At 42.0% G+C, this 70309-nt stretch overlaps 5 protein-coding genes across 11 annotated transcripts; 1 reads left to right on the forward strand and 4 right to left on the reverse strand.

The window, feature by feature from the left end:
* Positions 1 to 5276: 5276 nt before the first annotated feature.
* On the reverse strand, positions 5277 to 11218 carry LOC131334512 (rop guanine nucleotide exchange factor 1-like). The gene is made up of 5 exons (XM_058369553.1): positions 10737 to 11218; positions 9829 to 9945; positions 9177 to 9715; positions 6867 to 7220; positions 5277 to 5852 (listed from the first exon to the last, which is right to left on the reverse strand). Exons 1-5 carry the CDS (start codon positions 11017 to 11019, stop codon positions 5514 to 5516), a joined length of 1632 nt encoding a protein of 543 aa, XP_058225536.1. The 5' UTR covers positions 11020 to 11218; the 3' UTR covers positions 5277 to 5513.
* A 2952-nt stretch (positions 11219 to 14170) lies between these two features.
* Positions 14171 to 23383, forward strand: LOC131334513 (uncharacterized). Its single transcript, XM_058369554.1, has 12 exons — positions 14171 to 14571; positions 15554 to 15773; positions 16994 to 17194; positions 17342 to 17412; positions 18157 to 18319; positions 20458 to 21051; positions 21236 to 21616; positions 21721 to 21796; positions 21880 to 21943; positions 22502 to 22637; positions 22792 to 22905; positions 23003 to 23383. The coding sequence occupies exons 1-12, from the start codon at positions 14243 to 14245 to the stop codon at positions 23066 to 23068; spliced, it is 2415 nt and encodes an 804-aa protein (XP_058225537.1). The 5' UTR covers positions 14171 to 14242; the 3' UTR covers positions 23069 to 23383.
* A 1349-nt stretch (positions 23384 to 24732) lies between these two features.
* LOC131334515 (uncharacterized) lies at positions 24733 to 31953 on the reverse strand. 4 transcript variants are annotated; one of them, XM_058369555.1, is made up of 15 exons: positions 31624 to 31953; positions 30473 to 30864; positions 29565 to 29685; positions 29192 to 29312; positions 28293 to 28444; positions 27975 to 28046; positions 26968 to 27036; positions 26781 to 26861; positions 26574 to 26693; positions 26411 to 26485; positions 26246 to 26326; positions 25950 to 26023; positions 25816 to 25876; positions 25420 to 25475; positions 24733 to 25102 (listed from the first exon to the last, which is right to left on the reverse strand). In XM_058369555.1, the coding sequence occupies exons 1-15, from the start codon at positions 31783 to 31785 to the stop codon at positions 25027 to 25029; spliced, it is 1713 nt and encodes a 570-aa protein (XP_058225538.1). In that variant the 5' UTR covers positions 31786 to 31953; the 3' UTR covers positions 24733 to 25026. The 4 variants fall into 4 exon arrangements, 3 of the variants coding, with proteins under 3 accessions (XP_058225538.1, XP_058225539.1, XP_058225540.1); XM_058369556.1 differs by lacking the exon at positions 27975 to 28046 and having other exon boundaries at positions 31624 to 31907; XM_058369557.1 differs by lacking the exon at positions 26781 to 26861 and having other exon boundaries at positions 31624 to 31907.
* A 293-nt stretch (positions 31954 to 32246) lies between these two features.
* Positions 32247 to 39947, reverse strand: LOC131334516 (L-ascorbate oxidase homolog). The gene is made up of 8 exons (XM_058369558.1): positions 39702 to 39947; positions 39377 to 39486; positions 35961 to 36231; positions 34397 to 34499; positions 33896 to 34241; positions 33295 to 33660; positions 32866 to 32944; positions 32247 to 32739 (listed from the first exon to the last, which is right to left on the reverse strand). Exons 1-8 carry the CDS (start codon positions 39834 to 39836, stop codon positions 32527 to 32529), a joined length of 1623 nt encoding a protein of 540 aa, XP_058225541.1. The 5' UTR covers positions 39837 to 39947; the 3' UTR covers positions 32247 to 32526.
* Positions 39948 to 42675: 2728 nt separating this feature from the next.
* Positions 42676 to 45786, reverse strand: LOC131334051 (uncharacterized). 4 transcript variants are annotated; one of them, XR_009202015.1, is made up of 3 exons: positions 45357 to 45786; positions 43296 to 43419; positions 42676 to 43127 (listed from the first exon to the last, which is right to left on the reverse strand). XR_009202015.1 is itself a non-coding variant. In XM_058368920.1 (2 exons), exon 1 carries the CDS (start codon positions 45689 to 45691, stop codon positions 45362 to 45364), a length of 330 nt encoding a protein of 109 aa, XP_058224903.1. In that variant the 5' UTR covers positions 45692 to 45785; the 3' UTR covers positions 42676 to 43127; positions 45357 to 45361. The 4 variants fall into 4 exon arrangements, 3 of the variants coding, with proteins under 3 accessions (XP_058224903.1, XP_058224902.1, XP_058224904.1); XM_058368920.1 differs by lacking the exon at positions 43296 to 43419 and having other exon boundaries at positions 45357 to 45785; XM_058368919.1 differs by lacking the exon at positions 43296 to 43419 and having other exon boundaries at positions 42676 to 43035; positions 45357 to 45784.
* Between the last annotated feature and the right edge of the window lie 24523 nt (positions 45787 to 70309).

Below are 70309 nucleotides of genomic sequence, written 5' to 3' on the forward strand. Positions count from 1 at the left end.
CACTCCACTCCATGCAAACGAAAGCCCTCTCACCTTTCGGGCACTTTTTTTCTTGCTTCAAATTCTTGGCCCATATGACTAATAACTCAACCATTTGGACCTTCGTTGTTTCAATATTGTATACATCAGTAGAAATTAATAAGGTTTTTTTTAATACGGTATTAATAGGTTAGTACACAGAGAATTTTGAAAACTATTTATAGTCTTGAATCCCAAACATTCACGACAGTGCTCAAACCCTGGCCTCCCACATGGAGAGCACTAGGAGGTTGGAGATACCACTTTCAAAGCAAATGAATTAAGTGGAAATAAAAAAGGCAGTTGAGGCCAAAATCTTTTTCGTACTACCTAATTTCCTTTTTGGCGAGGTACTTTTTTAAGTAATTGGTTCTTAAAATTTACAGGCGTAAATATGAGCAACGTGAAAATTTTCTTTGTCTCAATTATCTTTCTTTTTGTAAGGAAAATAGAAAATTATTTTTCTTTTTTGTCACCATTATCTTGCTTCTTGCTACCAAATGTTAAAATTAAGGAAAAATGACGGCCCATGCAGAACGTGTTTTGATAATTAATACCCGTCAAGGCCCAAGGACAAGCTAAGAATATTTTTAAATGCCGAAAATGTCCTTGACGGGTATTAATTATCAAAACACGTCATTGACCGTCATTTTCCCTAAAATATTAATGTCATGTTGTAATTTTTTATGTGGGCTAAAATGCTATGTTAGTTTTGGGCCATAAAATAATATGTTTTTAGTTGAGCCCAAACTGAAAGGTTACGTCCAAGTCTAGTATTTTTACTACAGTATATTTATAAGTCATGTAGAATATTAATCATGTGAAGAAAAACAAAGATCAGTGCTTCCCCAGTTGCACTGCTTGGTTTTGTTTTGTTTTGTTTCTAACTTTTTTATAATTTTCCTTTTAATCACTCAAGTGCTTAAGGCTAATCTCACACCAACCCAACACCAAATAGCGACAATATTATTTTATCTCGCCTATAATTTGTTTTATTCGTGAAATAGGTTACGAAATGTATTTTTCCTCACTAATTCATTTGTAGGCTTTGTTGGGTTCTGAAAAAGAGCCCTAATTCTTTTCAATTCACCCTCAGCCTCCGGATTGTCAAGGCCCGGTCCTGGCAACAAATGAGTCAAAAACTCAAAAAAGGCATTGCACTTGTTGCTATCTAGGTTAGGTACCTACATTGACCTTTAAGTACGTAGATCGATTCATCTAATCAAGCACACTCAAATAAGAACTTCATGCCCGGCCAAAAACAGAGTCAAAATTCAGACTGGAGGGGCGAAATAAATCTCTGAATTTTTTTACCAAAGACCTAGCTAGGACTGTACATACTCATTTTGCCCCGTGTAATTTTCCCGTTTTTATTTGCATCCAGTTAATTGGAGCAATTAATAGATGATATATATATATACACACACACACACACTCAACTGCATTAATTTTCAAAAATATTATACATATATAGTACCTCCGCTTGCTAAAGTTTTCAATCTAGTATCACCAGGTGACAAGGGAGAGAGAAGCGTGCTTTTATGCCTTTTATTTGTTTTTTTGGGAGTCGATCATTTTGTTTCTTTGAGGAGCGTAAGGGGTGGTGGCAGGTTGATATTCTGCTGGTTTTATGGGTCTGTTTTGGTTGGAAAGATTTTGAAGGTAGAGGTTTCAGGTTAGGTTTTGGGGTTCTTGGATTGGGCTCGGCCCATACTTTGTATGGACTTTGCCATTTTAGGTGTTTCGGGCTTAGCCCCTTGGTGTTTTCGGGCTTTGTCCCATGGGATATATTTTGGTTTCATTCATGATCCAACTTTTTGTTAGATTTCCCTCTCCTCTTCCCCAACTTGATATATCATTTATCAAGTTTTCTTTCACAAAAAAAACTTTGCCTATCACAAAAAAATGGAATGGAAATCGTAGAATGCAAGGTGTCACACCTCCCTATCCAATGCCCATTAATTCAACTAGTCACGAATCTTGGCCACTATAATGGTAGTACACTTGAAAAGCATTTCATCTCTACAACGTAGAAGTGTATGGGAAAATGACGGTCAATTAATGATGTGTTTTGATAATAAATATCTGTCAAGGACATTTTCAGTATTAATAAATATTTTTAGCATGTTCTTGACGGATATTAATTATCAAAACACGTCCTGGACCGTCATTTTCCCAAGATGTATCCTCGCATCAAAGATTTTTAATCAATTGACTAGAAAAAAGAACATGCAAGGAGCGAGCAAGATTGCTTGCAGTCGATCGGGACTGCACCCTCTCCGGTTGTGGCAATTTTCGGGTCGAAATCATTCATATTTTAAATCTCGTCGATCAAGACCATGAACATATCATCGACCGAGACTAACAACTCAAGTCGGAGGATTGACCAGAGGTTGAATAGAGATTTTCATGTGGAAACTTCCGTTATTGGATCACTTGTGCCCATGTCTTTAACATCGGCATTTAAGAAATCGCCATGACTTGAAATTTCTATTTTAGCAAATTTCAATTGTTTGTATTTATAAAACACGAAAGAGACACAAAACACGGAAGGAGATGTCAAGCTAATTACTACAAAATTGCCATCGATAAACATTACAGTAGTTACAGAAGTAACAGAACTAGCCTAGTAAAAGACAGTCACTCAAAAGTCAAAACAAAATACAAGTCACAAAAACATACGCTCCTCTTTTTTTATTCTCTCTCTCTCTCTCTCTCTCCCTCTAACTTTTATAAAGGATCAGTCTAGCAGGTGCCACGGTTACCTTTTTTTGGAGAGATTTATATTTATCCATTTTAATTTTCAAACCTTTTCATCCAACCCACACCCTTTTTCAAATTTGATAAAAGAAAAAGGAAAGAGAATGGTCAAGACGGAGATCATACGAACTAAATGTCAGACGTTTTCTTTTTTCATTTCAAATCAGATGCAATTTTTTCTGACGGGATTAATTCATGTGGACTATCGTCCCCGTTTCATTCTAACTCTTCATTAGCAGACAGCGAAATTGGTTCCTCAAGAATTAGTCGTGGGACGCGTAAACTGATCCGAACATCTTTAATAAAAAAAACACAAACAAACAAATAGGGAAAATAAAAAAGGGAAGAAACAAAAAGCCAAATAGCGCTTGTACTCATTTTGACTAGTTATGTAATCGATCTATCGACCTTTTTTGTTGTTTTACGTTGCAATTGGCTGTCTCTGTATTTTGTTTTTCTTGGCTAAGAAACTCTTTTTTAGAGAAGTGTTTGTATGAGATTGAGATGGTGCGCTGCCCAATCTAGTCTTATTCCTACATTTTGCTGAAACTGATAGTAATTCATTTTGCGTGTTGTGGAGGGGCCAGAGTAATACAACTGAAAGCGGGAGGGGAAGACTAGTCGGGCGGGTTTGGGTTTGACCTGACCCATATTTGACCCGATCTATTTCAACATATCTACTATTTGACCCGTATTCGACCCATCCATATTCGACCCCTGACCCATTTCAATCCGTCCATTTGCCACCTCTATCTTGCACTATAGTCATCTGGATTGTTAGGCAGATTAGAAAAGGTTGTACGGTGTTGATTAGATAGATTTGTCGTGGGAATTGTTAAAAGAGATTAAATTCTTTATGCTGTCGGTGTAAATATTTATTTCCTCCAAATCAATTATGTTACGCCACGTCGCCATGTTTTATTGATTGGGATCATTTTTTTTGCAACGTAGCGCAATGTAATTAATTTGGAGAAAATAAATATTTACACCGGTGGTGTAAAAAATTTTACCTATTGTTAAAAAGTTTATGCGATTTAAAGGTTATGAAGGCAAGAATGAAGAGTCCAGGATTTCAAACTCACAAGGGTTCATGTAACATATTGTTATACGTCAAAGAGATTGTGGTACTGTTCATATTGTTATACGTCAAATAGATTGTGGCACTGTTCAGGGTATTTCTATGAGGGGAAGTGCTACAATACACATCCCTCATTTGATGCACTCTCATTGAAACACACCAAAATGTTATGATTCCCAAAATGTTATGAATCTATTGCTAAAAAGTTACGAATCATATTGATGAAAAGTTACGAATTTTTAGTATAAAAGTTACGATACTAAATAAAATGTTATAAATGACCGTTTCTACAAGTAATTTTTTATGAGTTGACACAATATGAACCACACAATAGGTGCATATGGTACACACTTTAAAGTGATGTGTATTGAAGACTTTCCCTTCTATGAGTCCTCGAAATGGGAGGATGCCGGAAAGCTTTTTCATCCAAACATTAATCGGCCATGTATTATCAAATATTCGACCATCACTACGACAAACAACTAATGTAAAGGCGCAAATAGCTGTATCCAAATCTTCCCGTAGCGCCAAAAGGAAAAAACAAGCCCTCCCACACCAGGAGCAAGTCTACACCGTGGTATGATGTGCCCTATTGTCGGGTTTATTTTGTAGACGGCCAATTCAACCCAAGGAAAAAAGAGACACCAAACTATTTCATCATACAAGTGTTACACTTACATATATTTAGAACTCCTACTAAAGTTAGGGTACTGCCATAGAGTTCAGCAGTGCTCTAGCTAGCATTTCAAACTCCCATATCTGGTGTCAAAACTCTGTAATCTATGATTCCATGATTGGCTCAATTCAAGCCTAAGTCCCCAAAAAAAACATACCAAAACACTATAAATCTCCTTAACTAAGTTCAAAAGTAAAGGGCAATTACCTTCGTAGGTCAGGGCTCAGGTATTTGGGTTTAGACTTTTTTTTTTTGCATAAGCACTCTTTTCATAAAAGCACGAAACACATTACAACCTCTTAGAGGTATACCCTTGCTATATCTATACAAAGAACCACACTTTACATGAAATCATTGTACTATATCTATACAGCAAGAGACATAACAAAACAAAACTATTCATCTAGCTAGACCAAAAAAATTTCCGGAAATTAAGCTGCCAACTATCACATAAAACCTTGTTTTCCTGAATTTGGGTTTAGACTTGGCCCGAAAGCTAGGGCTTTTTGACCGCTCCTACGCAAGGAATGGGCTGGGCTTATCTGGGATGTGTATATTTTGGTTGGACGTGAGAACCTGGCCCAACCAACCCAAGGGAAACGACTCAGCTTAAACGATCAGCATTCCCTCCCAATCTAGCTCAATTTTTTTGATCCGCAAATTTAGCTCAATTGGATCAGTAAATACAACTCACAGTGAATAAAAATCTTGGACAATAATAAAAAAAGATTATTGCAACAGATCTAATGAAAACCTAAGTCCCTGTTCCTATCCATTAGAAACACAATACTAACGAATAAAAATACGTAAATTACCTCCAGAATTTCAACTACTGTCCGAGCTGACTTAGAAAATGTACATGAATTCTACTCACTTGCCTCAATTACCAATCCCTCCACCATCAGCATTTTAGCTACATTATTCGGAACAACTTCCCTGCATAACTGTAATCTTTTGCAATCTTTAGAAAGTCAGTTTTCCTCAATTCTCATTCCGGAGACCCCAACGACACCTCCTGTTTGCCAAATAATATTCCCTTGTGGGGCTTTCAAATTTTTGTTTCGAAGAGCTGAATATTGGTGCGATCAACGGAGCGTCGAAGGACTTTAGTTTACTTGAAAACGGGCTAGGTGGAAACCTCTTCTGCATTGGAGGCACACCAGCAAAACCTCCCCGGTTAGCCGTAGATGCTAACTCTGAAGCAGATCGTTGCTTTGTGGCATTGTCGACAAATAGTAGGTCATCTATCCTCGCCATTATGTTGAATGCCAAGCTTTCCATCACTCTCGAGTAGCTCTCAAGAATCGACTGTCCCACATCCTAAGCAAAAATAATGATTTACTAAATTGTATTTGAAAAGAAAGTGTCAACAATATCCAGGCTACTTGACAACAGAAAAGACGAAGCCATATTTTCCCATCAATCAGTACAATACTTGTACCCGCTAAAGGACATATGTGCTCTGAGATTCATAAGTACAGATTTCCAACATTTATCTTCTAATTTGACTAGATTCTCATGGGCGTTCGTGAAGAATGATATATTTAGAAAGTCACATGCACTTTCTTATGCGAATAAAATTCGTCTCAACAATAAATTTTCACAAGGAAAGAACAATGGTATTGCCAAGAAACAAACAGAATCGCCATACCATCTGGTTAAACTCCATAAGTTCGTTCACATGTGCTTTCTTATTATGCGAAAAAAATTCGTCTCTACAATAAGTTTTTGGAAGGAAAGAGCAACGGTATTGCCAAGAAACAAACAGAATCACCATAGCATCTGGTTAAACTCCATATGTTCACATATCTGGTGTTTGCCACTATAAAAACAACACGCAAACTAGTTGAAAACAAGAAATGCCAGTGTTAAGTAGAATCCCACATTGCTTGGGAGTGGAATGGATGATCACTCAATATAAAGTTTCCACACAAAGAAGAGTCAATATATATAAACACTACAGTGACATGTCTGAGTTTCTTGTCCTCTGTGATTCTAGACATGTATCAAGAAAGTTTTTCGTTCTTTGGATCATGAATGTGGTCCCTTTAGTTTCAGACATCCAAGTTCTAGATCCACCAAATCGAGCGGAGTTTTTGTTACTATAAAAGTCATGCAAATCTTTAGCAGAGGACAAACAAAAGGAACTACCTGAAGAAGAGCACAACTGAAATACTTCATTAAAAATAGATGGTTAGACACCAAATCAAGTGGAGCTTTCATAATTGACAACATGAACTAAGTTAACCCTTAAGAAGAAGGTAAGCAAAAGAACTAGCTGAGGCCAAGCACAACTGAGTTAATTCAGTGAAAATAAATGGATAGACACTTTACCTTGTTATACTGAATCTTGTTCATGTCCAAATCGGTCTGTGGGAGGCCAGGGAATCGTAACTTTAGGTTCTGCAGCAGGGTCTCAGCCCGTTTTACTAAAAGTTTACTCTTTTCTGTGCCAGCAACAAGTCCTTTAACCTTGCCACCCCATGACGACCTAACAGGCTTCACTTGTTTAGAACTCCTTTTCAAGCACTTCTGCTTCCAAATGTGAACAGCAGCCTCTATCGTGTTTGCTATTTCTAGAGTGCTGTATTCAGATGACAGGTCTAAGTGATCTAGAAGACATTCTGGAGAGAAGTGATCTGCTGTTAAGTATCTGTAAAGGATTTCACCTAAACAAGCTTTTCCACTCTGAAAGAATACGAAATTCAGGAAACCTATATTAGAAGAATACACCAAATAAACAAAGGAAAGTTGAAACTACTTATAACTAGGTCAGAAGAATCTTCTAAAGTACTTGATTAACCACATGATATAAATGCAACACTCAATAATTGAATGTTACCATCAGGGACACTGACAAGGTAGAAAAACAAAAGGATTATCACATTAGCCATAAGTCTCACAACCCAAATGGTGTCAAAAAGCGTGGACTTAATGGCATCATTGGTATTGAATAATGTGTTATGATCTACATCAATACCAAGATGAGATCTAGTTTCATGATCAAAGTGAGGATCCGTCAATCGCAACAGAGGGAAATGCGTCATGTCAAATACTTGATGGTGAGGAATCCCCATATGATTAGATTGAAGCACCATTCTCCCTTCCTCTAAAAACTAGGAAAAGCAAAGGGGTGGGGGCCTAGATTTCTAGCGAATAGAGGGTTCTCAAGAGAAAAAAAGGGGGGGGGGGGGGGGGGGGGGGGGGGGCCGAAACATGTATCGATGACTGACCACTGGCTAATTCACTCTCTCTTATGATGAGTATATGTCTCAGACTTCAGTAATATTTTTTAGTACATTAATATCTATCCCAAACGATGTTGTGTGTATAATACACATAAAGTTGGAGAATAAAAAATATACTATAAATACAACATTCATGGTCGATGACACTACCCAAGCAATCTGATGGAGATTGAAAGAAAGGTCAGACTGGTCATATATCTTTTCTCCAGCAATGGGTGAAAATAATAAAACTAAGGAACACCAAGGATTTTCGCAGTTTGAAGTCAACTGAAACATAAGGAATCCGCATGTGAGCCAATCAATCTGGATTTAAGGTAACTTTCGTAAAGAAAATTTAGATGCAAGTACTTGCAGCTATAAACAAATCAATATGAATGTGGTAAATATGGTGCAGCAAACAGAATCAAATCCTAACTCCCGTGATGTGCAATTTCTTTGAAGCTTAAACCATTAATGCTACTCCTTAATTAAGAGCATGATGCCATGACCCTCGTCTTTTTTCTTCTCTTTGTTCAGCATGAAACAAATAGGGGCTGCTAGCATGCAGGATTTCTGATGCCATTTTTTCCTTTGTGTGTTCAAACGCATCCAGAACCTTATGGGCATTTGTGGGAAGACTCTGGAATTATGGACAGAAGAATGCAAGTAAGCAATAACTAGAAGCTCGTGTAAGGAGATGAGGTGCGCAACTAGGGATCAAAGAAGCTCAAGATGACAGAGCAAAATAGAGGACAAAGAAATTCAAAGGCATAACCAACTAGAGGCTAAGTCATTCTACATCAATCTGAAACAAGGAACATGAGTCTCTAGGAAGGGGATTCACATTGCAAGAGAAAAACACCAAGGGCCCACTTGCAGTACTTTCTGGACCATATTTCGTACAAAAACCAGCCCTCTGACTGAGCAGCCTACATGACATTGAGAAGATAAAGTACTACTTCAAGTGAATTTGACTGACGAACAAGTTTCTTGAAGAGTAACACAGAAAGAACTTCATTGTTGTAACTTCTAAGTGTCGTTGTTTCTTTGTGGTATATAACAATCAACAATACCTTTAAGTAAACGCATAATCATTCACATTTACTTTTGTAGCAAGCTTGGCAGAAAAACAAAAACTGAAGAAGTTTGGTAGATGTCATACATCAGTCAAAGAAGAAAGAGAAAGAGAACGATGCCAACAACTACACTGATTGATATAAATCGTTTCATACATCCAATTTTGAGTTTTCCACTTACTCGTGACCCAATAATTTTAGAAACACGCGCGCCACAAAGAAGCAACAGCATTGATGGACACTCTTTCATTAATGAAGACAATCATACACGTTCAATTTTCCCAAGAAAAGAAGCATAGTTGCTCATCTATTATCAATTTAACCAATTAACATTCCCATACCTTTGGCAGGTTCTTCGTGTAAATATTTGGTATTTCCATTTCGGCCAATACACTGCTATTGATTGCCATCGCAGCCTTAAATATTTGACTTGTGCATTCCCTACACTTCTGCAATCTCTTCCTCGTATCTTCAGACAACCCATTGGATGGAACCTTTGGGAAAGGCAGCCACCACTTCTCTTCCATCCTAATTGAATGCCTCCCTGAAGAAGGGGGCGCAGGATATGCTTCAGTGCTCTCACCACCAGCAATAACTACTCCGCGATCAACATAATAAAATTCTGTATCACGAAACCCATCAAGCATGCTAATCAACATGGCATCGAGTTTTTTCAATGCGGGAAGATTAACATAAAGATCCAGGCGTTGTTGAGTCACCATAACCTCATACGTCCCACCACCAGGGAATTGTTGTAGTGATGGAATGAGCTCCACTATGGAATCGCTCACACATAGAAGCCATTCCATCTCTCTGTGCCACATCAACTTTTTCTGTGGTGCCAATGGCTCCAACTTCCACAGCTCCCCAAAGACAGTAGCTAACAAGTTACCACGAAAGAATTAATGCATTTAGTTAAGTGCCCACGTATTATTGGTATATATTTTAGCCATATTGTGTGACAAAAAGCAGTATGTTTGAGAATCGACAAACCAGAGAGATTTGTGATGGCATTGGAGATAGCAAGAGCAGTACAAACTCCCTTCCCTCCGCCTGACATATCTTCTCCAAGCAGAAGCTTCGCAAAGCGCTCCATCATTAGCTCTACTTCTGTAACCAGATCAACAGTATGGAATTACAGGAAATAACAACTTCCCAAAAGCTAAAACTGACGGCGATATTGCTGAAACTAGTGCTTTAACACTTTGTTTGGCTTCTTTTCTTGCAGTTCATTATATCACCCGGAAAGAATACATTCCTGTGAGGCTCAAGAACTACCCCGATACTAAGGGCCTGTTTGGTAACTTTTTTTTTTCAACACTTCTCTTGTTATATGTGTTATTTAAATTTGCGTAAACTGCTTGAACAAGCATATAACATACGACCAACCCAAACATCACACAAGGCGAGATCCAAATGTGGATGTTGGACAACACATGATAGAGAAAAACAAAATGAGTTGCTGTAACTCCCCATAAAATCCAAATCTGGTTTTAATATCTGTTTGTGGTGACATAAATCCCTCCCAACCACTCGTGAATCAAGAGCTCTTTCTTTAGTGGAACTTTCGTGTCATTTCCAACGGATTTTCTCCTAAACAAACAGAGCATAGTGTCTGAGAAATACACGCGGGCACACATTTTTCTCACAATTCCAAAATTCCATTTCACACGGGCACACATTCAAGGCCACAAATCAGGTAAAAGTTAAAAGCAGATCAGAACTGCCACTAAAATATTCCCAAAATAAAGAGAAAACAATCAAGAAAAGCGTCCAATTAGGGCTGGTTATAACTCAATTTAGCAAAGAATACTAATAATTGAAGCTTTAACCTCACACAATTTCAAAGTTATAGCTAAGAAATGACGGTTAAAATGAAGAAATAAAAGATTAAACTTCACCTGATGAATCTGACGTGGTAGCCAGGGGTTTCTCCGGCTTATCGGCTGGAATGATGACGTGTCGGTCTCCGAAGACCGGAAGCGTTATCTGGACCGGGAAATCGAGATTTCCGGACGAATTCGGTCCGGCGAAGGGCGAAGAAGTGAGGGAAGATGAACCGGGTTGATTATCGTAGGAGAGAGCGCTCGAACTCTCCGATTCACTCACGTCGGCGCTCAGGCTGTAACTCTCGAACCTCTTGCTGCTCGGATCGAAATCCTCTTCCGACGAAACACTCCCCATTGCCGAAATTGAGTATGAGAGAGAGAGAGAGAGAGAGAGAGAGAGAGAGAGAGGAAACTGCGATGAGTGAAGAGAGTAAAGCTAAGTACGGTACTACTAGTGCTACAGTAGTCAATCTATTGCGAGTCGGAAGGCGTCGGCTTTCCGTAACGTACGGCTATTGTTTAGCCTTAACTTTGCTGTCTGACGACTGCTGCATATGGTAACGTGCGCGTGCTGCAAACATTCCAATTGCTCTCCCTCAGTCTTTGGAATTGATTTTTTTATACAGTACTCTTTTTTATCACGTGCTGCATTCTTTTTCATTTTACACAAATATTTCTGCACACATTCTTAAAAATTATTACTATATTTAAGCTATATAAACTCAATCTCATATGACCTTCAATTGGGACAATTCCAGCTAAACAATAGCCGATTTTGATTAGTTTTAATTTATTAAATTCTGCAAGTTAAATGAGCGAAATAGTCATTTATTAGAGCTTAATTAACGAGCTTGAACGATTTGTTTGAAGATTAATTTGCTTACGTAACAAATCAATGTTGAACGTGTTTTTAAGAAGCAAACACAAGCTGGCATTTGAACAATTTGATTTGTTTTATGATCCCTGCACATATAGTACAACAGTGGGTACCAATAAGTGGATAAATAAAATGTATCTACATGTATGATGCTCGCCTTAGTTTTCATAAAGATTATCCCAGACGTTCATATTACCTTTTTAAAAAAAATTGTGAACAATTAGCTTCATTGAGTATTAAATGTTTGATTTAATTTCTACATCACACTTGTTCCAATAGGCACTTCCCTGGATTTTATCATTATTTGAAATTTTTTCGCGTTTATTAACTTTACTTTTTCAAGATCAAAGGAAAGGGATTTTGACTTTCTCTCTCCCCCTAAACGTCTTTTCTCTCTTACTCATGTGTATCCCAAAGCAGCAGCTCTCTCCCTCTCTCAATCTGTGTTTGTGTGTGTTGTGTGTGCAAATCCAAAATTGTACTAACTGTGAAAGAGAATTTAATTTCTCGCTCATATCAGATTTCAGACGTTAGAAGTTGCACTTTTTTCAAAATTTGAATAGACTTTTCGACCAAGAAAACAAATTACACTCCTCGATAATTTATTTTAATTGTGTTTAAAAACGTGTTATGTCGTGCCTTCAGGCACGAACAATATCTAGTAGATCATACAAAATGGGATAAATGATGATGCAGCTAACTTACAAAATATTTGTGACACGCGTTACGCGTAGATGCCTTACATGCAACTTTTTTCGAATTTTCCTCTTTTGGTAGGTCAATAATAAGTCTGACGACTCCTTTTCATCTTTAATGTAGCCAATAAAGATGTTTGGGTAATTTTTTCTTTTTTAAGATCGGCAATAAAGACGTTAGGTTTTCTAATTTATATATTAGTAGTTAGTAATAAAGATGTTAGGTTGATTCCAATAATTCCTATTGTGAAATTAGTGACCTCGCCTTATGTCTGAGGCTCACATCATTGAAATGATACATATTTTTATTTACAATCAAATATTCGGGTCAACTTACGCGTAACATGGACCTCGAACAATTTTGGAAGACCATAAAGCACCGTCCACTATCTAGGCCTCACTTGAAGCCGCAACAAATGTTGCAAATAAAGATGGACCCAAAGTTATTGATAGCAAACCTTCAAGTCTCCGGCGTTCACCATTAGGCCATTATCCCCTTGGTATTAATCAAAGCTTGTTATTTTAACAAAACTATCCATAAAATGCAATCTACCTCATCACCGTCGGACCATAGAAGTAATGGAATTTTACTTCATTGACAACCATGTACATGTAATTGATCAGACACAACCACTCACTAGAATTATTGGATTAAAGTTTTAGTCAGACAGTAACAAATTAAGGTCACCTGAACTCGGGGTTTGTTTGGACGAAATTTTTGTTATGCGAATGTAAAACGTAAAGGAATTGGGACTCTTAGCCTTAGGTTGGTCAGGTTATCCGAGAACTGTGTCCAAGCCCGGCTCAACTTAATTTGGCTTCTAATTTGTAATCCCTAAGTCAAGAATTTTGCCCTCATCGATATTGTCAAAGTGCTAGTACTAAATTTTCTTAGGCTAGGCTTGGGTTGGCTGAACCTTGTAAGGCTGGTTTAGGTATATAGTATTCTCTAATGATGTAAATTACTCTTTTTTTGGTTTTTCTTGAAAGATGGTAACGTTGCTTAATGATCGACCGATGCTCTCTGCAAAATAAAAATCGTTAGCGACACACAGGTGTTGACAATCAAAAATGTCCTATGACAAGTCAAGTTACTTTTCTCTCATCAGTATTTTCACACTTTCTTTATTTATATTTTTAGTGTTGACAATTTATGTATTTTTTTGGTAAAAGACAAAAGAAAAAAAAAATAGAAGTGTGAATATCAATTTTCAAGAAAAAACTTCAACTTTTCCTCCACAAGTTAGGCAACAAGAAGTTCTTTCAATATATGGAAAACAAAATTGAATTTACTTTGACAAAAAATACATTACATTTAAAAGTTTTCGCTTTACGAATGGATCATAACATTTTTGAAATAGAGGGAGTATGTCTCCTATCAAGAGGAACCCGAGGAATTTTAACTCGAACCAATACAAAGTGATCAATAGTCAGTTACTTTTAAAAAAAAAAGAAGGCCAACCCAAGCATGGCCCTTCCAATTGGAGGCTCGTGTTATATGTTCAATTTCACAAATATTGGTGAATTATATCTTAAGATATGTCTGATTCAATGGAATAAACATTGAAATATAATGATCATTCCCATAGCATATCTATTCCTATGTGAGCACACGCAAACAAATTAATTCACATTCCAACTAATGTTAGCTTAGTAGCCATGCACCTCCATGCAATTCCAAATTTCAGCCTAAGTACTTGTACTTCATGAGATCACATTTTTTAAACCAAGCATTCTAAACTTGGCCATTGAAAGATTTGTCCAATCATTAATTATAAGATCACAAAATTAGTTGATGTGCGTAAGCAAACCCGGACTTTCATTTGAGAAAAAAATTCTTCCGTTTGAGAAAAAACAGGAGATGTCACAATAGCTCAATTTGAGTTCATGACGACATAATAAGCACAAAATGGCGACACATTTGTCATTAGCCCACGGAGAATCCCTCCTAATTCCGCAGCCCTTGGAAGCCTCCGGGGCCCAGCCCACGCTTTATAGCGGGTACCATGTTCACATCCTCTCGTCACGCCTACTCCATCTTCCTCCCGCGCCGTCCCTCTAATACCCTCTTCGTCTCTTCCGTTCCTTTCTTCCCTCCCTATAAATTAGGCTATATTGATCAATCACCCACCAAGACCAGAATACCATCATCTCGTTTCAAACACACGAACTTTTCTCGCTCACGCTTTCTCTCTCCCCATTCTCTCTCCTCAAACAAAGGAATGGGGTCGCTATCTGCAACAGACGACGTGGCATTGAAGTACCCGGTCGTGCGGAGGGACGACTCCGTCGTCGATGACTATCATGGCGTCTCCGTTTCCGATCCCTATCGATGGTATTAAGTCAAATCCTATAACTCCGTTGTCTTGCGTTTAGCAATAGGAAAAAGTATCCAGTGCCCTCCGGGGCAAAGCTACGCGGTGCCCAGCCCTTCCACCACCACACAATTATGTGGGTCCAAGATCAAGGGCTTGGACCATCATGATTGATTGTGTGGTGGGGAGGTGCCTTGGCACTGCTTGGGGCAATGAATTACTCATCTTGAGAGAATTGAAACCAATATGCTTGTTAAGAAACCCAAGGTTTGGTCAGCTGGTCTTGACCTAAGGCTTGGGTTTGCTCCCTTTTGAGGTTTCAAATTTTGATTTTCATTACCAGCTATTTTTGGGCCCCCTCACCCCTACGCATAAGCATGTGAAACGGTTATGAGAGTGGTTGTGATTATTTAAAGGCGAGCCTAAACTGGCTAGGGATACCATGCATTACCCAAAAAAGACTATGTTAAGAGAAAAATGCAGTTGCCAACATAGATGTAATTTGAATTGGTCGATGCACATAATTCCCACACGGTAGATGTGGAGTCCACACACATCGAATACTATCCATGTCCGTATCATTTTCGAAACTCATAAGAGTTGTAATTTGGAGTTATTGGGAGATTTTTTGGAAACGTTTTCTGTTGAGATAAATTGGACTACTTTGGCCTAATTGTATCCATAAAATTGCGATTGGGCTTCGTTTGGATTTATTTTGTTTTTACTTTATTGTGGTGGATTGGAGACTTTATACCCAGAAACGTCTTCTGTTGAAGTAAATTGGATTTCTTTGCTCAATACAATTCAAGGAAATGTGGTTGATTTGGATTGGACTTCGATTGGATTTATTTTGTTTGGTTTGGGTTGGGTTGGGTTGGAGACTTAATACCCGGAAAAGTTTTTTGTTGAGCTAAATTGGATTACGTTTGCTTAGTTGTATTCAGAAAATTGCTATTGGACTTGAATTGGATTTATCTTAAATGTTTTTCGTGTTTTGGATAGGCTTGAGGATCCTGAGGCGGAGGAGGTTAAGGATTTCGTACAAAAGCAGGTGAAACTGACAGAATCGGTGCTTGAGAAGTGTGAGACGAGGGAAAAGCTTTGCGAGAAGATTACTAAGCTCTTCGATCACCCCCGTTATAATGCACCGTTCAGACGAGGGGACAAGTACTTTTACTTCCATAATACTGGCCTGCAATCCCAAAATATCCTTTATGTGCAGGTTTGTCCAATTGTATGACCATATAATTCAGCACATAATACAGCATTGGCAATAATCTTAAATATGCCTAAAGTCCAAGTTTTGTTTTCTTTCCTTCTTTGAGCTCAGCGTTGATGGGATGGTTCATTTGTCTGCATTAACTACTCTCCAATGACTTATGTCGTTTAGACTAGGTGATGCATATTCGTACTTCCTAAATTGCAATGGTTGCAATCTTACGGTGCCTATATAGAACTGATACTGACACACAACGAGACAAGACATAAATTCTAAAAAATTGGAGGACATGACACTTGAGGGACATGTTTTATGAATTGTTATGCATGCCCTTATGAGAATATATATATTTTTTAAATAAGGCCCTAACAGTAGTTGTAAATATGTAACGTCATATATAAGGCTTTGAACCCTACTTATCATAAGTATTTTGACAAAATGTGATTCCTTATTGACGCGTCTTTATAATCAAAGAACCATCACTGGTCCCACAAAGATTAGAGTTCCTGAGTTTTAATCTAGTTGATCTTTCGTATAACAGCCCGACTTATTTTGCCAATGTCCCGAGAGTTTCCAGAACATTTTCTAGGGAGAATGTCCAAATGTAAAGTGTTGAGAAAAAAATAGGACATATTTGAGTGTCGGCCACGTTTCCGCATACTGTTGGTGTCTGACAAGTATTCGAGACTGGTACGTGACCTCCAATGAATTGTCAGTGCTACATAGTACAGTGCAATACTGCATTGGTTGAGGCATCTCAGAGCTTTTCTGTAGATAAGGACATGCAGTTCTTGAATGATAGAGTGGAAGGCCTCCTCATCTTTGGAGTTTGACTAACCAGCTTCTTTTGATTTTTTCGGGGAATATGAGATGAGAAAGGAAGGTTAAGTGAGAGTTTGGTGTTAATTGTAGACCTGGAAGTGACAGAGCATATAATTCCACATTGTTTGGGTATGGAATGAGTGTTAAATTAGTGTGCATGATGAACCTCTCCACCTAATAGCTTAAGCTTTTATATGGGAGATACGTGTATGAGAAGAGCTATCTTTTATGTCATGATCTATTTAGGTTCTCTGAATTTCTATACATACATATTTAGTTCCACCTATTTCAGAGATGTTTAATCAAGCTTATGGTTGATGATATTATATGGGATTCAAAAAAACTGTGAAGTCTTAATTGCTTCTGTTTCTTCCCTTTCGTTTGATGAAATAATCTTTCAGGATAGTTTAAATGGGGAACCAGAGGTTTTACTTGATCCTAATGGACTTAGTGAGGATGGAACAGTTTCATTGAACACTTTTGCTGTTAGCGAAGATGCTAAGTACTTGGCATATGGGCTTAGTTCAAGTGGAAGTGACTGGGTCACTATTAAAGTCACGAGGGTTGATAATAAAAGTGTGGAGCCTGATACCCTGTCATGGGTGAGTTTTACAACTTTCATTAACTTTTCAATACCAATGAGAAAGACCATTGACAGCACTAAGGTGGGGTATGGATTACTTGTTTGTGTACGTACATGTATCTGATCTGGCATACGTCCGTGTTTGTTTTCATCTACTCTTTTGCAGGTTAAGTTTTCAGGTGTTAGCTGGACCCATGATGGCAAAGGGTTTTTTTATAGCCGCTACCCAGCTCCCAAGTAAGTAAATCAACAGCCGTGGTTTGTAAGATTTGCTGAGAAGTCCCATTGATTTAATTCTGCAATTAAGATTGAAGAAGGTCTTGAGTAGATAAGTCTGGAATGTGGCCCCCTTTTTTTTGTGATTAAATTTGACATGCTTTTGTTGAAAGTGGTAGCTTTATGCAGAGGATACTACACGACTACCTTATTTTATAATTTTAAGGAAGCTGTCAAAGTCTGTGTTTAACAGTGCCCACTGTGTTGTCTGATTTGCATGAGTTTTAATCAGGATACTTCTATGAACTGGTTTGTCCATTTTCACCTTTACTTGATGCATTCTGGCCTGAGCAAAAATGTGGGAAAAGAGGGACATAGAGTAACATTGGGGATTATGAATAAAAAAATGCCAATGATTAAACTAATTTTTGTATTTCAGGGAGGGAACAATTGATGCTCGCGCAGACCAAAGCTAGCCCAGTAATTAAACTTTCATTTGTAGAGTAGATAAACCTGACCAGTATTTTTCCTTGTTTCAGCATCAATTTCAATGATGATAACTTTATGTGATTATAACTTTTGTGACTATTTACTGTCAAGTTTCAGAAATGTTTGGTTACAATGATTTTGTGAATGGTTTTCTTTGTCGTAAAGCATTAGTCCCTGCAATTCTTCTTGAGGGAAAATTCAGTTCACAATGATGAAGCATCAGGAACATGTCCTGAATCATGGTAATGATGTTGTGTACTGTTTTCGCTTTTGTAGGGATGGGGAAAATGTAGATGCTGGTACCGAGACCAATGTTAACTTAAATCAGGAGGTGTACTATCATTTCTTGGGTACCAATCAATCTGAAGATATTTTATGTTGGAGAGATCCTGATAATCCAAAGTACGCACATGGAGCTTCAGTTACAGATGATGGGAAGGTAACAAGCTTTGTTTCTGTATTTTGTTGCAGTTTGTGCATTTATGTGGGGAGCACTTCAGATTTGCTGGAGTGTCTTAATTCTTTCTAGATGAATTTTGGTTTGCTTTTGTCCTGTTATAGTGTGAACATGTTAAACGTCATAATTGAGTGGTTGGCTTGCTACATGTCATTTAGCCTTGTGAACATTTAAGTCTGGACTGACCCTTTCTGAAAATTGTATTTAAGTAATTTACCGTGTTTGATATTTTCCGGATTTAATTTTGGAAAATGATTTTTTTGATAAAATTATCAATATGACAGGACATATGCAGACATCCTCTCAAGGGAATCTGTATTCTGCATCATTGGAGATTTTTTTTTTTTGAAAGGCGCATCATTGGATATTGAATTACTAACTTTGTAATAGCCCAGAATTAGAAAAAAAGAACGAAGATCTGACTGTGCAATTGGGGTATGGTAACAAATATCTGATAGCCTTACCATCTTCTTATAAGATGGACATGGGTATTCGGTGGGGACTTCAAGAGTTCGAAGGGAAATTTTTTCACAGTTGCAAATTTCAAGGCTGTTCTTTAATAAAGCTAGGGGAATGAAGGTAGCACCATTCTTAAATCCTTGAGTAGTGACAAGTGTCATGCAATATTGTTTTGGGCGTCTCCTCACATGTTTGGGTTTTACGAAACCTTTTGGATGGAAAGGAGACTCTCTACTCCCAAGGATTATGGTCCCGGCTCTCATCATCAATGGACTTGAATTGCAATGAGCATTTTAATGAAAGTGTGCTGTTCAAGGTCTCACCTGCAAAGAATAGGTGAGATTGATTTAAACCCTACTCCCCAATGCCTTGCATTATAAGTTTAGTTTGTCATTTAAGTTAGGATTGAGCTAGAAGTTTGCTTACTGTTGTCATGAGACTATGTTCATTGCAAGTATCATTTTCCTATTTTCTTCAGACCCTTTGAACATGGGAGGGAATTGTAGACGGGTTAGGGTAGTTGTGGCTCTGCTTGAAGTCATTTTGCTAGAATTGGGTCTTTTTTTATCCTACAGTCAATAGTCAATTTTAGTGTATGGAATAAAAACGGAGGTGGGAATCCATAAAGTTATATAGATCTTCCTATCTCAAGAAAGAACTTTAAACTGTTCTTTTGGTGGGTTTTTGGTGCTGTGCGTCTGAGAGCCACAGCTTGCCAATAAGTTGTTTTTTATTTTCGCATGTCATGAGGATATGCCATGGTGGTTGAGTTACTTTGGAAATCCTTGGAGGAGCGCTACTTTTCGTTTGTCTATCTTCACCTGATGAGTTTACAGGCCCTATTTAAGAAATGATGAGGGGCGGATGTGGCTTCACAGTTATGCATCTTCCTAAGTTGATTGTATATGCTCTGGATTTTCTTTGGTCCTACATTTTCTATTATCACCTGGTGATTCTCTACGAGTAGATCATAGGAAACTTGTTGCCAGAGAAAGCCATACATTGACAGCTCATAGAAATGGTTTGGGGGGAGTAACAAGCATGAACCTGGGAAGCATTTACTCTTACAATTGTTTTCTTGGAACCACAAATGAATGTTTAGATGCCTGGATGTTGGGGTACAAAAAAGGAGAGTGATGACACAAATTTTTGCTGACATATGGTACGGGCGATGCTCCTACAAGCATGCACAGGTTAAAATTGTAAGGGAAGGAGGGATCCACTGTAAGGGAAGGAGGTTAGTCCCATTGGTATTGCAATTTTTGCCACAGGTTAAAATTGTATAAATGACGTTATGTGGAAATTGATTGTGTTAAAGTATTCTATGATGGAAATTAGTGATCTTCATTTATGGAAATTGGGATGCTTCCCATGGTAGAAATGCATTTGTCTTTTAATTGTAGCACCTAATACGCGAACATCAGTTTCATGAGGTCTGGTTGTATTTGTCATTATGTTCAAGCATCTATGAAGGTTTGTAAGATTGTAGCGGATATTTTCACTAGATTGAGTTTTTTTTTTTTTGGTTAATGGTAATTTATTTATATGCCTATTTTGAATTTAAAAGCTTGGATTTCAGCTGGCTTCCTGAAAACTTCTTATTTGCAACCGAATCTACGTTTGGATGATGACAATCACTTATGATATTACCCTTTGTGCAGTATCTTCTTTTGACCATTGCGGAGAGTTGTGAACCAGTTAATAAAGTTTATTACTGTGACATGTCGGCACTTAGTAATGGGCTTGAAGGTCACAGGGGGAGAAAGGATCTGCTTCCCTTTGTTAAGCTTATTGACAATTTTGATGCAGAGTATGATGTTATAGCAAATGACGATACTCTCTTTACCTTTCGGACTAACAAGGATGCTCCCAAATATAAGTTGGTCCGGGTAGATCTCAAGGAACCAAGTACTTGGAGGGAGATCCTTCAAGAAGCCGAAAAGGATGTGCTTGAATCAGCTGTTGCCGTGAATGATAATCAAGTTCTAGTGAGTTACTTGAGCGATGTGAAGTATGTTCTGCAGTTGAGAGACTTGAAAACGGGCGCCCTTATACAGAATTTGCCTATGGACATTGGCACAGTTTCTGAGATTTCTGCTAGGCGCAAAGATAGTATAGCTTTTATTGGGTTTACTAGCTTCCTTTCCCCTGGTATTATATATCAGTGCAACTTGGACACCGGTGTTCCGGATATGAAGATTTTCAGAGAAATTGTTGTTCCTGGATTTGATCGTACAGCTTTCAATGTGAATCAGGTAAGCACTTCATATACAGTTTGTGGGAGGAAAAATCTCAGTTGTGTTTTTAATATCCTTTTTCTTTATCTCTTTGGGCACCCGACCACCTGGGGACTGGAGTTGTTTTTTCTGTTCTTAATGTTTCTTGCATTTTATAAGACATTTTGCTGTCCCTTTGATCAAGATTGCTTTCCATTGCCAGGTTTTCGTACCTAGTAAGGATGGAACCCAGATACCCATGTTCATAGTGGCCAGAAAGGATATTCTTCTGGATGGATCACATCCTTGTTTGTTATATGCATATGGTGGATTTAACATTAGTATTACACCCTCTTTCAGTGTCAGCCGTATTGTGCTTGCAAAACATTTAGATACTATATTCTGCATAGCAAACATTCGTGGTGGTGGAGAGTATGGAGAAGAATGGCATAAAGCTGGTTCCCTAGCGAAAAAGCAGAATTGTTTTGATGACTTCATTTCTGCTGCTGAATTCCTTGTATCAGCTGGTTATACTCAATCCAGAAAATTGTGTATTGAAGGTGGAAGCAACGGTGGCCTTCTTATTGGGGCTTGTATTAATCAGGTAAAAAATGGTGTTGGTTCATTCTTGATGGCATTTTTGGATGAGTTATATTCACCTTACTATTTCTTGTCTATTCTCTAATTTGCTAAATTTTGTGGTGACAGAGACCTGATCTGTTTGGCTGTGCTCTTGCTCATGTTGGTGTCATGGACATGCTTAGGTTTCACAAGTTTACCATAGGTCAGCCTGCAATCTGAGGGTTCACTTGGTTGAATCACACTTTGTATTATCGATTTATCTATTGATTAGGTTTGTTTGTTTAGGTCATGCATGGACTTCTGACTTTGGATGCTCAGAGAAGGAGGAAGAGTTCCACTGGTTGATCAAGTGAGTGACTTTGTCTTCATTGAACTATTTGCTTGCACCTTTTTATTTCAGCATGGAAACGTAATCCGGAGCAACTTAGAAACTTGTGTTACTGTTCACCTTCCAGTCACTGGTTTTCATGTTTCCACTTTTAATAGTTTCCTTCCACCCAATATGATTGGGATGTGTTGACAAGATTTCAAGTTGGACCGATTCAGTTCCACTTCTATAGTTGGAGAATTCAAAGTAGTATTGGAACTGGAATTTATTTCCTTATAATTAGCTAATAAAAGGGTATTCTGACATTACTGTGGTTGAGATTCCCCCCTTGATTTTACGACCACAGATTAACCTCTCAGGTGGTGCTCCTTGCTGCCATGATAGTAATGGAGAATCCTAGGAATGGATCAGGCTTGTTTGTCTGTCCAATATGCAATAGTTTTTGTTTGATTTTGTGCAGTGTGCTTTCTACAACATTGTCTTTTGGCTTTCTGTCATGTGAACTTCGAGCAGGATGGTAGTTGTGTAGCTATGGTTTCAACTTTTGACACTTTTTCACCGTTGCTATATTCTCCACAGGTACTCGCCACTACACAATGTTAGGAGACCATGGGAACAATCTCCTGATCAGTCTTCTCAGTACCCATCTACCATGCTACTTACAGCTGATCATGACGATCGGGTTGTACCATTACACTCATTAAAGCTATTAGCGGTGCGTCTTTAACTGTAGTGATATCTTATCAATTGGTACTTTTGTTGCTATCTTTTCGTGCTTCCTGCAACTGGTTCATAGGTATAATGCTTCTCTTTTCTGGCATGTTATTCCATTTTGCCAATTTTGTTAGTAGTTTCTTTTTATGTTTCAGACTATGCAATATGTCTTGTGCACAAGCTTGGATAAAAGCCCTCAAACAAACCCAATTATTGGCCGCATTGAATGTAAGGCTGGGCATGGAGCTGGACGCCCCACTCAAAAACTGGTGAGAAATGATATTTGTGTGAATATATCTTTAATAACTTAGGTTGTACGGGTGTATTAGTATTGTTTTTCAAAATGTGGCCTTTCTTTCACTGCAGATTGATGAAGCTGCAGACCGCTATGCCTTCATGGCTAAGATGTTGGGTGCATCTTGGAGTGATTAGGTGATGGCGGTATAAATATCATTCTGCATGATTTTATTTGATAAAGACCCATAGAATATCCGGTGGTTAAGATTTATTTTCGTAAGTTTGTTGGAAGAAATAAAATAAAAATCCTTGAATACGATTATGGGCAAACAAACCAGGCATTTAGTGTTAGTCTTTCCAAATATAGTGTTTTGTTTTTGTTTGTTTGTTTTTATTTTATTTTACAATTTGATGGGTTTTGTTCTTTCCTCGTGGGATGGTTGTAAACTTGTAATTATGAATGTTTAGCAACCCTAATCGCTGGTAGTATACATTTGCATTAAATTATAATGTTTGGTGCCATGTAATTATGTTTAACATGCCAATTGTACCGTCAGATCTCTAGTCTAGCTTCCGAAATTTTAGAATTCATATTATATTCTATGTTTTAAGAGAAAGCAATAGCCCAACAGCCATTCGACGATCTAGCTATAGTACAACCGATTGGTGAGAAATGATCCTTGTGATGGTCCTCTCGTGATGATCCTTGTATGACTCGTGATAAATATGAAACCCATCATGATTGTATTTAACAATTGGAGTCATTTATTTTGTTGATTACGATATGTAAATTATCTATGCAAAAACTCAAATTGATCTAACATCAATATGCATTTATTTGATTGAAGTATATTTGTTTTTAGAGCAATAAATGGTTAGACTGCAACTATCCTCTTAAAACAAATGTGTTCAATATTCAGACATATATATCCATCAGAAAAGCTACGTGCACAGCAGCTGTGCACAGATTCCGTTTTCTCCCGCCTCGGATAGTACAAAGATAATCGGAGGCCTAAATTCTGAAGTGATTTTGGGTGTTTTGTTAACGCCTCTAACGATATCGAATGAAGCTCATTTTTTACAGAGATCTTAAACAACATATTTTGAATAACATGAGCGGCTCCGATCATCTTTGCGTAACCCGAGGCGGGAGAAAAGGGCCGCTGTGCACAGCTACTGTGCACAGCCTGCTGTGCACAGCTACTGTGCACAGCCTGCTGTGCTATATCCATTGGTCTTAAGAAAATATTTTTTTATTCACTATTAAACCAGATACAGAAAATTTATAAGTATTGCTATTTTTTCCAATAGATGACGAATACATGTATATTTACAAAGTGAACAGTTAGGATTCTCAAATGATACCACGTTGAGTTTCATTTTGAGTCAGGGTTGTCGCATGAGAAAATCTTGATTCGTGAATTAATTGATATAGGCTCTCTCTTGTATACGATTCTGTTGATTTTGTAATATAAGCCCTATCCTGTACAGCAGAATGTAAACTGGAAAAAAAAGGAACAAATTTAGATTTGTGTGGGCTCTGGTCGATCAAGTTAGATGATTCTTCTTGAGTTTATAAGTTGATGAACTCTGGCCTATTCAAGCTTGGAATTGCTCACACACTATTGGACTAATGATACAGATTCATTTGACTGCGAATGCTATCGCACAAGGTTGAAAGGGAGTCCTTAGTCCAAATCAAAAACTGTCGAACAACTAATCGTCACCAATATGAAAGATTGTACATAAACATAGTCCTAAAAAATGTCCAAAAAAACCAACACATAATCCTAAGTAAGATAAACAGTTTCCGTACTAAATGTCTGGCCACATAGCAACAGCAAAACCAAGTCATCAAGTGGATTTATACGATGTTTGTTATTGTATCTAAAAAATTGCAAATGTGTGAGCTTTGGATTTAGAAGTACAACGTTCTGTAAGGCAAATGAAATCCTCCTCTGGGGCTTTAGAGTCGAATTAAATGAGAAATACGAAAGGGAAGAGAAAAACCTATGTTGGATAACAGTATTGAGAAGTGACAATGTGACATATATTCTAAAGTAGAGGAAATTGACGTCCAAGACTATAACTGGCATGCTTGGATTTTTGAACATCATGTCAAAGGTAAGGCATAATCAATAGCCTCATTCGGTTTAGAAGCAATCCATTTTCACATCAGTGACATCAAGTTGCAGTATCTCTGCTCTGCATCCAAGAATTGAACCAATGCTGCAAAAGAACATAACGACATTAATAAGAGTTGTGGCTCGCTTGATTTCCCCATACTGAACCAAGGTCTGGGACTTTGTTATTTGTTATCAGAAATCTTTGTGTAATAGTTCGTTTATGATAAAAAAAAAAGAGAAGAAATCTTTGTGTAATGCAACAAAACAAAGATGCCAAAAGTCACAAACATTTCCTTTTGCATTCCTAAATGTCATGTCACTAGGACGTGAAAAAGTATTGCGTAGGACCATATAAAGGACCATAGAAGCAGCTCTTTGCTCGCTGCAACTAATGGGATGCAAAAGAAAACTATTTCATACCTGGGATGGGTGCGTCCAAGATCCCCGTGAACAAATTCCTTGACGTATGTCCCAGCCTATGTTTCAAATACAATCATCACATTTCCATCTTCCATAACGAAAAAAACACATAAATTCCCGATACAGAGTAGTTCACAACGCGGTCAAACCCCTTTCTTGCCCTTTAGGTCATTTACTTAAAAAAATCCCATTTTCATATCACATATCGTCATGTTGAACAGTTTCTTGTCAGTTATTTCGTGGTGTCTTAGTCTCACTCTAAAACAACTTCAATGTAATCCAAATAAACTCTTATCAGGACTGCAATGAAAAATTTGTCATACTATTGAACTGGTTGATAGCAAAAGAAAAGATAATATATGCTGCAAAGCACATATAGAAAACTTGTTGAAGAACCTGGGTGCATAAATGTAGGAGAAAATATTGAGAACTTCCAGCAATCTTCTCAACTTTCATCCTGATATCAGAAAAGAAATCTGAGCTGGGATTCATAGTGAAACATTATGTGACTTCATTGTAATTTCTCATACCAATGTATAATCTTTTCACGCTCCAAAGGACTTCGGCGATGAAGTACCCTAATCGGCGTTCTCTGCAAAATCGGCTGGACGAACAAAAGAACCAAACAATTGTGTTAGATCACCAATTGTCCTCAAAAGCTTAACCTGTCAAGAAAATCTCAAGCTAATAGTCCCCCTCATATACAGGTTTTTTTTTTTTTTTTCCTAGTGGAGAAACAAACAAACTGGCTTCAAAAGGTGCACACACAGCTGCATAACAGAGTGCACAATGGCAGAGACAAACGAAGAAGGCAATACCAACTCACCATGTCCATAACTGAAGATACAGTCTTCAAGTCATCATCCTCAAGTGAGCGTGAAATCCAAACAAGGGCAGCATACTGCTTCTGCACTAAATAGACAAGACAAAAATGGGCCATTTTAGGTCTATTACAACCATTGTAGTATATGACCAAAAAGTGAAAGTTGACCTGCTTCTCAGCTTCTCCTTCACGCATTAGGCTCCACCCCTGGCTACCCACCACCTTGACATTTTTAACTTTCACCTGGTCATACAAAGTAGTTTGTACAGCTTAAACCTAGTTACTCAAATTTAGGAAAGAAAAACACATACACACTTGTGATTAAGCTCACCAGATTATTTTCCATGCTATTTATTTTCCTTTCAATTTCTTTAATCAACATTTCCGACGGAACACGCCGTGCATTTTGTACCTCGATCAAAAAAGGACGACCTGATCCCAACATGCGGACCTGGAAAGAGGAGTTTAAATAATCAGAGAAGCATTCATCCAATTAATCAACATATTGAGGAAAGGGTGGAAAGCAGATTCTTATTACATCAATGTCCTCTCTACCAGCAGCATGAAACTTGTAATTGTCACCCTGACATATAGGAAGGATGTTGCTACCGATTATCTCCTGTAGAATTAAGCACTTTATACTGTTAGCTTGGTCAATAATTGTTCCACAGTAAGTGACCCTCATGTTGAATGACCACTACTGTAGCTGAAGGACAAGGTATTACCTCAACAGATGCTTCTCCCATCCTTTCATCATCAATAATCCATCTAGTCTGGCTCACATTTCGTGAATACTGCAGTAGAGAAAGCAATGCCATGATTCGCAAGTTGCCTGAAGATATATCTATGTATCCACACATACTCTATGAAGTTAGCACAAACCACCAGAGATATTTGCTGTACATTTGGGCATACACCTGTATACCTTCAGTCAAAAGTGATTCTATTAAGATAGCTTCAAATGCATTTTGTTTCGTATCAATTTAAAAGCCCCTGAAAAGAAAAGAAAAAAGACACGAGGAAGAAGATAACTTGCAAGATCAACTTTGTTCACACTCAAGGCGCCACCTCACTTTCTTTAACTTTCTGTTACTCAGACTGACAGGTTAACATGGGGACCAGGGAAAGGGACTCAAGTACAAGGAATATGCAGAAAAGGCTCCGAAATTAATATCAGGTCTCATTTGAGATGCTGGCTCATCAAGGCCAAACTCTTTTAGCCTATATTGAGAAGGCTGAATGAGAAATAGAACTTCTGCATCAGACTGAAGGTCATAGACGGTCGCCTTCAAACATAAGGTGCACACATCAAGCTCCAGCAGCATGAGTTTCAGGCCATTTCCAGAAGCGAAGTTTCCTCACATCCCTCAGCAATTAATGTTTCAGTTGCTTAAGGAACACTTATAGGGTTCCGAAAGCCCCTAAATGCAACATCAGCAAATAGAGTAAAAAAACATGCCTTAAAATTTGGCGGTGTATCGAACCACCCACTTCCTTCCCTCTATCAAAATTAGGAGAATAATTCTACATCTTTTAAAATTAACGGCATTTTTCTTAGAATTACTGTTACTCTTAAGACTATGAAGCATGGCCTACTGTCGTCATTCTTTCCTAATAGATCATATGGACAGAGAGTACAGCACAAACCAATTTAAAAGGTATGCTAAATCCTGCAGATCAATGTACTCATGCAATATATTACAAGAACAGGTCTGAGAGGCAGTCAACTTACCTTCAGGTATCTCCCACCAATATACACAGGAGTCCTATAGCATAGGAATGTCAAGGAGCAAGGTTGACTGACCTAAAAAATAGAAGCCCACACCAAAGGAAACACAAAGTCATTTCAGATTGACAACTTCAACCCCTTGATAAACTTCTTTTTCAGGACTCTCTTTTTTTGTTTTGAAAACGCAGGACTCAGGTTATTATTTTAATGTTTGAGATTGTAACGCAGCAAATAGGAGTACAAAAAGGCCGATTCTAAAAGTTCATGAAACAAGGGTGTCCTAAGTCAAAACATTCAACTTAAGAATCGTAGGGCATTAACCTTTTCCACCTCGAATTGAGAAAGATCAGGAGAGTCATTGTTGTCCAACACATTACATAAACTTGTACTAACATATTCTTCACTGGTCACAAAATTAGAGTACTCCCTGCCAGCAATCTCATTACCACCCCTGGTGTCCATGTCATCAGCACCTGTTCCAGTATTTTCAATTCAGTTGAGCATCTTTTCTTAGATCAATTCAGTTGAACGTTTAAGAAAGAGTACAAAAATATGGTGGAGCAACTGCTAGGAAGCCACGGATTAGTGGTACACTTTATATGCTACACACCTGCTAGACTGATATGAAAAGATGTCAGATATTTGAACTCTTCTTCCAGAGTGTGATCTTGCTGTTTACTACCAATAGCATTCACAATATGAATGTTACCCAAGCAGTTTTCCAAAAAGAACTAAATTCCACATGTGAGAAATATTGCAAACTTTAGGTCGGTGCTACCCCAATTTAGAAGTCTGGTGTGATAGCGTGCTTAGAGGGACAGACAGAGACTAAAAAAGCCATTACAAGACCTACACCTACAGAATAATAATTTATTAATGGTATGGTATAACCGCTATTTGATTTTGTTCACATGAGATTTCTAAAGCAGGACCAGAACACAAGGATGCCAAGCTCTGCCATGCAATGTATACTAACAAAACAAGAGTGAGGGCTTCTAGGTCTCCCATTCATTAATTAGTATATCACCATCATGAATTACCCTGAAACACCTACTTGAAAATCAAACACTTTTAACTTCTCCAGGGCCACTCAGATAATCTGATCTCCAAAGCTGGTTCTTCAAGTATCTATGTCCTCAAGTTCATAACATAGAGCTAAACAAACATAAACAATTAAGATGACAAGATGGCAGTCTATGCAGCTGATATAAAACACTAACCTGTTTTAATTCTCTTGTTGCCTTCTTTCTTCTCCACGTGCTTTTGAACTTTTATTGCCACTTCAGAGTGGGTATATGTCAAACGTATGCGTAAAGGGCTGGTTAAATTATATTTAGTATCCTGCAAAACATCAAATTATCACAATGAATAATCAACTGGAGCTAAGAGATTTCATACGTTCCGAGCAATTCTCAAATACAGTTCCGAGAATTATGTGTAGTCCCCATTACTTCACCTATTAAATCTTCAACCATATTCACTGGCCACCACAAATTTAAATAAGATGTTTTTCCACTGCTATTTTCAGCACTTAAACGCCACGAAAGCTGAATACGGAAGATCAAATAAATAGCCAAGGGAAACTCAAATTACCAACAATGTTTCAAGAGGATTGGTGATAGACAATTTCAAGAAATCTTTTGCAGAGAGGCGGTCAGCACGAAACTTTTCTTGAAACCAAAGTTCAGAATCGTACTTCCTTTTCATATATAGCCTGAAAGAAACAAAAATAAAATTAACATTTACCCAGTTGCACTCTCTCAAATGTTACAGTGATGAAAAAAGAAAATCCTTAAAGAAGGCAACAGAAAACCAAGAGCACAACATGCAAAATTACAAAGATCTAATTATTCCTTACACGACTAACCGTAATGCATAACCATAGAAAGAGATGTTGAGATGTAGCAAGATAAATCAAAATTAAAGCTAGCTAAGGAAAACTGTCTTAAAAATTCCCCCTGTTTGCCCGGAAGTTCAAAGGGACTTGCAGAATTTTTTATGCCAAAGGGAGTGGAAGGACATCTTATACTAGAAAATGGTTAAACCACACTTGGCATCCGCGCACTTCATCTCTAAATACACTTTAACCCTAGTAGCACTTCGAACTATCAACTATGAGAGCTGATCCTGAAGTTTTTCCCAGTCAATTTCCAATGATAGGCCTGTAAAGATTGACCAGACAGAAACTGCCCGTTAAACTATCATGTTACTCAAAATTTGGTCTACCTAGTCAAATATTACCTGAAAGAAGCTTGAGGAACTAAACTGCCGTTAGTTCATGACTTCATGTTACCAAATGACTTAAAGCTGACATTAGGACACATTACCAAATGAGGTAATATCGCATCTACAAGGGTAAGGTAATAGCAATCATAGTGAGATAGGTAAACTGCATGGTTGACAAGTTAATAGTAGAGAACTGAAAATGTACAAAATGATGTATGATCCGAGAATTCAATCATTTAGTGAACAAAATAAAATAACACTTACAAAAAACTTACCAGACTGCTTGTTCATTTTCCACGACACTAGATGGAATCGAGACCTCAAGAGAAAAGTTATCAATCTGATGCCTCTTCTGTTTTACCAATTCGGTGATAAATACAGCAAAGTCATAGGGACAAGCCCTTTTCACAAGCATCTCTCTGTTGTCCCGGTAAACAAACTGCAAAATACCCAAACAAATTTTACAGAGCTTTGGCTCCACCTCTGATCCTTCAGAAGACTGTTGACTACATGGATTTTCCTTTGATCCGTGATCCTTATGCTCCATCTGTCTCTCTAAACCCATTAGCTTTTCAACAGTGGCAGACAAGGCCGACGTCAAAAGCATGGCGCAAGAATGAACAATTTCAGAAGCACCAAAAAGTCGAAAGATGCACCTGATGCATACCTGCATCAGACATTCAGAGTCTCTCTAAATCACTACCACCAATAAAAGTGAAAGGAATATCCAAAATATTTCAAGCTCGAGATGTCAACAACAACCAACCGATATCGTTACCATTGTATTCTTGAACTCTGCACATTTCTCCAGTTAATCAAGACGAATGTATCACACAAGAATTATCATCGTCATTGGTTCAAAACTCAAAATTTCCCTTTTTCAACTCCTAGAACTCTCAAATACCAAGAAAAAAATTAATCAATTTATTGAGAACAGTCTCCATGACAGTTGCAAGTATGCCTTCTAAATAATTCCTAAGATCTCTTCTGCCATAAGTTTGGCAAAAGCATCAACTAAAATCATATTTAGCCGCATTCCCATAAATAACCACCCAAAGTTTAGTATTGTAGTCCTCCAAAATTAAACTTTTTTACTTTGCATTTGGTCTCCACTTTACCAAATTCCTCCATCCGCCACTACTTGCAAGTTGCAACCAAAAGAAAAAGAAAATAACAAGTAACAAGCAAAAAGGATAAGAATAAGGATCGATCATTTCTGTCCTAAGGAGGAATAAACAAGTACAAACCTAAGTCTTTGGTTAGATGATCATTAGTACAATTATGAAAAAGGGACAAAATTCGAGTGGACTGCGAACAATTTATAGTGATGCACGGGAAACTTAGCCAGTGAATTAGAAGAAGAATTGAATACGATTCACTGGAAGGGGAAAAAAAAAACCCTAATGGTATTTGAGGATGAACGAACCCCGATGGACAACAAGTCCTTCACCGCGTGCGGCGGCAATGAACGGACGGCGTCGCTGACGAGCTCCGACTCGTCAACGGCGGAGGAGATAACGTACGCCTCCCCTTGGCCGTTGATAGCCTGCGCAGCAGCAGCAGCAGCAGCTTCGGTCTCGTTCGCCATCTCGACTCTGAGATCCTTTGGCGGCAAGGGGTGGGAAGATGCTCAGGCTATTGTTGTGCTAAGTGTTAACGATGTTCTCGCGGGATCGTGGCCGTTGATCTTGGCGGTAAGCTTTTGGTCATTTTCAGCATTTTCAATCTGAAAATTTATTGCATCACGTTGTTGTTCGTTTTGAATCTCAAAAATCTATGCACACAATTTTTAATAAATTTTTTTTCTCTCTTTACACTTGTCACTCTAAAAAAACTCTTCCAAAATCCGAACCGAATCTCGCTTGTATGTTATGCATTGACTGTGCACTCATTACGGATCTCACTGTTCATATTATAGATGTTTAATGAAGTTAATTTTTACAAAGAACATGGTACATTTTACAAGATACATTTTGGTTATTGTTGTGAGCTTGAAGTGAGCCCACTTCGGCTCAAAATTGGACTATACTGGAGAATACAAAACTAGAATTTACTCGGAGAACCAATTCGTTTGATAGTGGGTAAACTTCAAAATTATAACAAGAATACAACCTTCAATTGGAGGTAAAACGAAAGAATATAGATGACCTAGAGTTAAGGTCATTGATATACTCAAGTCTCTACAGATCCATGTTCCTCGTATGGTATCAGTGCTAATGTAGCACCTAAGAATAACATCAAAACAATCCGCAAAAGGAAAAATCTGGTCTCATTCCACCTCTTAGGGACAAGCTTGATCTCCGGAGCTAATCTTGGAAATTTAACGTCCTCATAGAGGCCGTTTGCTCCTCCCACTGGCCCTGCCACAGAGCAATGCATTCTTCGGAATAGGGTATTCGTCCCTAAGTGAAGTTGATGTCGTATAAACACGAAGGTAGAACTGCTGCCCTAGGTACTGTCGCGCCCAGAACTCTGATCTTACATTCCACATTCCAACATTATCTAGCGGTATGTAAATGGCAGTCCATGATTGTGGGTATACCTGCATGCATTATTTCCAAGTGTGAGAAATGACTGTTCTCTTGGACCAATTCGAATGGAAAGTATATGCACTTGGACTTCATTTAAAACGACCAAATTCAATAATTGAACTTATTTAATGTCTTACCTGAACAGTGCATCGTGCAATTGCGTCTCGGAGATTGTACTCATTCCTACTAGCCGGTGACCATGACCCTCCATCCATCCTGCATTTTGTTGATTTCAAGATTCTGTTAATGTGTGTACCATTCTAAAACTTCTGCAGAAGATATGAGAAGGTATACAAAATCTCACACATCAACCGCTGTGTTCAATATCAAAACTGAGTCTGTCTTGAGGGGATGAAGAAAGTAAAATAAGCCATTATTGAAGACTAAATAAGTCAAGTAGTTGAGGTAGGTCAAGAAATCCAAACCGAATCAGTTTTTTCAAAGATAATTTTGGCAGGGAAAACTTTCGTCACAGATTCAAAAAAAGTAAACATGAAAATGGAGTTTCGCACTCATATTTATTGAGTACTAGTATATGATTACGATTCTGTAGATTTAGTGCTTACCCTACTACAAAGAAAGAGTAACCATCAATGTGCCAGCTCTGCACAATGTCCTCATTGTTTTCAAATACTATTTCAATGAAGGCCCTGTAGTCGGTGTTCATAACTGCTGTGTCAAGGTAAATCCCTCCACCAGTAGGGTTATCCGATATGCTTCCAATGCGATAAACTCCATCGATCTTGAAGTAGTCAGCTAGCTTTAGGGGTGTGTCGGCGGGCACAAAGGATACACTATTCACGGCATATCTTTGCTTGCCATTGACCTGGCCAGCAGAATTGGCTAACCTTATTGTCCTTGTGGTGTTTATGAGACCATAGTGGTATGAGCCTTGAGGGTTGGGCCTTGGTCCACTTGCTGTAAGATTAGTCCTACAAGTGCACAATATTATGGTCAACACTTGGTAGATATTCCCTCTATGGTAATTTATAAAGCTTCTTAAGATCTTCACCAGATTTAAAGTGTCCAAAGTTGTGAAAATTTGAAGGTTCAACAACGATTTCAGTTTGTCGAGAGCCCCTTCAAACATCAACCCATGTTTCAAAATTTCTCTCTCTGTTGGAGTGCTCTAACGGGCTATTGCTATGATGAGTTGACAAGAAGTACCTGATAGAACGAGCCTGGTTTAGGGACCAGTCGATTTGGGTGGTAGGTCCACCTGGGGGTGGGCCAGAGACTGAGCCAGCAGAGTTGCTATAGTGAAGAACGGCAGTTGTGGTGAGGACTTGAGTTGTAAAACGTGTAGAAGCAACAATGTAGTAGTCTTGAGCGGGCTGATCGGCCTTGACCAAGACTGAGTAGGACTGACCGGGATGAACATCTAATGAAGAGTAGATAGTTTGAACCGTGTGTGTTCCCTCCACCTCCACCAATGTCATAGTGTGGCCCTGAATACGGAAGTTGAGCGAATTTTGCAACCCGACATTTGATATTCTTAGCCTGTAGGTTTTTCCTGTCATCAGTAGAATACTTTTTAAGGCATAATACAATAAAACAAGCAAAAATTAAAAAAATTAAATTAAAACAAATTTCCCTATGTGTCATCAATCAACCCTATAAAACAAAACCTTTTCCTGCCTCAGTGGAAAGGGAGAAGAACTAAAATACCTTGTTCCACAGTGAAAGAAACGCCATTAGGCCCCCGACCATTAATAAGGACTCCATCAGGAAAAGGTAGCTTGTTGCCTCCATCTAAAATTGCCTTCAAATCCTATACCGAAAACACATTTTCCATCAGCATGCAAATGAAGATAGTCCTCAGGACAAAGGATAACTTTTACCTAAGCAATGGAAATGTCCTCGCAAAAGAATAAAAATCCTACTAGACAGTTACCTAGTTTCCCCACTCCAGAGATTATTTTTGAGTCGATATTTCAGTTTGTATTACCTAGTTTCCCCACTCCAGAGATTATTTTTGCGTCGATATTTCAGTTTGTATTCAGGTTTTTCCTTCTCTTCTCCTCCGTATTTTTGTTTCTGTTTTGAATCACAATTTAATACAACGTGCAATACGGGACACATAACTGGCTCATACAAGTATGGTCCGAAACAAACCATATGGACAGAAATACGGATAACCCACCTATCAAATATATATGTGATCAAAACTGTACCGCGGTTTTCATGCTAAATTGCCAAAACATGACTACAAAAAACAAGGGGTATTTGGCTTGACATGACATGTGAAAACTATAGGACACAATGAGCTGTCCATTGGGGTCAAGTTACCCAGGCTGTCCCAAAATCCGAATAAGAACGACTGCCAAAAGTCACTGAAATAACTGAGGGGCCGACCACTTTGAAAAGACCACCTACTTCCAATCCAGCTCACATTCAATGGAAAAGCATTAACTTGAAAGTTGAATCAAAAGATGGGAAGGAGTATCTGTTGCGGCAACTTATGATTTTTACTCTGGAATCCCACTTATTTGATTAGATGAGTGTCAGTGAGACTTTAGTCACATAATCCTTCAAAATGGCATTCGCTTCCGCTCTCAATTCTCGCTTTGCGCTCGCACTCACTAATTTTAGTTGTTTGGGAAGTTCTTGAAAGACACTTTCACACTCGCGGTCGGTGCTGGCGCTTCTGCACCCGCTTGCATTATGTGACTTAGATTAAAACATCTATTTAAAATAATTAAATAAAATTTGACGCCTTGTTGAAATATTTACTGTTTGTTGAACATTCATAGAATTAGATGCGTGACATCGTTAGTCCGACCACTATGAATTTGATGGCATTGTATATTAACTATTTCACGATTAATCTTATCAAACAAACAGGCCGTTAAAGTTCTAAACAACTTGTTCATATTTCTTACAAGAAAAAAATGTGTAAAAGGTGGAAATTTTGATTTACAAGTATTTATCTTTTGAGAGAGATGTTTGGTAATGAGTGATGTTTTTTGGTATGGGAGGGTGTCCCAAGCACACACCTTGAACCATTTTTTCCACAGCTCTTCCAATAAGGCAATAATCGTTTCCTACACTTAAGCGCGTAGGCATGGGGTGATGTAACCTAAAAAATTACTGACAAAGAGAATTATACGGTAGAAATAGTGAAATACACCGGTCTTGGCCTTTACCACCCTGCCAACTCCAACTTATTTTACCGTAAATCAGTTGTAACAAATACCAAAGCAAAAAGGTACCAAGGGAGAAAATGAAGTACCGTGTGATTAGATTTGTACCAATCGCCAATTAGGACAGTAAAATCACCAGCAGGGTTATCGAAGGGGACAGGGATTAAAGGCCTACTTAGGATCCTGATACCACCAAAACCTCCAGCAGCCTTGTGAAATGCAAGAGAAGGAAAGTAGTAATAGCTTCCGATTTGATCCTTCATTTGGAGTATGTATGTGAAGTTCTGCCCTGGAGGTATGGGACATGTCGTTCCATAAACTCCATCCTCGTAAGAGTTTCTCCTTTGCTGAATCCCATTCCTGTATTTCCAAATTCATAATGATTAGAGATAAGGCAATGTGATTATACGTCGTTTCCGTTTTCATATTCAGTAACTATGATAATAATTGACCATTTTAGGAATGCTGCCCAGATTCAATAAAACCTAGTTGAGTTTTGATTCCCAATTTTGGAGGTCATTTCCATAATCCCCATAAATCTGGCTTAGCAAACTGGAAAGCCTATAAGAATGAAGATGCAACAACGTAAGCCACATGTATTAGTAGGCTCATTTGGAAGAGAGTCAATGGGTGCAACCATTTACATTTTTAGTTTATTTTGTTCTTCTAATAGTCCCAGGGCGCATATTTGAAAAAAGCTGTGAGTTCGGGACAAGATGGAGCTCTGTACGTACTCAGCATCATCTCATTGTCTAGCAGAGACGAGTTGATCAAATTACAGCATTACAGCAGGCATGAAAACTCTAACTCGCATAAAGAACAAGGCAACTGCGTCGAGAAAATTGAGGGACTGTCGTGAGGAGTAGAGCCTCATCCCAGGGATGATTTGGGTAAGAAAATCCATTTCACAAGAAATCCACTCATTATTCGGAAAGAAATATCATTTGTTGCACAATTAAAGGCGAACAACACAAGCTAAGAAAAGGGTGGGAAAGTGAACTGATGATGATAGCCCAATGTGGTGCTTGTCATTGTTGTCACTTGTCAATGCAATAAGAAAGTTGATTCTCCGTGTGAAATGCTTCCTAATGTTATCCAAAGACTCTGTTCAGAGATGTCTATCATTCTTTCCCAACCCTGTTTGAATTGTTTTTCACTCAATGTTCCATTTGTTTCTGGAAAACCTTTTTTAGAAAATATTTCTTACAATTTTACGAAACATTGAGTGAAAAACAGATGGTCTGTAAGTTATCATCATTTAGTTTCTAGTTATTGTTATAAATTTCTTTATCTGTTACATACCCTAGTCGAGATCAATTAAGAAATTATATTTAGAAAAGCTTACTAAAGAAGGAAAAGAATTTAAAATTCCGGAAAAATAGATACTAATGGCGAACCAAACGAGTTGTGTGTGTACATTAAATCAAAATTAGGAAGTAGCATCATACTTCTATTTTTCTGCATGAGCGATCGCTTCGACCGCACCGTTTCTGACCTTAGCAAAAAAGAATCCACTGATTCAATGGCTCCCAAGGAGAATTCAAATCTTCCGTATCTGAAAATTTGTTTATCAATATTTCAATTTCATTTTTAGCTATTAAATTACGTGAAATTTTTTATGTTTTACAAAATTCTTAGTTCAATTGCAAAAGCAAAGTACTTTTAGGCAATGCCTATTCCGACGCCCCATGCCTATTTGGACCGTCACATAACCAATGCCGAAAGCAAGACATGATTCTTCCACACAGTGATAGTGATAATACTCTTCAAAACTCTTGTCTTGTCACCTCTACTTGTCTTGCCCTATATAAAACTTTTACCCTCAAAATATTTTTTATTTTACATGCTTTGTAAGTTAGAGAACTTAAAATAAGTCGTTGATGTATTTGGTTTAGCTTTTAATAAGCTAAGTTAAAATTTCAGACTGTTCGTTAAATAAGTAGTAGTAGAATAGCTTATAATCAAATAATGTCTAGGTTAACCTTAATTATTATGTAAAAACACTCTTGAATAAATGTTTTTCTGTAAAATGTATTTTTATATCTTCAAATAAGCCCAAAAAAAAAAAAAAAAGAGAGTTACAAATCGAAACTTAAGATAATCTCATTTTTTTAAAGCTAAATAAGTGATTATTCATAACTGAAGCCAACACCATTCATTTTACGCAAACTAGCTAAGTAAGTTGAATTATTGTACTCGTAAATGGGACCATAATCTCTCGGCAAAATGACACCATTACTACGAAAAGATGGCCAACAGATGCCATCTCGCAGGAAGCCGCAAAACTCGGATGCAGCATTTTTGGAGAAAATATTCCGTGATCCCGGACCAACTAATTAATTATCAAATTTTAAAAACTATAGGTCCATTGCCTAACCAATATACCCATAAATGGGAATATACCTTGATTGATTTAGGGAAATAATATTGACACTTTAAAAATTGATGCAGGCATTCCAAAATCAGTGCAACTCCAAAGCCAATTTCCTTTGTTTTTTGAAGTGTCTGTATCAATTTTTTGAATGCCAATATCTTTTCCCTTGATTTTTAATGCTTGGACCTTTCTAGATGTTGGTAGTCTTTACCAGCGGCTCATAAAGACTCTCCATTATTAACATTTACCCACACATACTATGTGTTGGAAAGTGAGCCTATAAATTACATGATTACAACAGCATATGCCCGAAGGGGTTGTTGCAGTGGTTAATTGGCTTGTCTCAGCGGGGCTTACGATCCCAAGGTCGCAGGGTCGATTTCCCTCAACAACGATTTGTCTTGGGGCCACCACACCTCACGCAAACGCGTTGGAAGACTGTGAAGGGCTAGAGAGATTAGTCTGGTTCATCGGAACACTCTTCATTTAAAAAAAAAAAACAACATATACTAGATCCAATTAAAGCCATGCATATATGATAGGGTTTTTCAAAGTACGTTTATTAGTTTATTTGCTTAAAACACCGTACCACACTCAAACAAAGCACATAAATAGTTAACGGTGAAAAAAGAAACGTGGGATATTACAGAGCATAAAAGTATTAAAAGACATTAGTTTAAGCATGTACGTAGTAGTAATCACGGTGGCACCAGTATTCATTTCAGGGCCCTAATGCTAGAGCTAATCTATTGGTTTGCCCGTGAACTTGCAACCCTATGCCAGGCTATGCGTTATCTCAGCCTTCAGTCACAAAATTCTATGAAATGATATTTGCTTCCGCTCTCAATCACAACATTGTGTTTGTGCTCTCAATCTTCGCTCTTGTATATTTAATATAATAAAATGTGTTTTAAAGAAGATATTTTTCACACTCGCACCCGCTTTCGTTTGTGCACATGAATTATATGAATGAGAATTCTTATTTCTTAGCACTACTTTTCAAAAAAGAAGAAGAAAAAGAAAAAGAGAATTCTCAGCACTACACACGCCACATGCATGTCAAATGACATCGATACCAGAGATTGAAAGAGAAAGAGCATGTGTTGTTTGTTCTTATCAGCGATTACTTACCAGGAGAGGAGGAAAGGCTCATCCAAGCTGTTGAAGACGTTGATGATGATGTTGTCGTTGGTAACCGAGTATATATCAGGCCCAGGGAATTGCCCATTGATCAGGATACCCTGCATCCAAACACCAGAACCATCAATCCAATCCTTTCATCCGTTCCAAACCACTCAAAGATCAATTCCCATGTATTTTCGAACTGTTTTTGGATCAAATTTTCAAAATAATTTTCCAAACGTTGTTTCTAAAATCACAACCTCTCACGGCTCTCTTGAGAAGTTTTATGAAACAGAACCAAACGGAGAATTAATTAATGGCATATTATACGAACCCGTTGGCGGACGCCTAAGGGATAGATGTCGCCGTAAGTGACGTTCCAGTTGAAGAACCTGTACGGGTCGTCGGCTCCGACGATGGAGAGAAACGAAACAGCTAGACATACAACTGCCGCCAAATTCAGCGGCATTTTTAGAGAGAGAGAGAATGTTTCCGCGTGTAGCGATAAGAGTGCAGCAGGGGAAGGATTTTATTGACAAGGGGTGGGAAGGAGGGAAGAAGAGAGTGACTGATGATGATATGATTAATTGACAATCGAGGGGACATGGGATATTTAAAGGGTGGCAGAGACTACACTGTAGATACAGCTATACACAAATTTCATATTACATTTTGCTGTAATCCTTGAAAATGAATGCACTTTTTCTTTTAATTTTTACATTGCGCTCGCACTCTCAATTTTCGCTCTCATGAATTTTAGTAGGTTTAGATAGATATGATTCAAAAAAAATTCACGCTCTTGCTCGTGCACGTATATGCAAATTATGTGATTTAGATCACTGCCTTGTCACAGCAAAACTAGAGTAACTAAAATCCTTTGTTAAAACCTTTTTAAATTTTGGGTAAGGAATTGATTTTTATTGAAATGTGATAAAGCGCAAGAGCCATGAATAAAAGAATTGATGCAGGCCAAGGGATCGAGGGTTGAATTTAGAGCCTGCCTGCCTTTTTTCACGGGTTGAAATTGGGCAATAGTCATGTGAAATAAATGTCGCATTTTGTAAGGACGAAATATACTACTTCTGATTAGTAACTAATTCGTCTGAATTCCCTATAAATAGGCCCGAGAAAACTAACACGCAGGTTGTCTCTTCGACTCTTTCTCGTCTAGAAAATTAGTACTCCACTATAACAAAAGAGTGGGTTAAATTGGAAGTGGAGGGACCAACACATAAATTGGTTGATTTATTAATCTCCCTCATATAAAGGAGAGGTGCTGAATTCGAGCGTTTATGGAGAAAGTGTACAACTCCAATTAAAATTACTACTCCCTTCGTCCCTAAAAGTTAAGTTTGACACTTTTGAGAGTTTTAACTTTTAAGGAAGAAATATTATTATATTGTGCAAAAATTAAGTGTTCAATCTTATCCTTTTAATGTACTTTGAATAGTACTTGAAAATTTGAATTTGAAATTTTGTGCTCAAAAGAAAAGGGTAACATGGAAAGTTTACCATATTTTGCTTTTGACTTTTCAAAATAGACAAGTTATATGAAACAACAAAAAACATGAAAGTGTCAAACATTTAGGGACGAAGGGAGTAACAATTAACTCGTAACATCCCATCGCCTGGCATAAAAAAGGAAGCATGAAGAAAATAATGAAGCAAAAATATAGAATGGGATGTCGGTGTAGGGGTGGGTCCACACGGAGAAATGCAAGGCAGCGGCCACCATTTTCTCCCACATGGCTGCGTGCCACTACTTGTTGGGCTGTTATGGTTTGGGAGAAGGGTCGTGGGTGCTACGGCTGTGTTTTTTTCCTGGACCAACGGAGTGATTATGTTCCTGGCCAAGGGAGGAGGGACCCATGGACATTGCATGTGCCAACTTATACACTATCAAACCTAAGTTCCAAAATTCACGTGTATGTACGGGTGTGTAAGCGAAGAGCTTGAAAGCGAGCGTAAAAACGTCTTTAAAACAAATCACGAGAATGAAAATCAAAAGCGCGAGTGAAATACGAGAAGTGTGAATGCGAGCATATGATATTGAAAGATTACGTGTTAAGCTATCGACACGGCAACACCTCATGAGGAGAACCCAAGTACCTGCCCCATCAATCACCCACTCTCTACTTTTCCTTGGGTCCACGTTTCATATTGCCTATTTAGATGCTAATTGTTCCGGGTGTAAACAAGGAAATAATAAAGTCGAAGTGGATAGGCGTTGATACCCCCACATGATTGGTTGGGTATGCAGGATTAGGAGTTGACGGTTCCAAATATGGATTCTTTTTCGCCGGCAAATGAGTTTTAGAGGTTCATGATTTTCAAAATACGTACTCCATTTTGCTATATATGTATTATTACTCAATGCTCAGGTACTTCCTAGGCGGACACTAACCACATATGGCTCCGCATTTTATTCCCGTGATATGCACAACATCGAACGGCTACAGAGCCTTCTGTAATCCACGTGATATGCACAACATCAAACAACAGCAGAGCCTTCTGTAATCGGATCTGCGTTCAGTGTCCATATAAATAAGTACTAATATTTGCGAGTCCAATATTATGATGATGTTATTGTTACTATTTTGAACTTTGATATTGCTATTTAAAACCAGAATCCACCGACTAGGCTACCCCATCAGGTCTAACAAGATGTATCATTCGAATGTAAATTGGATTCATAACGAGAAGATCCTATCTGCTCATATCGTTGGTGTCGCTAAGAAAATCACTCATGAAAAAATTCATACTGATAGGTAGTATCTAACAAAATCACATTATTAATATAGATGTTCAATGAAGATTATTTATAAATAAGCTTCTCAACAAGACCTATAAATTGACAGGTTCATATTACACTGGGCTCGGTACATACTTAAAAATAATTTACCACCCAAAAACATTTGCGAGTTGTATGACTTTGCCATACAACTGCGCCTCACTTTGGCGTACATTTTTCTCGTTTGTTTTTTGGGCTACTGTCAATCAGTACAAGGGCTCAAAATCTATCAAGCTTCAGAACAAGTACTGCAATGAAAGCAAAAGCTTCAATTTCAAACCACCGCAGATTAAGGGATACTATGTCTTCGTTGATCATATGATCCCTATGCTCATCTAAACATCAGTACATTCAGGAAGTTGAGAGCCAATTCATTTTGATATCACATTCTTAAATGCAGAGGGTAGTGTATCTTCAAGTATACAAGTGAGTAAACATAGCAGCATCCCCTTGTCAATTATTGGACTGACGAGATCTCTACGTCTGATGACCCTACATAAAGGATCCTAACATTGCATATGTTAACGGACTGGCACGTCAAATAAAAAACAGGAAGAAAAAGAGTCTACATTCCCTACACAAGTTTACTTGCACATTTAAGCTGAAGAATTAGCCAATGGATTCAATGTAACATCACTAAGATTCCATTACAATCTTTCGACAAACTACCGAGTGGAAAGCAGAAAAGAGCAGAATTTATTTTCACCATTTGGCTCGTAATTCTTTTTGGCTCCTAGGTCACGACAGCCACATCTTTCTCACAAAAGCTATGTCCTCCGAACAAGCCCTCAATCATGTGAACAAAGATATACAGATTCTTTCCTAAAATCCACCATCTTGTCCCTTGTGGAACCTTGCCATATGTCAATACCAAGTCCTGAAATTAGATAGACAAACCATGAGAGTCTCTGCCTCTTTCAATGGTCAATTTGTTTTCCACGTAATCCAGCATAAAAACCCATACATTCCCTTGCAAATACAACAAGAAGTAATTCGTCAGTCCCCCTGTTGCATACGAGTGTTGAGATGGGGGTGTGTCAAAGTTTCACATTCATCCACTTATCATGCTCAATGAAATATCAAATTACCAAAAAACATCTGATTAGGTGATGAGGTTATAGATAGATAATATGCTACCTCCATTTTTTCCACAAAGAAAGAGAGGAAAATGAAACCTCCTTAAAATCCGTATCTTATCAAGTTGAAGCATTTCATTGGTATTTGCTACAACTGCAAACAATCCTTATCCCACATCATCACCCTACAGCAAATCATCCACAAACTTGGCGCCATCCAAAAGATCCTAAAAATCGACAAATACTACTCACATAGTCTGAGACAACATATCAACTCTGCACTCAAAATACAGCTATATGGAACACAAGACCAAAGAAACCTCATCTCTTTTTCCTATGTCTTTAAGTTCTGGTAATAGTATTCACAAACTATTTTAGGGCATATTGTGATGTATCTGATGGAAAACTTATAGCAAGTTATGCAGCAAACTCTATCAAGTAATGCATGCCGATTGGACCAGATGTCTTACAGGTCTCCCATACCTGAATCAAAGTGTTGAGCATCCGACACGGGTACTCAACAAATTTTGATCAGTCCAGGTAACATAAACTTGATGACCTACTTGAATAATCTAACCGCTTAAAACAGGGCACTGGGGCCATATATATAGTCTGCCACTCATTATTCAGCCGCCTTGTATCGACAGGTAATTGCTTCCTCTAACTTGAGTCCAGGTAACAAATACTTGATAACCTACTTCAATAAGCTAACCACTTAAGACAGGGCACTGGGGCCATATATATAATCTGCCACTCATTATTCAGCTGCCTTGCATCAACAGGTAATTCCTTCCTAACAAGCTGATTTCAGCTAAAATAAACTCATTACTTCTCAGATCCTATCCTTCCATCCTCCAACATAACAACTAAAATCATAGTAACAAAAAATCCCTCTGAAGGTGTATAATTTATAAAATTTTCAAGACTTGCCTACCCAGTGAAACTTTCGGAAATAGTTGCTTTATTTTGTAGTTCGGTTACCTCTGTATCAGTACAAAGGCCTATCTTGAAGTTCATCCTTTACAAGGAATTCAGAAACATAGTAGAAAATACTCTTTTTCACATTTAAAAGACCTCAAACTGTAACTTGAATTTCCGGAAAATCTGATGCTATCTGTGACAATTGCATACAAAAGCCACAATCCTATTCATATAGATTACTAATTATCAAAATCCATTTCAATCATCCTATTGAGATCCCAACCAACCGAAATGCGACCTAATAACACCCCTGGAATTCTAGTTATCTAATTACACAGTTTACACCCGAGTTCTTAAGTTAAGATGGGGATAAGTATATGAGAACAAATGACAATTGTTTTCTTACCATTGCACTGACAGATCTACCTAACATGCTTCCATCCTATTTTGATATGAAACAGACGCTTACACTCAATGGCGCTTAGGGCTCTACATGAACTAAAACAAAATAGCATAACTATAGAGATGCATGTATAGGAACATATTAAAAATGTTTAGTTTGAACTTTGAACAAGCATTATCTATTATCTATTACTATTATACAGGGAACACAGACCTCTTTATGGTGTGAACAACAGTTATGAAGCTGGCTCACATTTTCTATTTCAAAAATCACCTGTACTATTCACTTCTAGGATCCAGTAACTGCAAGGGGTAATTGTGATTTTTTTCATGAAAATCAACCGAACCCAACAGCTTCAATTGCCAAATCCTATAGAATGCCCACCCTATTTTCTTTCCGCAGAGACAGCTGTGAGGAATTATGGCTAACAAATATATGTATCAACCTAATTCACCTAAAAACGCATAGGCATCACATTGTGTACTAGTTATATAACATGTTGAACTCAATCAATCAATCAACAATCAAATCACCGAGACATTCATTTACACTACAAGTTGATAATTCGCTGCTTCCATTACAATTCCCATAAAATAGGAAGAGCGGGAAGAAACCCCACCCCTGAAATCCATACTTCACCACATTGAACCATTTTATTCTACTTCCTCGTTCTCACCATAACCAAACAGAGCCTAAGGCTATCAATAATTCACAAACAGAGTTCAGGCCAGCAAAAATTGGACATGAAATTAATTCCGAACAGAAACCCTAATTCATCAGTACTAGCAATAGACTCACTGGAATCAATCGCTGTCGGCGAAGAGAAGTCTCAGCCTGGAAGCAAAGGAACCGGTGGGATCCGCGGCGGCTTCGGCTAGTAGGCTGCTCTTGATGTGCTTCATTCGATTCTCAAGGCCTTTTTGCTCTTCTCTGAGGGCAGAGGTGTCTTCTTGGAGGTCGTTGAGGCGGTACTTCTGACCCAGCGATCTGACGCTCAGGAGGAGTATTCCTGTCATGGCGAAGAACTGTATGAAGCTGTCCTTCCTCTTCATTGCATTGGCGAGGAAGTTCAGGGATTTGTTACTAGGGTTTTGGGCGCCGGCGGCGGAGCTTGGTGGCGCGGGAGAAGCCATTCGGTGGGGCTTTGATGGAGTTTCGGAAAGGTTTTGGCAACAGGCTTCTTATTTGTTTTTTCACTCACGAGATTTGGGCAACAGGCTTGATGCGTGTTAAAAATTACTGTACGGTTTTAAGCCCAACTAATGGAAATAAATAAATAAATTCTATTTTCTTGGGTCACAAGAACCTTTATCATGGGTTAAGCCCAATACAGAAAAATACTGGAGTAGTACTAGTAGTGTTAAAAGTTGATCTAATTAACCAAACCTTCATCAATATTGTAGCCTAACCTCTATTCAAGTTTCGCCTCATGCAGAAAGTGCGTACAAAAATCCAAACGAAGATAATGTTTAGTGGATGGAAGACTCGTACTACTATTAAACTTGTTCCTCGACTATCCCAGCATAAAATGTCGAATCCTACCTTTAAAAACTGGCACAAGAAGCCACCCTATAAAACAGTACGTAGATATCAAATTAATGATTAGAACTTCGATCATCCATAGATGTACTGTATTTGCTGGCCTCGATCCAAACCCAGCCAAACTTTTGCTGGCCTCGATCCAAACCCAGCCAAATTTGTTGAGATGTACGTACAATATTAAAACCTCTCGGTATCGATCAAATAATTATGTTATCCAACTAGAATAGTACCAGTCCGGCAATATGTTTTCGATGACAAAAGTACACTCGATTGGTGTAAGCATCGATCATTTGGTTTGTGGTTGATGGGCTCAAGGTTACTTCATACTTGTTTCGATTTCTGTGTTTGTTGTCTTCGTAATTTTCCCTTTTGGTATTTGCTTTTGACGAGCGTTTTGGCAGTTCTTTTTTTTGTGTGTGTGTGTGTGGGGAATTTTGTGTTTGTAGGCTAGGTTCCGTTGAGGTGCACGTACGTGTGGATCTACGTGCAAACTGAAAAGGTGCGATTGGTCGATGATTAGTGATGGAAAAGGAAGAGTAATCTTGTGGGGTGAGAGAATGAGCAAAAGGTACAGAAGAGACAAAGGCAGCACGTCCCTTGTTTTTTGCCGCAGGGCGAGTTTGACTCTTTTTGGATTTGAATGGGTGAGGTCACATTTTCTCTTTTTTCAAATTCAGTACTCACATACCATCTCTCTAGAAAAAGTCAACTCTGTCAAATTAGAGGCAATGTCAGTGGAATTTGTAGGGCACCTGGGCCTAGGTCAGACTCAGGACAGCGCTCTTATAAAATTCCGACACGTGTCACTCTTGTACCTCTGGATCTTGGGGAAAATTTGTTCTTTTACGGACTCTTTTCTGTGAGAGAGCTTGAATCCCTGCGACATAACCTCCATCCCAAGCCACCAAGCCACAAGAAACTCCCATATTTCTGCTGGAGCACCATCTCTCTAGAAAAAGTCAACTCTATCAAATTAGAGGCAATGTCAGTGGAATTTGTAGGGCACTTGGGCCTAGGTCAGACTCAGGACAGTGCTCTTATAAAATCCCGACACGTGTCACTCCTGTACCTCTGGATCTTGGGAAAAATTCGTTCTCTCACGGACTCTTTTCTATGAGAGAGCTTGAATCCCTGCAACATAACCTCCATCCCAAGCCACCAAGCCACAAGAAACTCCCATATTTCTGCTGGAGCAAGGTTGCGACCCGTGGCGATCGTATTCTCGTAGCAGGGCTCCTGGCCCGAATGGAACCCCAAAGACTCTTTAATCAAATCTTCTCTTGTGAAATCCCAGCGACCCGCGGGACTTCGCCCACGGCCTTCCGCTGCTGGGGCTGTTTTGGAGTCCATTTTTTTCCATCTGCGGAGTGAACGGACTTCCACGGGGACTACTCCTCCCGCGGACACCTTCCACGGGTACTTCTTTCGAGCTTCGTACGCGTGTTCTCTTTCAATTGGAAGGTCAACTATTCTTCTTTAGGTCAAGATTTGACCAAGGTTTTTCATGCCGCGCGGACCCTGCCGCCAAGTGTCCATATAGTTAATTGGCGAGTCAAACGGTTTTCTATAGTCAAAGATTTGTAATTTTGATCACACCTACGGTGTTTTCTTACTCTAACGAAATACTCCATAGTAGTTGTTTTGCAAAAAAATAAAAAGTAAAAATAGTTGAATATCATAGAAGAAACTTACTTTGTAGCAATTCAAATAATCAGATTCGCACAATAGCTTCCAATTAAGAAAATCTACTAAAGAGATTGTTTGTCTCGCCCCAAATTCCTGTAATGATGTGATCATTTGTTGATAAACATAGTCGCAAACATAACTCCTATTTATTTATTCATGAATTTTCATTATTTTCCCCAAAACAAATATAAAGTAACTCTCCTTGTCAAAAGTAATCAATACCTCGTGGTAACGAATAGCAATAAAATTAGCCCATCGGTTAGAAGCTGCAGCATTACACTTGTGTATTGCGGTCATGAGGTCTTTAGTGTCTCTTGGGAGTGAATAGTATATAGTTGAGGAGCATCAAAGATTTACTGATGTACGTAGTCATCCGTCGCTGCTGATAAATTTTTTCTGTTGATACAAGGCGGTTGAATCCATAGGCCGCTTCCATCTACAAGAGTTAATTACACAATTATGTATCGAAAAGAACAAACATAAACATATAATTTTACCCGCATATGTTCATCTACTGTATCAATTAACGCGTGCGTGTGTGGTACTCCATATATAGTCAAAAGGATAGAAGGACAATGTTTTTCTCTTACATTTACATTCAACCATGAAATTGCAGGTATAAGCGATTCCATTAGTTTCCTCTTTTGATATGTTTGAAGTGAAGACAATGAGCCTTTGATTAGCAGCGATCATGTCCTCAACTGACGCCCAATCTCCACCATGTCGAGGCATTCTTTTCAAGGGGCAACAAATACTTTGTTAAGTTTGCAGCTTCAAAAACCTTCGATAGGCCATTAGAAGCTCTAAAACAATCTTCTAAGATTAGTGTTAATATCTCAAATGGGTTCGAGGATAAGAATTCTTCAACTTCTTTTAAAATATCAAGAGCAGCACCCTAAAAAAAAAAAAATTGGGGCGGGGGGAGTGGGGAGAGAGACAGGTCTAGAATTTACGTTTAGGATGGCCAAAATAGATCATTCTACAGTAAGTGAGCAAGAACAAGAACGACCAACCTATAAACTTATGCTAAGTGTGTAAATCAGTGTCGATGTTCTAGGATTTATGTTTGGCACGATGTTCAAATCAGTGTCGATGCAAATTCTGTTATTACCGTGCTACATTCAGAATCAACATAAGTTACGTAACACAAGTTTCCTAGCTGCATCTTTTGAGCAATTTGATATCTACCGGTACCGGTGGTAATTGATGGAGAGCTTTTACACTGGTGACGATTAAGATCTCTCAAATGGGACATTAATTGAAAATAGTACTGTACTATTTCAAACAACGAAGGCCCAAATTCGTGAATCTTTAGAAAAGGGGCTAAGAATTTGAAGCAAGAAAAATAGCCCAAAAGGTGAGAGGCCTTCCGTTTGCATGGAGTGTGCCACTTGGCAATTGTTAAGGAATTGAATCCCACATTGCTTGGAGTGGAATGGGTGATCACTTAATAACATCTAGGACCTCTCAACTCATTGCCAATTGGTTTTGAGATGGATATAAAATTTTCATATGGTATCAGAGCGGGGCCCGTTCCACCCCTCATTTTATAAAATTCACAATCCACACCCCGCGATGACAGACCAGCGAAAAGGCTGCACGATAATAGGACCCAAAAGTGGCCACAGATGTTAAGGAATTGAATCCCACATTGCTTGGGAGTGGAATGGGTGAGCACTTAATAACATCTAGGACCTCTCCACTCATTGCCAATTGATTTTGAGATGGATATAAAGTTTCCATAGCAATCAACAAATGTTCCCAAACTTTATATTGATATCACGTGCCTATTTTTGGTTGCTGCCACCTTTAGACTTTGTTTGGATCGAACTTGTCCAAGGAAAGGGAAGAGGAGAGAAAATAACTAAAAGATAAATCATAAAGAAAGTGGGCTTCTTTTCTTTGTTTGATTCTCAAAAGAAAATGAGAGAAAATAAGGGAGAAAAAGATTTTCCCTTATTTGGTTCCAGAAGGAAAATGGATACCAATTGAGGAAAAAAAGAGTATTGCTTCACAGATTTTTCTCCCTCGCCTTCTTCCTTTCTAGAATTTTCGTTTTAGGATTTCCCTTATAATTTTTTCTTCACTCCCGGGCCAAATCAAGAATCAAACAACCAAAAGGGAAAATTTCTTATTTTCCATTCCTTTCTCCCAGTTTCTATAAGTTTCAAATAGAGCCTTACTTTTTGTATCACCTATTGCGTACTTGTTACTCTCTCCCCGTACAAAACGATGGACACTTTCACTATTCTAACCTTATGAAAAAATTGTTTATATATTTTAATCTGTAATTGATAGATTTCAATTAGTTCTATTAAACAAAGTTTTGAAAATGACTTGCAATCTTGAAAGTGTCTAACAATATGGGACAGAGCGAGTAGTTCACGTGTCTTGCACACTCATAGTCGGTTTACGCTAATATTTTTGTCTTGGATATTTATTTTGGGGAGTGATTTTCGCACTCTCCAAAATTACTAACCGCGCTCCAAAAGGGGAGTGCGAAAATCAAGTCCATTAGAGCGAAAATCAACTCCTATATGGACTTGATTTTGGCTACTGATTTTGTCACTCCCTTTTATGTTAACGCCGCTCCCCCTGCAAGTGTATTTTTAGTGCAAAAATATACTTGCAGGGGAGTAGCGTTAACAAAAAAGGGAGTGAAAAAATCATTTTCTTTGATTTTTGCACTCCACTTTGGAGTGAGTGCGATTAGTAATTTGAAAAGTGCAAAGGAATCAAAAAAAAATTTAAAAAAAAAGGTCCGTATAAGACAACACTTTAGACATAGTAGTTGTTTAGTATTTTTTGTCTTTAGTGAACTTTCTTTTTTGTTTTTCATAGACTCTACTTGTCGAGATAAATGATTAGTCCAAAACATGAAATGAAATTCAGCAAAAATTTAGAAAAGACAACAAAAATACCAAACCGAAAAGTACCAAAAATATTAGTGCGAACTCAGCCTAAAACTGTTGAATTCTTGTCAATTCACCAGTTTCGTGTATGGAACTGTGATTTCTAAATAGATTATGTGTGGCCCGTGATCTCTTGTGGCTCGTATCCTTCCTCCGTTGGTTCAGTTGTTGCCTAGCCTTCTCCACGCCGCCTGCACAATGAACGCACGACTAAGACCTGGCCGGGGGTTGCCCGGCAAGGCCCTCCGGCGAGAGGATAAGTGCGTGTAGGAGGAGAGGAAAGAGACTAGGGTTTTGAATGGGTAGTTGCGTATGAGAGTGCGTACCTTTTCAAGGGCGTTATCCTTCAGTATTTATAGAATTTCCTTGACTTGCTCCCCAAGCACGGGCACGTGTCTTGCACGGGTCAGGCAACGTCGTCATGACGTCGCCGGACGGATCTGGTAACCGTTTTGGTGTGAGCTGGCACACTTCACGTGCGCTCATGATTATCCTTTGGTGTAACCGCCTCAGCACGCGGGACGCACGTGAGTGCGCAGGTGGCCGAGCCCGACTGGTCGTGCGGGTAGCCGAGCATAAGGGTAGCCGAACCTGAAGGGACTTTGGGCCAAGCAAAAGTTCGTCTACGGGTCCACCTCTCCAGGGTGGCCGAGCTTGGCACGGTTCTTTCCGTTCTGAATGCAAGGTGACGGCAACAACCGACGACGACCAACGATAGGTGTGGCTAAGCTGTTGCCGAGCACAACGAAGCAAGAGTCGAGTTCGGTCCTCTACAATAGCCCCTCAATCTCTACTGACGCCGAGCGCGTAGTAGGGATTGACGTGAGCTCCACTGGCCGAACATACTTCTTTGCCGATCATGAAATAGGGTAGCTGGACAGAATTTCGCCGAGCCCAATATTTTACAAACCGTCACAAATCATGGACTAATGTAGGAACGCCAGGTGTCCATTTCTTGTTGGGTACGGCTGACAGGAGGACGGTTGGCACGCGTGAGGCTCTGTCAAGACATCTCATCACGCCACGCGTCGAGTGCTCATTGGATGCAGGTTCGGCGGTGCAGTGATTTGGGCGGGAAATTTGGACCCCAAACCCTACTTCTATATAAAGGGTTAGGGTTAGAGAGAGAAGCCACCGTCGCTTTCTCTCTCTAAACCTCCATTGCCAGAGCTCTGTCACACGCTCGTTCTCTTTCCAGTCTTGATTTCTCAGCGCCTTGCCACCAAACCTTGCTACAGATCTCAGGTATGAGTCCGCTTTCTGCCTCTCTTCACTTTTTTTGCTATTTCTCCAACTCTTTCTCGATCTTCCTGGGTTTCTTGGAGCGTTTCCTGTTCTATGTGAACAGTACAAGACCTGGGGGTGAACGAACTGTTCATCTTCCCTTCAACCTGTTCTTCCGAGCCCCAGCTTCGTTGTGGGCTGGGCTTGGCCGACGCCGAGCCCCAACACAAGGGCTGTAGATTCATCCGAGCTTGAGTTCTTCATAGGACAAAGATAGGGTGGGCCAGTAGGGTAGCCGAGCGTAGAGAGATCTTCATCCGTCGCCGACGATAAGGTTTCTCATCTTTTTTCTCTGTGTGATAGGTTTGGCTCACCCAATTGTAGTCATTTCTTCCGACTCCGAAAGCTCGAGTGGGGATTCTGGAGATTCTGTGTTCCGCGAGTGGCTGGAACAAAACAGACGCCGACAACAAATTTCGTCCATCGCCTCCAATATGTCTACCGACACCAATGACTCGAATGCCGAACGTGTTTTCGAGTACGGTGCCGACGAGTTTGGCACCGATCCCGAGATCTCTTTTAGCACGTCGACGCACTTTGAGGCCGAGCCTCGCCCTGGGCCAGAGGCCGAATCCAGATTCGTGTCGTATGCCGACGCTCCATCTTCCATCCACTCCGGGTACAGTGAGTCTCACTCTGAGGGTAGAGGGGTCGCCGATCTCTATGAGAGGGGCCAAGTTTGCCCCCATGCCCATTTTTTCTGTGGAGACGCTAGGGAATACCAAAACTTTTGCCGAGAACACAACATCCCCGACGATGTTGTGATCAATCAAGTGGCAAGCAACAGAATAAAGGACACAAAGGAAGACCACCCCGAGCACATCACCGTCCCTCTTATGGCGATATGTGAGGCAGGGTTGAGATTCCCTCTGCATCCATTTTTGAGGGAAATCCTTGCTCGGTTCAGCATCGTCCCTCATTATTTTGCCGTCAACAGTTACCGAATAGTGATGTCGGTAATAAAGTTGAAGGAACTGCACGACCTCGAGTTTACCGTCGCCGACCTTTTCCACACATACATCATGTCTAGGCACGGCCAGACCGAGCGTCGGTATCTGTCGACACGTAGTAAGAAACAACCCCTTGTTGACGGATTGCCCGATACTGACAAATGGGCGAATTTTTACGTTGAAGTGAGCGGTAACTTTGAGTTCGGCAACCAGTCCAACCGTAGGTTCACCGTTCCAAAGGTCAAAGACTTTAGAGGTAGGTCATCATCATTTTTTTTTTTTTTTTTTGGTCAGCCGAGCATATATATTTATGCATTTCTTAATTTGTTGGTTGTCGTTATTCTGCAGATCACCGAGCCATCACAAAAACTCAACAATCTTTGTCCATTGAGGCGCACGTCGATATCCTCTTGTCTCAAGCCTGTAGGGATGCGCCGACGTTGCTTGGTTACGAGCCGTCTTACAGGGGTAAGCTCAGAAGAAAGGGAGGGGAGTCGGCGCCGAGCACGGAAGATCAGGACCGAGGAAGCCGAGGTAACCGAGGAAAAAAGGTGAAACCGTCAAAAGCTAGCAAGCAGCCGAGGGTTAAGTTGCCAACGTTCCGGAAGCCAGCAGAGTTCTGGTTCCAGGAGAGTCGCCCAGCCGAGCAACCTGGTATTCACGTTCCCCTTCAAACCGTCGTTCAAGAACCTGTGAACGAAATGGGCCGTCGCAACGTTGTTCGGGTGAACATCCGGGACGGAAAGGCCGTGCACCATGGGTCGGGTTCTGCTGAACCTGCGGAAAAGCGACAGAAGGTTACTCACGATTTCTTTCCCACCAAGCCGCCGAGCTCTCGCCCCAGCGAGCATGAGAAAACTGAGTCGTCTGCAGCTGGTGGCTCAAAGGTAGCCGAGCACCTTTCAGGTTCGGCTAGCGGTTCTGCTGCTCAGGAGTTCGCTCCATCTTATGCGCTGGCCGAAGGTAGAGTCGTGACGGTGGAGGACTCGGTGAAGACTGAACCGGGGCTGGCATCTGCTATGCTTCAAGGCCTGGCCTTACCGAAGGACATGGCCAAAATTCCTCAGGGGCTTCAGCCGAGCTTGATCCACGCCGGCGCTTACCTTGTTCAGGTATGATCCGACCCTGATTCTTCGATTATATTCTTTACGTCACCCCAGGCCGACGATCTTTTGTTTGATAGGCTGGGCAGGCCATTCTTCGCTCTACAAAGGATGCCGAGCTCGCCCTTGCCGAGCGCGCCCGCTTTCTCGATGAGTTACGGGTCGAGCGAGAGAAGGTGAGGAGCTACAAAGGGAGCTTGAAGACTGTGAAGGCCCAGGTCGCCGAAGTTGAAAAAGAGAGGGATGAGATGGAGTTGAGGATGAAGAAGGCCGATCAGGAGTTGGCCAAAGTGCTGAGGAGAGAAAAGAGAAAGATGAAGGAGGTTGATGGGGCGGCTTATCAGGCTGGCTTTGACCGAGCCGGTGCCGAATACATGCGGGAGGCTCGGTCAATGGTCAATGACGCCATTAGGATGAGGGTCCCCATCGCCTACCGAGGGGGATACAAGGACGGCGTGACGGCCGCTTGTGGAGTTATGCAGCTGGAGGCTGATACGAATTTGATGAAGTCGATTCCAGCTCCCTCAACTCCCGAGCTCGTCCTTCCGTATACTGAGGAAGAGTGTGCACCTCTCCCCCCGGAGGAATTTCCCGAGAGTGACGACGACGTCGAAGATTTGACCGACGCCGACGTTATTGCCGAAGGTCCTTCAGCCGTGGGGGATGGTGTTGGCGACAAGGCGGATGCTGTCGCCGAGCGAGGATCGGTGAACGTTGATGAAGTTGCTCTGGCCAAGGATGCGGCTGGTCTTGGTGGTTCAGGTGCAGTTGGTGCCGAGGGTGAAGATGCTGCCCAAGTTTGAAGTTGTTGCCGAGGCTGTTGCTTTTTGCTTTTTACTTAGTGATTTTCTTGTTTTTGTTTGAACTTTTTTGGACCGGGCGGATCCGAGTTCGGATTTTATCGTGCCGGATGTAATGATTGTTGGATATTTTGCCGAACTTGAATGGATGCTCTCTTTAATGGATTACTTTGAACTTTTGCAATGCTTTCTTTGGCATATTCTTGCTTGTTTTGTAGTTCGTAGTTAACTGTAGCCCCCGCTTTGGTCTATGTTCGGCTGAATAATACGGATGTTTGGATCAACTTTGTAGTTGCTCAGTTCATGCCGAGCTTTGACCAAAGTAGTGTATGAGAATGGTATAAAGAATGTGCCGAGCATGGTGTTGTGTTCGGTTAAATTAGCGTGGCCACAGGTTTCTTTCATGTGTTTTGTTGGGTTTTGGCCATTTTTGCTTACGTGATATATATCCGTGGCCTCCACTTTGGTCTACGTTCGGTTGAAGCGTATGGATATTTGCTCGACGTTGTAGTTAATAGCTGTAGATTTGCCGAGCCTGGACCAAAGTTGAGTGGAAGTATGGAGAGGAGATAGTGCCGAGCATGTAATTTTGCTCGGTCGTTAATTAACTGATGCGGTTGTGGGTGGTTTGCTCACCAAAATGTGAGTGTAACCAGGCTTTGGCCGACCTCAGTGTCTTGCCGAGCCGAACCGGAGCCCGAATTCCAGCCAGACTGTTTTTGGGCTCGGTGGACCTGATGTCCGTTTTGCTTCTTTTGGGCAGTAATAGTGGCCGAAGCGGAGGCGTAATAGCCGTTTGTGGGTGTGACCGAGGTCATCGTTTGTGGTCGGCTGATATGTGCCGAAGAAAAGCAAAGAGCAAAGATTTGGAATTTGCAAATGACTACTGTAAGATAAGTTTCTTTGATTTCCCAAACATGGAAGTACAAGTTAAAAATAAAAAGACTTGGGCCGAAGCCAACTTAAAGGAAAACAGGATAGTCAGTTGCCGAACATGGAGTACATTGTTCGGGATTTCAATTACATGTACGCCTTCTTGAGATTCTGTGCATTCCATGGGTTAGTGAGTACTTTCCCATTCATGTCCTCCAGCATGTAGGCACCTTCACCAGCAATCTTGACGATACGGAAAGGTCCCTCCCAGTTAGGCTTGAACTTTGTTTTCTTGTTGGCTTGCACAACTTTTCGCCAAACCAAATCGTCCGGCTTGAACTTTTTGATTCTCACGCCACGATTATACCCCTTAGCCACCTGTTGCTGGTAATCGGCAAGGTGCAGGCGAGCGTCATCTCGCTTCTCCTCTGCCAAAATTAGTTCCTGTGTGATGGCGTCGTCGTTTGTTTTCGGGTCAAACGTTTCTGTCCTGAGAGTTGGAAACTTGGACTCCAATGGGATGACGGCTTCCATGCCAAATGCCATTGAAAATGGTGTTTGGCCCGTTGATCGCCTTGGTGTCGATCGGTAGGCCCATAAAACGCGTGGCAGTTCTTCAGCCCATTTTCCTCTTTTGGAGTTCAGTCGACGCTTGATGCCGGCACAGACGGTTTTGTTTGTGGCCTCTGCTTGGCCATTTCCTTGCGGGTAAGCTGGTGTGGAGTTGAAGAAACGTATCCCAAACTCGGCACAAAGGTTTGTGAGGTCCTTGCCGACGAATTGAGTGCCGTTATCAGAGACGATTGCGTAAGGCACGCCGAACCTGGTAACAATGTTTCGCCATACGAATCGTCTCAGCCTCAGTTGTTGTGACGAGAGGTTCAGCTTCAACCCATTTGGAGAAGTAGTCTGTTGCCGTAATCAGAAACTTGAAGCCTCCAGGAGCTGTAGGTAGCTTTCCCACGATGTCGAGCCCCCATTGGGCAAAGGGCCAAGGACTTGTGATGGGTGAGAGATCCTGGGCTGGCTTTTTTGGGATCGGTGAAAACAGCTGGCACGGTCGGCATTTGCGGACAACTTCCTCGCAGTCTTTCTTCATGTTCTTCCAGAAGTAGCCTTGGCTTATGGCGCGTTGACACAGGGAGCGGCCGCCAGAGTGACAGCCACAACTTCCTGAGTGAAGTTCGGTCAGGATTTCAGGTACTTGGGTGGGGTGGACAACGAGGAGGTACGGCCCGGAGATGGATTTCCTGTATAGTTGGCCGCTTTCAGAAAGCCAGTAGTAAGCGGCCTTATTTCTCACACGGTAAGCTTCCTTCTTGTCGGTGGGTAGGTAGTCGTGTTTCAGAAACGCAACAATCTCGTCCATCCAGCTGGGACCGAGTTCGATATTGAGTACCTCTGGAGTGGGTTCAAAGGACGGGCGGTCAATGCTGCCGAAGTTGATGGTCCTGAATTCTGAGGCTGTGGATGCCGAGGCGAGGCCTGCAAGTGCGTCCGCGTGAGCGTTGTGCTCACGGTTGACCTGTTCGATGCTGAAATTGTGGAACTGGGAGATGAGCTTGGCTGTTGCAGCTTGGTATTTCATCATTCGAGGGTCCCGAGCTTCATAGTCGCCAAGTACTTGATTGACGATGAGCTGGGAATCGCAGTATACAGCGAGGCTGGTGACATTCATTGCGACGGCTGAGCGCAAACCGGCGAGGAGTGCCTCATATTCTGCTTCGTTGTTGGTGGCTGGGAAGTCGATGGTGAGGGAGCTTTCATGAAGTGTTCCACAAGGTGAGACCAAGACTACCCCAGCCCCTGCTCCGTTGCTGTTGGATGCCCCGTCGACATTAAGCCGCCAAGTTTCTCCTTGAAAAAGGTGCCACTGTTTGGTTGGTGGGCTAGTATCTTTAGCTTCCGTTGGGGTGGGAGCGTTGAGTGCCACTGTGTCTTCTGGGGTGAGTTCTGCTATGAAGTCGGCCAACACCTGGCCCTTAACTGCTGTTCGCGGCTCAAAGCTAATGTCGAAGTTTGCAAGTTCGACAGCCCACTTGGATATACGGTTGGAGAGATCTGCCTTTCGAAGGATAGCTTTGAGCGGGTGCTCCGTTAAGACGACAATGGGATGTGATTGGAAATAAGGCAGAAGTTTCCTGGCCGCTGTGACAAGAGCAAGTGCCAATTTTTCAAGTGGTAGGTAGCGTGTTTGAGCTGGAAGGAGCGTCTTGCTTGTGAAGTAGATGGGTTTGTCTTCGGCGCCTTCCCGCCGTATGAGCGCGGAACTTGTTGCGTGGGCGGACACGGCGAGATAGAGATATAGAGTTTCGAACTCTTTAGGTTTTACCAACAGCGGGGCGGAATTCAGATAGTCTTTGAGTTCGGTCAGAGCAGATTCGCAATCTGGGGTCCATTCAAAGCTGCGCCGGCTTTTTCCTTTCAAGGCATTGAAGAACGCGTGGCACTTGTCCGAGGATTTGCTAATGAATCGATTCAAGGCGGCTGCCATCCCAGTGAGCCTTTGTACTTCCTTAATTGTTCTTGGTGGGCGCAATTCTTTAACAGCCTTGATTTGGTTAGGGTCGGCTTCAATACCTCTTCGAGTAACAAGGTGCCCGAGGAACTTTCCTGCGCTTACTCCGAATGCGCACTTCTCTGGGTTGAGTCGAAGTTTGTGGTACTTGAGGATTTCGAAGACTTCCGCCAAGTCTCGCAAGTGGTTGGATTCCTGCTTGCTCTTGATGACCAAGTCGTCAATGTAAGCCTCCACGGTGTAGCCAATTTGTTCTTGCAACATCTTGAATATTGCTCTGTTGAACGTTGCACCAGAATTCTTGAGTCCGAAGGGCATGACGCGGTAGCAGAAGATGCCATAAGGCGTGATGAAAGCAGTTTTCTCCATGTCGTCAGGATCCATGGCAATTTGGTGGTAGCCACGGTATGCGTCCAGAAAGCTTAGCCGAGCATGGCCTGCTGTTGCATCCACAAGTTGGTCGATCTTTGGAAGTGGGAACCAATCTTTTGGACAAGCGTCGTTGAGATTGGTGTAGTCCACGCAGACTCGCCATTTGCCGTTTTTCTTCTTAACGACAACGGTGTTGGACAGCCACGTCGGGTATTGCACTTCTTGAATTGCATTTGCTTCTAGCAGACGCTTGACTTCTTCGACGACGGCGTCGGCATGTTCGGCTGCGGAGCGCCTAGCCTTTTGGACGACTGGTTTTGCGTCTTTCTTTATGTTGAGAGAGTGGCTGATGAAATTTGGATCGACCCCCGGCATTTCGTTGGGGGTCCAGGCGAAGACTTCCATGTTTTCCTTGAGGTACTGAAACATTTCTTCGCGGTCGGTCTCGCTGATGGAAGAGCTGATTAGGAAAAATCGGGAACCATCCTCGTTGATTGGTATTTCGACGAGGTCCTCCTCTGCTTTGTCTTCGGCCTTCTGGCCGACGTCGTCGATCACGGCCATGTCTGGGACCTCTACCCACTGTACTTCTTTGGCTTTTGTTGAGTTGTGAACGGCCGAAACGTAGCATTTTTTGGAAGCTACTTGGTCACCTCTCAGATCTTCTTGTCGTCCGCTAGAGCCGATGAAGCGAACAACTTGGTGGTAGGTTGAAGCGATGGCTTGCATGTTGTGAAGCCAGGTTCGGCCAAGAATTGCGTTGTATGGGCTCGGCACGTTGACGACGATGAACTCGACGGTCAACGTTTTTGAACCTGCGACGACCGGAAGGAAGATTCGACCAAGTGGCCAAACTGGTGCCCCGTTGAATCCAATGAGTGGGACTTCGGCGGGTTGTAGGGCTGACTCTGGAAGGTCGAGTTTCTTGAACAAGTCGTAGTACATCACCTCTGCTGAGCTTCCCTGGTCGATGAGAATTCGCTTGACGTCATGGACTCCGATTTGCACGGTGACGACAAGAGCGTCGGAATGTGGAGTTTGTACGAAATCGAGGTCGCGCTCTGTGAAAGTGATGGTCCACTTTGGTGTTTCGTCCGGACGCGGGCGTTTTGACCCAGGTCTTACCGCAAGCACCTGTTTAGAAGTGGAGGCGCGGTCGAGGTCGGCTTTGAGATCTGCTTCGGATTCTCTGGTCACGGGACCGTGAATGACATGTATCGTCGGCCGCGGCTCGTTGGGGTTGGGATTTCCGACAGGTGGGCGGGCGGGCGTCTTTGTTCGATCAATGTATTGGTCAAGATGGCCTTGGGCTGCCAGTCGTTCCAACAATGCTTTGTATGGAGCACATGCCGTCGTGTAGTGGCCGAGCTCATTGTGGTATGAGCACTTCTTTCTTGGGTTCTGATCCGCCTGGCCGTTGTCTGTACCCAGTTTGCCTTGCGGCCACTCAAACCATGGTTGCCTCATGATTTCCTTCAGGAAGGACCAGATGGGTTCCTTGAAGTGGGTGGTTTCAGCCACGTAGTCGTGCTCCTTTGGCTGGCGTTTCTTCCCTTCCTTGATGTTGTTGACGTGTTTCTTTGGATGGGATTGTTGAGTTGCGACTGGTGTCTGCAGCTGGGGGGTTGTCGTCGGTAGGCAGGCTGTTGAGTTGGGAATACCCTGAGCGGCCCGGTCCGCGTAGAACTCTTCGAGAGCACAAAAGCGTTCCACCACACACATTAATTCTCCCATGCCGTGCGGTGGTCGAATGGCCAGTTCATCGAGTATTTTGCTCCCAGATTCCAACCCATTTTTGAAGGTACGCGCGGCCCAATACTCATCGATTCCGGGAATTTCATTGAAAAGTTGCCAGTAACGCTCCGCGTAGTGCCTGAGTGTTTCATTTGGGAGCTTCCTCATTTGGGTCAAGGATTCAGGCTCCTTTGCTGTTCTATTACTGGTGATAAAGCGGGTGTTGAAGGCGCGTTCAAGGTCAGCCAGGTTCCGTATGGATCCAGCGGGCAATTTGTTGAACCACTGGAGTCCAAGATAGCCGAGGCTGGATGGGAACGCTTTGCATTTGATCTCGTCCTTTGTAGTGCACAACTCGATGTGTAGAGGACCGAACTCGACTCTTGCTTCGTTGTGCTCGGCAACAGCTTAGCCACACCTATCGTTGGTCGTCGTCGGTTGTTGCCGTCACCTTGCATTCAGAACGGAAAGAACCGTGCCAAGCTCGGCCACCCTGGAGAGGTGGACCCGTAGACGAACTTTTGCTTGGCCCAAAGTCCCTTCAGGTTCGGCTACCCTTATGCTCGGCTACCCGCACGACCAGTCGGGCTCGGCCACCTGCGCACTCACGTGCGTCCCGCGTGCTGAGGCGGTTACACCAAAGGATAATCATGAGCGCACGTGAAGTGTGCCAGCTCACACCAAAACGGTTACCAGATCCGTCCGGCGACGTCATGACGACGTTGCCTGACCCGTGCAAGACACGTGCCCGTGCTTGGGGAGCAAGTCAAGGAAATTCTATAAATACTGAAGGATAACGCCCTTGAAAAGGTACGCACTCTCATACGCAACTACCCATTCAAAACCCTAGTCTCTTTCCTCTCCTCCTACACGCACTTATCCTCTCGCCGGAGGGCCTTGCCGGGCAACCCCCGGCCAGGTCTTAGTCGTGCGTTCATTGTGCAGGCGGCGTGGAGAAGGCTAGGCAACAACTGAACCAACGGAAGAAGGATACGAGCCACAAGAGATCACGGGCCACACAATTGGTGAACCCGACGTGAAACTTCTCAGCCTCTGATCCAAACGGCTCAAACGCTCTTTCAAATAGCCTTCCTCTCAAAAAGACGAACGAAAACTCAGCGGCGATGGGCGGAGATCCACCAAACGTCTCAGTTTCTGGAGCCAAGGACGCCAGTGGAAACGCGATCCTCCCACCGTTTGCAGAAAGGCACATGTCCATCTCACTACCACCGGATTCTGGGCTCTCTCCGGCCGCAGACGACATAACAACGGCCTACATCCGCCTTCTGCAACGGCGAGACGACGAAAGAGACAACGAACTCGCAGCGCTGAGGGCGGAAGTGGCCCAGATGAAGCAACATATGCAGGACGCAACCCCAGCTGCCTCCAGATCCACCGGAAGCGGACGACGGAAGCGAAGAAACTCTCCTCCCCCTCCGCCGCGGGACCACACCAACGAGGCGGGCCATCGCGTCTCCGTCAAAGACCGCCTAGGATTTACGCCAGAAAAGGGAGACGCCCGGGAAATTATCCTCTACAAACGACCTGCAACATCTGGTACACACCATTCGAGGTCCCACCACGAGTGGACCCGCACCAGGGACACCGAATCATTCACGAGCACGTACTCGACTGGTCGCGCGGAGTTCTCTCGCACGACGGCCTCACGCCGAAGCCGAGACTCCGTCGAAACCAGGCGCCACGTCTCTGAACGCCTCGGGAGGATACCACCAGAAAACTTGGATAATGAAAACGACGTTCGGCGGAACGGCAAAAGCGTACGGATCGATGGGGCGGAGAATGGGAACAAAACCCATTACGATAAAGAGAAGTCGGTTGACCACCCCCGTAGGGAGACAACGGACCTACGGGACAAGCTTCGCAGTCGTGTACGCGAGAAAACCTCAGAACGAGAGAAGCACCCGAAGAGGCCGCGGACGGACGAGCTAGGCAAACCGCCGCGTCCTGGATTCGAACGGCAACTGAAAGACCTCGGTATCTCACCCTTCACCTCCCACATCATCAACACCATCGCAGAACCCAATTTCCACCTACCAAAATTCACAAAGTTCGACCCAAGCACCTGTGAGGCTTACACTCACCTCATTCACTTTCGTCAAACCATCGAGTTGTGCACTACAAAGGACGAGATCAAATGCAAAGCGTTCCCATCCAGCCTCGGCTATCTTGGACTCCAGTGGTTCAACAAATTGCCCGCTGGATCCATACGGAACCTGGCTGACCTTGAACGCGCCTTCAACACCCGCTTTATCACCAGTAATAGAACAGCAAAGGAGCCTGAATCCTTGACCCAAATGAGGAAGCTCCCAAATGAAACACTCAGGCACTACGCGGAGCGTTACTGGCAACTTTTCAATGAAATTCCCGGAATCGATGAGTATTGGGCCGCGCGTACCTTCAAAAATGGGTTGGAATCTGGGAGCAAAATACTCGATGAACTGGCCATTCGACCACCGCACGGCATGGGAGAATTAATGTGTGTGGTGGAACGCTTTTGTGCTCTCGAAGAGTTCTACGCGGACCGGGCCGCTCAGGGTATTCCCAACTCAACAGCCTGCCTACCGACGACAACCCCCCAGCTGCAGACACCAGTCGCAACTCAACAATCCCATCCAAAGAAACACGTCAACAACATCAAGGAAGGGAAGAAACGCCAGCCAAAGGAGCACGACTACGTGGCTGAAACCACCCACTTCAAGGAACCCATCTGGTCCTTCCTGAAGGAAATCATGAGGCAACCATGGTTTGAGTGGCCGCAAGGCAAACTGGGTACAGACAACGGCCAGGCGGATCAGAACCCAAGAAAGAAGTGCTCATACCACAATGAGCTCGGCCACTACACGACGGCATGTGCTCCATACAAAGCATTGTTGGAACGACTGGCAGCCCAAGGCCATCTTGACCAATACATTGATCGAACAAAGACGCCCGCCCGCCCACCTGTCGGAAATCCCAACCCCAACGAGCCGCGGCCGACGATACATGTCATTCACGGTCCCGTGACCAGAGAATCCGAAGCAGATCTCAAAGCCGACCTCGACCGCGCCTCCACTTCTAAACAGGTGCTTGCGGTAAGACCTGGGTCAAAACGCCCGCGTCCGGACGAAACACCAAAGTGGACCATCACTTTCACAGAGCGCGACCTCGATTTCGTACAAACTCCACATTCCGACGCTCTTGTCGTCACCGTGCAAATCGGAGTCCATGACGTCAAGCGAATTCTCATCGACCAGGGAAGCTCAGCAGAGGTGATGTACTACGACTTGTTCAAGAAACTCGACCTTCCAGAGTCAGCCCTACAACCCGCCGAAGTCCCACTCATTGGATTCAACGGGGCACCAGTTTGGCCACTTGGTCGAATCTTCCTTCCGGTCGTCGCAGGTTCAAAAACGTTGACCGTCGAGTTCATCGTCGTCAACGTGCCGAGCCCATACAACGCAATTCTTGGCCGAACCTGGCTTCACAACATGCAAGCCATCGCTTCAACCTACCACCAAGTTGTTCGCTTCATCGGCTCTAGCGGACGACAAGAAGATCTGAGAGGTGACCAAGTAGCTTCCAAAAAATGCTACGTTTCGGCCGTTCACAACTCAACAAAAGCCAAAGAAGTACAGTGGGTAGAGGTCCCAGACATGGCCGTGATCGACGACGTCGGCCAGAAGGCCGAAGACAAAGCAGAGGAGGACCTCGTCGAAATACCAATCAACGAGGATGGTTCCCGATTTTTCCTAATCAGCTCTTCCATCAGCGAGACCGACCGCGAAGAAATGTTTCAGTACCTCAAGGAAAACATGGAAGTCTTCGCCTGGACCCCCAACGAAATGCCGGGGGTCGATCCAAATTCATCAGCCACTCTCTCAACATAAAGAAAGACGCAAAACCAGTCGTCCAAAAGGCTAGGCGCTCCGCAGCCGAACATGCCGACGCCATCGTCGAAGAAGTCAAGCGTCTGCTAGAAGCAAATGCAATTCAAGAAGTGCAATACCCGACGTGGCTGTCCAACACCGTTGTCGTTAAGAAGAAAAACGGCAAATGGCGAGTCTGCGTGGACTACACCAATCTCAACGACGCTTGTCCAAAAGATTGGTTCCCACTTCCAAAGATCGACCAACTTGTGGATGCAACAGCAGGCCATGCTCGGCTAAGCTTTCTGGACGCATACCGTGGCTACCACCAAATTGCCATGGATCCTGACGACATGGAGAAAACTGCTTTCATCACGCCTTATGGCATCTTCTGCTACCGCGTCATGCCCTTCGGACTCAAGAATTCTGGTGCAACGTTCAACAGAGCAATATTCAAGATGTTGCAAGAACAAATTGGCTACACCGTGGAGGCTTACATTGACGACTTGGTCATCAAGAGCAAGCAGGAATCCAACCACTTGCGAGACTTGGCGGAAGTCTTCGAAATCCTCAAGTACCACAAACTTCGACTCAACCCAGAGAAGTGCGCATTCGGAGTAAGCGCAGGAAAGTTCCTCGGGCACCTTGTTACTCGAAGAGGTATTGAAGCCGACCCTAACCAAATCAAGGCTGTTAAAGAATTGCGCCCACCAAGAACAATTAAGGAAGTACAAAGGCTCACTGGGATGGCAGCCGCCTTGAATCGATTCATTAGCAAATCCTCGGACAAGTGCCACGCGTTCTTCAATGCCTTGAAAGGAAAAAGCCGGCGCAGCTTTGAATGGACCCCAGATTGCGAATCTGCTCTGACCGAACTCAAAGACTATCTGAATTCCGCCCCGCTGTTGGTAAAACCTAAAGAGTTCGAAACTCTATATCTCTATCTCGCCGTGTCCGCCCACGCAACAAGTTCCGCGCTCATACGGCGGGAAGGCGCCGAAGACAAACCCATCTACTTCACAAGCAAGACGCTCCTTCCAGCTCAAACACGCTACCTACCACTTGAAAAATTGGCACTTGCTCTTGTCACAGCGGCCAGGAAACTTCTGCCTTATTTCCAATCACATCCCATTGTCGTCTTAACGGAGCACCCGCTCAAAGCTATCCTTCGAAAGGCAGATCTCTCCAACCGTATATCCAAGTGGGCTGTCGAACTTGCAAACTTCGACATTAGCTTTGAGCCGCGAACAGCAGTTAAGGGCCAGGTGTTGGCCGACTTCATAGCAGAACTCACCCCAGAAGACACAGTGGCACTCAACGCTCCCACCCCAACGGAAGCTAAAGATACTAGCCCACCAACCAAACAGTGGCACCTTTTTCAAGGAGAAACTTGGCGGCTTAATGTCGACGGGGCATCCAACAGCAACGGAGCAGGGGCTGGGGTAGTCTTGGTCTCACCTTGTGGAACACTTCATGAAAGCTCCCTCACCATCGACTTCCCAGCCACCAACAACGAAGCAGAATATGAGGCACTCCTCGCCGGTTTGCGCTCAGCCGTCGCAATGAATGTCACCAGCCTCGCTGTATACTGCGATTCCCAGCTCATCGTCAATCAAGTACTTGGCGACTATGAAGCTCGGGACCCTCGAATGATGAAATACCAAGCTGCAACAGCCAAGCTCATCTCCCAGTTCCACAATTTCAGCATCGAACAGGTCAACCGTGAGCACAACGCTCACGCGGACGCACTTGCAGGCCTCGCCTCGGCATCCACAGCCTCAGAATTCAGGACCATCAACTTCGGCAGCATTGACCGCCCGTCCTTTGAACCCACTCCAGAGGTACTCAATATCGAACTCGGTCCCAGCTGGATGGACGAGATTGTTGCGTTTCTGAAACACGACTACCTACCCACCGACAAGAAGGAAGCTTACCGTGTGAGAAATAAGGCCGCTTACTACTGGCTTTCTGAAAGCGGCCAACTATACAGGAAATCCATCTCCGGGCCGTACCTCCTCGTTGTCCACCCCACCCAAGTACCTGAAATCCTGACCGAACTTCACTCAGGAAGTTGTGGCTGTCACTCTGGCGGCCGCTCCCTGTGTCAACGCGCCATAAGCCAAGGCTACTTCTGGAAGAACATGAAGAAAGACTGCGAGGAAGTTGTCCGCAAATGCCGACCGTGCCAGCTGTTTTCACCGATCCCAAAAAAGCCAGCCCAGGATCTCTCACCCATCACAAGTCCTTGGCCCTTTGCCCAATGGGGGCTCGACATCGTGGGAAAGCTACCTACAGCTCCTGGAGGCTTCAAGTTTCTGATTACGGCAACAGACTACTTCTCCAAATGGGTTGAAGCTGAACCTCTCGTCACAACAACTGAGGCTGAGACGATTCGTATGGCGAAACATTGTTACCAGGTTCGGCGTGCCTTACGCAATCGTCTCTGATAACGGCACTCAATTCGTCGGCAAGGACCTCACAAACCTTTGTGCCGAGTTTGGGATACGTTTCTTCAACTCCACACCAGCTTACCCGCAAGGAAATGGCCAAGCAGAGGCCACAAACAAAACCGTCTGTGCCGGCATCAAGCGTCGACTGAACTCCAAAAGAGGAAAATGGGCTGAAGAACTGCCACGCGTTTTATGGGCCTACCGATCGACACCAAGGCGATCAACGGGCCAAACACCATTTTCAATGGCATTTGGCATGGAAGCCGTCATCCCATTGGAGTCCAAGTTTCCAACTCTCAGGACAGAAACGTTTGACCCGAAAACAAACGACGACGCCATCACACAGGAACTAATTTTGGCAGAGGAGAAGCGAGATGACGCTCGCCTGCACCTTGCCGATTACCAGCAACAGGTGGCTAAGGGGTATAATCGTGGCGTGAGAATCAAAAAGTTCAAGCCGGACGATTTGGTTTGGCGAAAAGTTGTGCAAGCCAACAAGAAAACAAAGTTCAAGCCTAACTGGGAGGGACCTTTCCGTATCGTCAAGATTGCTGGTGAAGGTGCCTACATGCTGGAGGACATGAATGGGAAAGTACTCACTAACCCATGGAATGCACAGAATCTCAAGAAGGCGTACATGTAATTGAAATCCCGAACAATGTACTCCATGTTCGGCAACTGACTATCCTGTTTTCCTTTAAGTTGGCTTCGGCCCAAGTCTTTTTATTTTTAACTTGTACTTCCATGTTTGGGAAATCAAAGAAACTTATCTTACAGTAGTCATTTGCAAATTCCAAATCTTTGCTCTTTGCTTTTCTTCGGCACATATCAGCCGACCACAAACGATGACCTCGGTCACACCCACAAACGGCTATTACGCCTCCGCTTCGGCCACTATTACTGCCCAAAAGAAGCAAAACGGACATCAGGTCCACCGAGCCCAAAAACAGTCTGGCTGGAATTCGGGCTCCGGTTCGGCTCGGCAAGACACTGAGGTCGGCCAAAGCCTGGTTACACTCACATTTTGGTGAGCAAACCACCCACAACCGCATCAGTTAATTAACGACCGAGCAAAATTACATGCTCGGCACTATCTCCTCTCCATACTTCCACTCAACTTTGGTCCAGGCTCGGCAAATCTACAGCTATTAACTACAACGTCGAGCAAATATCCATACGCTTCAACCGAACGTAGACCAAAGTGGAGGCCACGGATATATATCACGTAAGCAAAAATGGCCAAAACCCAACAAAACACATGAAAGAAACCTGTGGCCACGCTAATTTAACCGAACACAACACCATGCTCGGCACATTCTTTATACCATTCTCATACACTACTTTGGTCAAAGCTCGGCATGAACTGAGCAACTACAAAGTTGATCCAAACATCCGTATTATTCAGCCGAACATAGACCAAAGCGGGGGCTACAGTTAACTACGAACTACAAAACAAGCAAGAATATGCCAAAGAAAGCATTGCAAAAGTTCAAAGTAATCCATTAAAGAGAGCATCCATTCAAGTTCGGCAAAATATCCAACAATCATTACATCCGGCACGATAAAATCCGAACTCGGATCCGCCCGGTCCAAAAAAGTTCAAACAAAAACAAGAAAATCACTAAGTAAAAAGCAAAAAGCAACAGCCTCGGCAACAACTTCAAACTTGGGCAGCATCTTCACCCTCGGCACCAACTGCACCTGAACCACCAAGACCAGCCGCATCCTTGGCCAGAGCAACTTCATCAACGTTCACCGATCCTCGCTCGGCGACAGCATCCGCCTTGTCGCCAACACCATCCCCCACGGCTGAAGGACCTTCGGCAATAACGTCGGCGTCGGTCAAATCTTCGACGTCGTCGTCACTCTCGGGAAATTCCTCCGGGGGGAGAGGTGCACACTCTTCCTCAGTATACGGAAGGACGAGCTCGGGAGTTGAGGGAGCTGGAATCGACTTCATCAAATTCGTATCAGCCTCCAGCTGCATAACTCCACAAGCGGCCGTCACGCCGTCCTTGTATCCCCCTCGGTAGGCGATGGGGACCCTCATCCTAATGGCGTCATTGACCATTGACCGAGCCTCCCGCATGTATTCGGCACCGGCTCGGTCAAAGCCAGCCTGATAAGCCGCCCCATCAACCTCCTTCATCTTTCTCTTTTCTCTCCTCAGCACTTTGGCCAACTCCTGATCGGCCTTCTTCATCCTCAACTCCATCTCATCCCTCTCTTTTTCAACTTCGGCGACCTGGGCCTTCACAGTCTTCAAGCTCCCTTTGTAGCTCCTCACCTTCTCTCGCTCGACCCGTAACTCATCGAGAAAGCGGGCGCGCTCGGCAAGGGCGAGCTCGGCATCCTTTGTAGAGCGAAGAATGGCCTGCCCAGCCTATCAAACAAAAGATCGTCGGCCTGGGGTGACGTAAAGAATATAATCGAAGAATCAGGGTCGGATCATACCTGAACAAGGTAAGCGCCGGCGTGGATCAAGCTCGGCTGAAGCCCCTGAGGAATTTTGGCCATGTCCTTCGGTAAGGCCAGGCCTTGAAGCATAGCAGATGCCAGCCCCGGTTCAGTCTTCACCGAGTCCTCCACCGTCACGACTCTACCTTCGGCCAGCGCATAAGATGGAGCGAACTCCTGAGCAGCAGAACCGCTAGCCGAACCTGAAAGGTGCTCGGCTACCTTTGAGCCACCAGCTACAGACGACTCAGTTTTCTCATGCTCGCTGGGGCGAGAGCTCGGCGGCTTGGTGGGAAAGAAATCGTGAGTAACCTTCTGTCGCTTTTCCGCAGGTTCAGCAGAACCCGACCCCTGGTGCACGGCCTTTCCGTCCCGGATGTTCACCCGAACAACGTTGCGACGGCCCATTTCGTTCACAGGTTCTTGAACGACGGTTTGAAGGGGAACGTGAATACCAGGTTGCTCGGCTGGGCGACTCTCCTGGAACCAGAACTCTGCTGGCTTCCGGAACGTTGGCAACTTAACCCTCGGCTGCTTGCTAGCTTTTGACGGTTTCACCTTTTTTCCTCGGTTACCTCGGCTTCCTCGGTCCTGATCTTCCGTGCTCGGCGCCGACTCCCCTCCCTTTCTTCTGAGCTTACCCCTGTAAGACGGCTCGTAACCAAGCAACGTCGGCGCATCCCTACAGGCTTGAGACAAGAGGATATCGACGTGCGCCTCAATGGACAAAGATTGTTGAGTTTTTGTGATGGCTCGGTGATCTGCAGAATAACGACAACCAACAAATTAAGAAATGCATAAATATATATGCTCGGCTGACCAAAAAAAAAAAAAAAAAAAAAAAAAAAAAAATGATGATGACCTACCTCTAAAGTCTTTGACCTTTGGAACGGTGAACCTACGGTTGGACTGGTTGCCGAACTCAAAGTTACCGCTCACTTCAACGTAAAAATTCGCCCATTTGTCAGTATCGGGCAATCCGTCAACAAGGGGTTGTTTCTTACTACGTGTCGACAGATACCGACGCTCGGTCTGGCCGTGCCTAGACATGATGTATGTGTGGAAAAGGTCGGCGACGGTAAACTCGAGGTCGTGCAGTTCCTTCAACTTTATTACCGACATCACTATTCGGTAACTGTTGACGGCAAAATAATGAGGGACGATGCTGAACCGAGCAAGGATTTCCCTCAAAAATGGATGCAGA

This window comes from Rhododendron vialii, chromosome 7a (assembly GCF_030253575.1).
Source record: "Rhododendron vialii isolate Sample 1 chromosome 7a, ASM3025357v1".
Classification (NCBI taxonomy): Eukaryota; Viridiplantae; Streptophyta; class Magnoliopsida; order Ericales; family Ericaceae; genus Rhododendron; species Rhododendron vialii.

What these genes read in the sequence shown, in the direction of transcription:
- LOC131334512 (XM_058369553.1), bottom strand. Translation starts at nt 11,019, where the DNA reads ATGGGGAGTGTTTCGTCGGAAGAGGATTTCGATCCGAGCAGCAAGAGG. An exon ending in TGCCATCACAAATCTCTCTG is followed by an intron (nt 9,716 to 9,828) that starts GTTTGTCGATTC and finishes GTAACTTGTTAG; the next exon opens with CTACTGTCTTTGGGGAGCTG. An exon ending in ACACGAAGAACCTGCCAAAG is followed by an intron (nt 7,221 to 9,176) that starts GTATGGGAATGT and finishes GTATTCTTTCAG; the next exon opens with AGTGGAAAAGCTTGTTTAGG.
- LOC131334513 (XM_058369554.1), top strand. Translation starts at nt 14,243, where the DNA reads ATGTTCACATCCTCTCGTCACGCCTACTCCATCTTCCTCCCGCGCCGT. An exon ending in CAGTTACAGATGATGGGAAG is followed by an intron (nt 18,320 to 20,457) that starts GTAACAAGCTTT and finishes CCCTTTGTGCAG; the next exon opens with TATCTTCTTTTGACCATTGC. An exon ending in GAGTTCCACTGGTTGATCAA is followed by an intron (nt 21,944 to 22,501) that starts GTGAGTGACTTT and finishes TATTCTCCACAG; the next exon opens with GTACTCGCCACTACACAATG.
- LOC131334515 (XM_058369555.1), bottom strand. Translation starts at nt 31,785, where the DNA reads ATGGCGAACGAGACCGAAGCTGCTGCTGCTGCTGCTGCGCAGGCTATC. An exon ending in TTGGTGGGAGATACCTGAAG is followed by an intron (nt 27,037 to 27,974) that starts GTAAGTTGACTG and finishes TCTCTACTGCAG; the next exon opens with TATTCACGAAATGTGAGCCA. An exon ending in AAGGAGAAGCTGAGAAGCAG is followed by an intron (nt 26,327 to 26,410) that starts GTCAACTTTCAC and finishes TATTTAGTGCAG; the next exon opens with AAGCAGTATGCTGCCCTTGT.
- LOC131334516 (XM_058369558.1), bottom strand. Translation starts at nt 39,836, where the DNA reads ATGCCGCTGAATTTGGCGGCAGTTGTATGTCTAGCTGTTTCGTTTCTC. An exon ending in AACCAGGCTCGTTCTATCAG is followed by an intron (nt 33,661 to 33,895) that starts GTACTTCTTGTC and finishes GTGCACTTGTAG; the next exon opens with GACTAATCTTACAGCAAGTG. An exon ending in TACTCTTTCTTTGTAGTAGG is followed by an intron (nt 32,945 to 33,294) that starts GTAAGCACTAAA and finishes AACAAAATGCAG; the next exon opens with GATGGATGGAGGGTCATGGT.
- LOC131334051 (XM_058368920.1), bottom strand. Translation starts at nt 45,691, where the DNA reads ATGGCTTCTCCCGCGCCACCAAGCTCCGCCGCCGGCGCCCAAAACCCT.